Consider the following 72,089-nt stretch of genomic DNA (forward strand, 5'->3'; position numbering starts at 1 on the left):
TACGATCATCACCTATCACATTACACACCTCATTTGATTCATTATCATTATGAAACATTGATTATAGCTGCTTTAAACCTCATTTACATGCAGGTGGATTGTAGTAAACTCAACATACATATCTGCTCTGTACGTTATTTCTCCATCGAGAAGAAACCAGAAACCAAAAGGAAGAAATCTTTATTTTATAGTATTTCTTTAATAAAGCCCTAATGTGTCGTTCTATCATCAGCAGAGCAGGCGGTCACACTGAGCCTGATTGCATCCTGCTGCACAACGCAAGAGCCACAGACTCTGAACAACAACCTCACATTAGCTTTCTGGCTAAAGTCTCCTTCTTATGTAACTTATTAACATGAACATATGTCTTGTTCTACATCTTCGCTTGTTGTATGAGCCACCAAACAAACGCTGAAGAAAACTGCACCACTATACTGTCAGTTAGTAGGTTAGGTATCTAATTAGTTGCAAACCTGCAGCACATTAACCTTTGTGTCGTCCTCCCGGGTCAAATTGACCCTGTCTGTTTTAACTGTTCCTTCCTTCCTTCCTTCCTTCCTTCCTTCCTTCCTTCCTCCCTTCCTTCTCTCTTTACTCCCTTCCTTCTCTGTTTCTTCCCTTCCTTCTTTCCTTCCTTTACTTCCTACCTTCCTTCTTTCTTTCCTGCCTCCATTCCTTCTTTCCTTCCTCCCTCCTTATCTCTTTCTTTCCTTCCTCTCTCTTTCCTCCCTTCCTTCTTTCCTTCCTCCATCCCCTTTTCTTCCCTCCTTCCTTCCTTCCTTCCTTCCTTCCTTCCTTCCTTCCTTCCTCCCTTCCTTCTTTCCTCCCTCCCTCCTTCTCTCTTTCTTTCCTCCCCCCTACCTTCCCCTCTTCCTTCTTTCCTTTGTCCTTCTTTCTTTCCTTCCTTCCTACCTTCCTTCTTTCCTTTCCTCCCTCCCTCCTTTCCTTCCTTCCTTCCTTCTTTCCTCCCTTCCTTCCTTCTTCTCTCCCTCCTTTCCTTCCTTCTTCCTCCGTTCCTTCCTTGACTCTAGGACAACAGGAGGGTTAAAGCATGTAAGCATGTAACATTAAACCAACCTACAAGTGTCACTCAGGACTCGTTAGACCCTTTTTATTTTTTATCACTAGACCTAAAGCCAACATTTAGCTCCTCTTGTTACAGCCAAGCTAATCCGTACTTTAAAGAACGGAAATCTCAGAAAACAAATAATTGGATATTTGAGCTTTGAGTTGTTGTTTTTTTACTACTCTGTATGTGCCATCCATGTCTGAAGCTTGTTTGTCGTCAGTGGTTTGGTTAGTTTGTGCAGAAGGAGAACAAGCTCTGATATATACTGAGTGTACTGACAGTGTGCAGACAAAAACAAACCGAGACACCGGGCAAACAAACACAGCGACGTGTGTACTTTGCGGTATTTTCATTTCATTTTCATTAAAATAAACTTCTAAACTTGTGATTCTGTTTGGGTTTTTTTTTTTTTCTCTCCCTCTTTTTTTCCATTAGGCTTGTTTTTGCCACGGGAATTGTTTACTTCTTCAAAATGCATGATCTCAGTGACAGACACAACGTTGACAGCGAATGCTATTATAACATGTTTATTGAAAACCTTTTTGACAGCATAGTTTGTCAGGCACAGAGAAAGAGAGAGAGAGAGATTGAGAGAGAGAGGGAGAAGGAGAGAGAGAGGGAGAGAGAGAGAGGGAGAGAGAGAGTTGTGAAATTGTTCTTTTTTCCCCAGTGGGAGATGTTTGCCCAGAGGGGTTTGTTGTTGTGGTGGAATGTTACAGAGGATTCATCATGATCAAAACAGGTACATTGCAACAAAAGAAGCTATGAATTACAAATAAAAATATCACATAATGCCAAATGGTTAGTTCCACCTTTTTTCTATGTTAGAAACACGAGTACAGAGGGAGGAAAATAAATTATGTTGGGATTGAAAAATAAAATCAAAAGGAAACAAACGTGATTTTGTCTCACTATTGTAAAAAAAAAAAAAAAAAATCTGAAGTGGAATGCAAAGTGAAATGTGACGAAAGAAACTAAAATGTATATGAAAATCATTTCCTCTCTAAGATTCTTACAAAATAGCTCACACAGCTACATAAAACTCTACTTATGTACATCAGCAACGTAAAAAGCAAACTATAAATTAATCTGGTGTGTTAGGACTGCATGATAACAATGGAAAGAAAAAAAAACAAAAACAGAGGAGAGCTGTGTGAAAACTAACCATTCCAACTTGGAAAATAAAAAAACCATGAGAACTATGTAGTATTTTTGATATCTCTGGAAGCAAAGATGTATCTCTGAGATAACACTCCTCTCCTGCCAGTTTTCATCTTCAATCCTGATTTTCTTTTTTTGTTTAACAGAATAGACTAGAGAATAAATAAGTCAGTCAGAGTGGAGACGACAGGTGGTTAAAGGCCGATGTGTGACTGTACATACAGTAAGAGTCCCTCCCTGCTGAGGGGAGCAAAGAAAAACAAACATGTTCACTCTTAAAATGGATTTGTGGTTTTAAAGCTCTGTTGGGTTGATCATATTTTACTGATACAGTTAAAGGATGGGTTCATTATTTTTCAGGTCTGTCTTAAAGCATCAGCCAGGAGCCCAAATGAACATTAAAACATGTTTTTCTTGCTGTAATCCTCCTGTTCATACTCATCATAAGAAGATCCCTCTATAATGCACTTACAATGAAAATGATGGGGGCCAAAATCCAAGTCCTCCTTCTGTGCAAAAAATGTATTTAAAAGTTTATCTGAAGCTGATATGAAGCTTCAGCCGTCCAAATGAGTCAAATCAAGTAGATGTGTTTCAACGTTACAGTGTTTTTAGTGCCAAATTCCACAGAAACTGTCGAGGAAAACACTGTCCATCGAGACAAAAGAGGGAATTTGTTTGCTAAAAAGACTTTAAATGTAGAAGAGATCCACTTCATATGACTAACTTAGACAGCAGAAGCTTCATATTATCATCAGGTAAACTTTTATATACATTTTTGCACAAAATCGGAGGACTGTGGATTGTGTCCCCCAGTATGAACAGGAGGAATGATTACAACAAGAAAAACATGTTTTTATGCTCATTTGGGCACCCGACTGTCGTTTTAAGAATGACTTGAACCCATCCTTTGAATTTGAAATAGACGAATTTGTTGTTTCTTGGTTTAGCAGCATCTTATTCCAGATGAACTATCACATTTTCTAGAATAAAACAGCCCAAGAACATACAATTTTCATTGGAGGGGTTTACAAAAAAAGTTTAAAAAGCATCAAACTGGCATCAGATCAGTCGAATTGTTAAGCCCAAAAACCGGACATTCATTTTTTTTTTTTTTTAAACCTGAAGGAAAGTTGATTTTTATCTTCTGGTGAGGACATCCAGCATTTTTCGAACATACAGTTACTCTTAATATTTGTTGATACATGTCAAAAAACAACAACAACAAAAAAACAACACATCCATTTTAAAAGTGATCCAACAGAGGCCATCAGTAAAAAGCTCAACGAGGAGACAGAAAAACGCCAGGGAGGGCTTCCAAGTAAAAATAAAAATAAAATGAAATACAGGAAAAGCCTGATGGGGGGCATCAGTATTTAGTAAAATGACTACTCTACATCATAATCATCATCATCATCATTATCATCATCTTCTGGCTCTTTAATGAAAAACAACATGAATAAAAATACTCTCACCATAGGGAAAGCTTTTACCCAGCATGGAAGAATAAATTAAAAAAAACCCACCATCCGTTTCATTAGATCCATCCTTTCTTTACAGAAGTGCCTTTTTTTATTTTTGTCTCTCAAAAAAGTTAAAAATTAAAAATCAGGCTTGTATTTTGATAGCCTACTTCTAGCGTGAACTGCTAATGTTTTCCCCCCTCGCTCAATTGTACATTCAAAACATGATCAAAGTCAATTAATCTCCTTTTCTTTTTTTTTTGTTAAATTATTCCAGGCACTTCATAGATTTGGGCCAAAACTGTCATAAAAAAACAGAAATACATTCGGATAAATGCATCCTGCCTGCGTAAGACTTCACTTTACAAAGGCCTTGTTTCTATTTCAATTAAAAATAAACCACTAATACATAAATTAGTGTTTTTAAGCACTTTAAGGGGAGGTTTCATTAAGTACTGACACAGTCTTGTTGGGTAATCGCAATATAATTTCTCTACATACATTTCGGTGACACTGAAATAAAAAAAAAGGCCATTGCAAAGTAAAGTGTTACCATGGTTTCCATTTAGCAGCGAGTGAATCATGTTTCTGAACCCCTTCAATGCCACTTGAATGTCGCTTTCCCTTTTTTTGTGACTTTGCTAAAAATAAACTGACTCTGTAAACATTTCAACCCTTTTTTTTTTTTGGGGTCATCTAATTAAAAATAAATGGATGGGGGGAATATATATCCATTTGGCAATCCCATGATCCTTCCCCTGCACCGTGTAACCTCCGCCCCCGCCTACATTCGACAGTGCAGTATTTGGTTCAGAGATCTGGAAAACTCGGTTGAATTGACTTTTTTAAGACTAATTTGGCACTTTTTTCTCAACAAGCTTAAAGAAGGATCCACCACAGACTTCAGAGTCTCCTCTAAAAAAAAAAAAAACTGATACATATATATATATACTATATATTTATATATTCGCTGTGCAATCCGTTAAGTCGCACAAGCATGCCTTCATTTCATTATTAATACTAAAAGAGCAGCGGTAAAATCTCAAGCGTCTGGGCAGATGTTTTAGTAATACTCAAGCACTAAAGGACATAACAGCTTTACATTTCTATCTAGAGTGTCTTGCTCAAAGGTACGTCGACGCCGCGTGCAGCTAGTAAAGCATCGACCCTGTCACCTTTCTGTTACAATATATAAGAGTTTGAAGCCCTCAGAAGCACCGCTCAAAGAAGAAACATCCACTTATAGCTGCTGTAACACTGTCACATGACTGTATTTGGCACCCTTGGGTCCTTTTTGTCATTTAGTGTATTTGTTTTTTAAGTTGGGTTTTGGAGTCATGGCTTAGAATCAAAAAGCTGCTTTTTTATACAAGGAAGACATTCATTGTTAAAAAGGAGGAAAGAGCAATTTCTGCATTCTTAACTGGACTCAAAATCCCAGAATGCATTGCAACTAAAATGCAGATTCAATTTTAGTCATGTTTTGTTCTTTTGCTCTTAAAAAATCTATTGCTATCGCTGTGTCTTTTGCATGTTTTCACACCACAAACACAAGCACATTATGGCTTAAAAAGCATTCCCCGGAGGTGTAGTTCATCACAAGCCTAATTAGACTCAAACCCCCAGAATGCATTGCACATAAAACATAGAATAAGTTTATGTAGACTTTTGTTCTTTCGCTCTTAAACATCTTTTGCTATCATTATTTCTTGTGCGTGTTTTCACATATATCTAAATACCACAAGTTCATGCATGCACTCTGATGGCTTAACAAGCATTCTGGGAAATGTAGTTCATGGCTGTAGTTCAGGCTATATGCGATGGATCATCTTTAAATTTGAGGACCATTACAGACCCGACAGTGGGACAGTATCAGTGGGAGATCTTTTCCTTAAAAGGTTCTCTGAAGGCTTCATTTATGTTTCACAGCTCGTAGTTTTCTAGATGTTTAATATGTCTTTAAGTACTTCAGTCGCACTAAAAGGCCTCTCTGGCACATACCGTGAAAGCGCTGCTATTTCTTGCCCAGCAAGAGTTAATCGTTGCTTTGATATTGCAAACGTCAACTTTTTCAAACCAGAATATGAACTCAGCTTAAACCTCAGACTCTTTCCATATACAGTTCAGCAGAAGCCTTCAGTTCACGAGTCTCCCCTCTGGTGGTCGAATCACACTCGCTCTTTCAAATTAAAAAAAAATAAAAATAAAAAATCATCTTCCCGTCTGTCATACATTCTTATTTTAAAACTGTAAACAAACCAAAAAAGATGGATCAAAAAACCAGAGAAGTCTGCCAGTTGTGAAAATAACGTCGCAGTTCTGTTGTAAAATAAGTTACAAAAAAATTGAAATAAAAATCTTTGCGTACAGTACTAAAATCCTAAACTAGACCTTTCGAACTTAAGAACCACATGTTAAGTCTATAAATATCTTTACAAATATACACGTTAATTATTCAAATAAACCTTTTCTGTATCACTTTAAATGATTAAATGTTTTACACGTTCGTGACAGTGTCTTCTAGATTGCAATGCTTCAATTCTAAAACAATACTTTAAAAATGTAATTTTTTGTCTTTTAAGTACATGGCAATATGATACATATTTGCATTTATATATTTACAATAAATCATTTTTCTAGATACATTTAAAAAAACAAACAAAAAAAACCTCCGAACCTTACTGTACTTATTACTGAATGGCCCTGAAACGCTGAAACTTCGCCTCACATTTTAACGAGGAGTTTGTTTCATGATTATCACAAAACGGCTTTTTTTTTTCGGGATGTGACGAAATGTGACGATGGCGTACGAAGTCATGAGTGAACACATTTAGATGCACGTTTATGCTCATGTAATCCTCTCTTGTTGAACTCCAGACAGTCGGAACAAATTGTTGAGTGTTTTTTTTTTTTTTTTTTCGGAAGAAGGAATCCCATCGTTGAGTAGATTCTGGCTTTGCTGGTTTCTCGTCGACCGATTTTTCTTTCCGATAGCAAACGTTTATCTCAGGGCTCCGTGCAGACACCAGGATCAGATGTCTGCTTTTTGCCCCGATTGAATCGTCACTGACCAATGTCCTTCATTTCCTCCTCTTGTAACCTTTTTTTTTTTTTTTCTTTCTTTCGTCAGTCTCAGGAGGTTTTATCCCAGTAGGCACGGAATGGTTCCCCCCCCACAGATTGTCCGTAACAAAAGACTGGCCCGAGTACAAAAATATAATTTCATTTCTGAAAAGAAGAACACAAACATGGTTCAATGGCAAAAAAATAATCCTTCAATGTTTCAAGAGTCTCTTGGGGGGGAGGAGGAGGAGGAAGAGGAGGAGGAGGAGGAAGAAAAACTCAGTCAAAGAGGATTTTCGACCGAAGATTTTAAGACGAATCGAAGAGCTGAAGCGCTGTGGAAGTATTGCATGCTGAGTTTTTATTTCCATATCTTGAGGAGTTTGAGTCACTGAGAGGTGATTATTAGTCAAAGGGAAGGGGGGTTGAGGGTGAGGGTGAGAGGGGGTTTAATGTCCAACCTCCCTCCCCCCCCCCCCCCCCCCCCCCCTACTCAGGTTTTATGTCCTAATCACCCCGTTACTGGGAAGCTGTTTGGGAAGACAGGGCTCGTCAGGCAGCGGGTCATGGGCGAACACCGAGTCGTCTCCTGAGGAGCAGGTGCTGTTGGAGTCCTGACAGGTGGGCGAGTACTGCTCGAAGGGAACCGACAGGTCCAGGTACTCCTGTCAGAGCAGAGGTCAGAGGTCACAATCAAACTTCCTCTGTAGTCACAAAATTAAATGAAGAATTATATAGTTTGTTTGTACTTTAGAAATCAGGTTTACAAAGCACTATTCATTTGTTTCTTTTAATATAATCAGCATATTTCTTTGACATATGACACATTATTTTTCATCGTCCTTTGTTTTTAAACCTAAACAACCTCGTAAAACAAGACATTTTTCAAGTTTTAATCCTGCATCCATGTGTTAACCGCCCCACTACACTTATTATAGGATGAATTTTCGTTAGCTTGTGGGTCATTTAGCCAGCAGAAGGATATCATAGCAGAACTTTTTTTTGTTTTGTTGGCACTTTAGCAACATTTTTCCCAAAGGATGTGGTTTAACAATGAGCTGAAATTGTGCTGAAACTGTCAAATTGTCCTCCGCCTCCCGATCTACCCACTGAGGTGAGGTGAGGTAAGTGTCGGTGGAGGCAAACATTCACCCCACATACTCCATTTCACTCATAAATAGGTCACATTACAATAAGATAAATATACGGCTGTTTCACTGTGCCTTAAAAATAATGCTTTGCCTTTAAGAGATATTTTTCTTGCTTTATGAAGTGAGAAGTAACAGTAGTCCAAGGTGAAACTGTGAATAAAATTTTGTGATTTTTTCCCCCGTGTTATCGGTGAACAGCAGCTGTGCGGAGAGACTTACGTCAGTGGAGGTCATTGATAAAACCCGGTCGTGATCCTCTACGAGCTGTCTGAAGGTCGGCCTCTGAGAGGGAACAGCATGCCAGCACTCCCTCATGATCATGTACCTGAAACAGAAAAGGAAGGTTTAGCGACTTCACAGCAAAATTGCAAAATGTCAATAAAAGGAGAATTTATATGCAGCACTGTGCAAAAGTCTTATGCCACCTTTTAGATTGGTTGTTTTAGCAATGCTATAATAACCATATACAGTTATGAACCATTAGTTAGAACCAGTTAGAACCAGAAAATACAGGAAATGTTTATGCAATATTAAAAAAAAACAGATTTAATAGGCTAAAGAAGCCTGGTATAATATACTAGAAGTCTCCCCAAAGAGTTCATGATGTGCCTGGTGCCAAAGGACGTTATTCTAAATACTGACTTTTGCTAATAGAAGCCTTTTTGTTCTGAAAATTGTGTTGTTTTTTACAAATTTTGTGTACATACTTATTGTATTTTCTGTTTGTATCTTTGCAAAATGTCAATGAAAGGAGAATTTATATACAGTACTGTGCAAAAGTCTTATGCCACCTTTTAGATTGGTTGTTTTAGCAATGCTATAATAACTATATATAGTTATTTATCAGTCTCTTTATTAGAATAGAACCAGAAAATACAGGAAATGTGTATGCAGTATTAAAAAACTGAAAAAACCCCAGCTTCTATAGGCTAAAGAAGCCTGGTATAATATAACATTATACCAGATATTACTTCAGAAAAGAGTTCATGATGTGCCTGGTGCCAAGGGAAGTAACTCAAAATACTGACTTTTGCTAGTAGAAGCCATTTTGTTCTGTATTTTTAAATTTTGTGTTCATATTTCTTGTATTTTCTGTTTGTATCTTAATAAAGAGACTGCAAAATAAATCTGGATGGTCATTAAAGCTGGTGGTGACTTGACACTTTTGCACAGTACTGTCAATGTGATATGATTCATTACTTTTGGTGCAATCCATCTTCTCATCTTTTTTAATTTACATACAGTAGCAGACATCATTTTATATCGATATCAATGTAAGTTTTTTAATATATTCTTAACTGTGAGGCAACGCTGTAAAGTTGTCATTGATATGAGTGCTACAAGCTTCTTTACTGGTATTTAATAGTGGTGTTGAGAGATCGCTGCAGACGATGGTTTACAGGTGTGATGTGATGAATTAATAATTTGGACCCTATAAATAGTCCAGAACCAAGCGTACCGTACCCATGCTTTATAAAAGCAGCTGCACAGTTATATCTGGCCCTGGTGTCATCTCCTCCCTTTTCTAAGCTTTTATTACAAAGGTCGGGGCATCTGCTTCTCTGCCGCTCTCAACCGTAAACAAAGTGATAAAACCGAGCTGTAACTGATAAAAGACACCTACAGTTCATGGGTGCAGTTGGCGGGTTTGTCCATTCGGTGTCCCTCCTTCAGCAGCTTAAAGAGTTCTTCTACTGGGATTCCTGGGTACGGCGAGCCTCCCAGGGTGAAGATCTCCCACAGTAACACACCATAGGACCACCTGAACACACACACACACACACACACACACACATTCAGATTAGAGGTTAAACAACAGCGATGGCCCGAAGCCGTCACGGTTCAGAAACAGGTTTGTGTTCCCCAGATAAACCCGATCAATCTGCTCGGAGAAAGTATTGATTTTCAATAATGTTTAATGTACTCAATTCGAGAATCTGTTGGGCGTTCTTATAGTTTGGGACAGTTTGTCAATATTTGTTGTCTAGTCCCTCGAGCCACACGCGAGACAAGTAAAGACTTCATGGAAGAGGTGAGTTGAGTAAAGATCTATGATGTGACAGATGGTGTAAATAAGATGTTTTTTCTTCCTCACAGGGATAAAAGAGGATGAGGAGTTTTATAATTCTGTAATATTGAGATATATTTACAACCAGAAAACAAACTGAACACACATTTTTAAAAGCTAAATGCAGTTCAGTGGTTGTAAATCTTGTTTCCGGGGTTAAAACATCCTTTGAAAGTAGCTGCAGTTATGTTCACTCTCATGTGGAGAAATCTGGAAGTGAGTGTTTCTTTTTCTTTGTTGTCACTTTCATGTACACTAAACCTATATGCTTCTAAATAACTCGATTTATTTGCTTTGTATTTCTCTTCTCAAGTCCTGAATGTACTTTGTTTTTACTGTTAAGTGATTGTGACTGTAATACTGTTTGGTTGATTCAACTTCAACCAACTTTAGGCCATTTTATCATCTTTTTACCTCATGTAAAGTGCATTTGAAGCACCATATATATAAAATGTATCATTATTATGATGGACAGTAGCCTATATGTAATTGAGTGACTGAATGTCCTTATTAATGACCAATATCTCAGTGAGCTCTGATGAACCACCACACTCTTGCAGTCCTAACAGTCACTTGGGCGCTGTACTGTAACAGTCGCTGGAAATAAATTACGCAATGATCGGACTCATGATCTCTTTTCACAAAAGGAAACCAAGCCCAAAATGGCAGCTTATTATAATTTACAACAATCACATCCAACACAATACAACAGGATGTGAGAAATGTGAGCGAGATAAAAACTTGACTGTTTAAACCAATTACATTCCTCGTGAAATGTGTTTTTAACGTGATGTTTAAACGCCTGATATGAACGCAGCGTTTCCAAATTGAGTTTATCTTTCTCCTCAGGCTCAGGGTGCATAATATGAAATTGCAGTTTTAGTAAGTATATTGAGTGAGGCGGCGCTGTTTCCAAAATACCTACACACCCTGAACTAACGTGAAGCACAAAACATGTATGGAAAAACATATTATACAGTGTCTACGGTTACAGCCCAGCTGCCGTCCAATCCAGGAACTCCTAAAACCGAGCCATCATCTCTCTTTCTTTCTCTCTCTGTGGCAGCAGCTCGAGTGAACTGCCGCATTATTCCTAAATGGCTAAAAAATGAGGGGAAGGTAATCAGATAATGGGCGGTCTATTAACCCAGTGTACTATTGTTCAGCCGTTTCGTCCAGTGAATCAGAATCAGACCCCTCCTCCCACTGCGGAGCTCAGCGGGCTTAATCTAATTATCCATGCTCCGGGTCCAGAGGGTGGAAAACAGCCGCTACTGGCCCGGGCCGGCGAATCCACCGTCCAAACACAGACGGAGAGAGAAAGAGAAATAAAGAGAGAGAGAATTGGAGACTGAGGGAGGACTGTGGTGGAAGAGAGACATCCAAATTCAGAGGGGGGAAAAAAAGGGGGTAAAAAGGAGCAGAAGAGGGAGCTTGTAGCTGAGAATAAACGATCAGCCTACAGACCTCTAAATAACTCATTATCATTACTGTTCAGGTCTTTGTGGTCAGAAACATCACAGGGACGAGCAGCTTGTTTATATTCACTGCTAGTTGTCAGGGATTAATATTCACCAGCTATTAGGCGGCTAATAGCAGGAGGCAATCAAGATGTAAACACTTAAGTTTTATATTGGCACCTGCAGCAACAAAAAGGGGGACAGCCCGAGAATAAGAATGAAGGCAACTGTCACTGTGATATCTGACGAGCAACAACAACTGACAGCAGCTTTATTGCCCTTTTTTTCCAGGTTTTAACAATTAAGTTATAAAAGTTTTCTGGAGTTTTTTCATCTTCAGAACTGCTTCCCTTCACTGACATGCTGCCACATCATCTTTTCTGTAACTGCAACTATGGCATCTGAGGGCGTTTTCACACCTATAGTCTGTTTGCTTTGGTCTGAATCAGTGGATGAGTTGCTTCTTTGTTGAATTTTCCCTTTTTGGTTTGGTTTGGTTTGGTTTTCGTGCAGCACATGTGAGCTGTCACTCCGTTTCATTGGTCAGAAATCTCGTGGGCTTGGCGGAGGGAGAAAGGAGAGTTTATTTTTTTTTTTTAGAAACAACAATAAAAATATAATTTTCCTTTCCTCACCTTTGTAAAATGAGAAATAAAACTAATGTATGAACCTGTACTCGGGGATACTTGTTCCACACAGGAGGGAAGAACAGGCTTGTAAAATAGTCTTTTAACATGTTTTCTATTAGCTGTTAATGTTATTGTTGTATTTTAAATCATCTGCTTTCTTATTATTATTACTCATATGCTTATTAATAAGATTATTGATAAGTAAAATCCAAATCAAGTGCTTTATAAATGCTGTATCTGCTGTTTTTGACACTTAAAAAGTAGAGTCCAACAAACTGAGACTACTTCTCATTTTATCATGTTGGTGCCCTCCAGCATGCCAAATTTGCTGCAGCCCCCCAGGCACTCTCCTGATGTGATATATGGGTAATCCAGCAGTCGTTTGGACCGTATACTAAGCCAAAATATAAGAGCAGAAACGCACATTTGAACACACTTCAAGGCAACAATTGGTGAACAATGTGTAGCTTCACATTACGCGAAGAAGATGTGCTGCCTTCAGTCGGTTGAAGAGGAGAAGGGGAGAATAAAGCAGAGCACAGCTGGCTACAGGAGGTAGTTTCATCCAAAAAGAAACTGCACCAGTGTTCATTTGCAACTGGACAAAGGCAACATCTTCAACAAGGTTTCATTCCACTTTTTTTGGTCCGTGCACAAGTGTGATGCTGTGTTCACTAAACAAGGCAGGAGTGAAACATCCTGCATCTATAGTTTCAATCCTGAAGATGTTTTAAAAGTACCTGAATTGTTATACATGATAACTATGGATCTTCTGCTCATGACAGAAGATGCATTTTAACACCTTTCATACAGAGCTGATAGTTAAAGAGATAAAAGGAACCGAGGGGACAGTCACAGGACATTGTGGCTTCACTCATCACTGATTTCTCTGCAGCATTTATACAGAGAGAGCAAACAGTTTGATCTAGTTATTCTAGTCGGCGGTGGGCAACTTTACAAAAGGATTACAGGATTAGCTAAAACAGACACCGCTGTCTGGTTATTATTAAGGATTTCTCAGTTTGACTGTCCAGAAAATTAATTGACCCCAATATAAAAACATAAGTCTTATATATGCTCATCTTGCTCATGTGATTTGTCTCCTTGCTGTCTCTTCACAGCATCAACGTTGCTAGGGAGTTTTCCATATTTAGGGTCAAGCATTGGCCATAACCCTCTCTCCCTTTACTTGATATGGTGAATTCGACTGTCTGTGGTGTTTTGGGGGAGAGCGGGAGTCATTTTGATAAAGGTGGCACCCAAGGTTAGAGGATATGACTGTCTTGACTCCCTAAACCTACAGATGGGTGTTTCCTTGTTTGTAGGATAACGAACCGACAGGGATTTATGGGCATAGAGTATTCATGGTACTATCTGTGAAGGCTTAAAGCTCATTTAGTTTGGTGGCATCATGCATCAGACATATTGGGCTCCTGTGCACTTTCTCCACTGATGGTCCTATTTATATATATTCCTCCTTAAAGGTATGATCAATACAGTATACTGCACATATATAGGGGTTTTCTCCACTTTAAATCATATATGTGAATGAGTGAATTTGAGAGATATTTGCCTTATGCTTCAAATTTTTATAAACCATCTAGTTTAGGTCAACAACTTCTACTTTTCCCCCACTGCTTTAAATTCATTAGTCAGCTGCTCTGAAGGTGCAGTCATGCTTTTTTTTTTTTCACTACAGCTTTTATAGACTGACACCTCTAAAGCTCTTTAAAATAAAATCCTCACCTCCATCAAATTGGCAGTAGGAAAAACTTACTGGCTGAGGAATTTAAAAAGGTAAATATTGGCGACGAGTAACTGCGGTAGTTGAGTTTAAAAAGCTAAAAAAAAGTCTACCTAACTGGTATAAACTGTCACTTTGAATCACTGCGTCTCTGCGACTGCAAAAAATATCTGATACAACTCTGTAAAAAAAGAGTTTCCTCGCTGCCAGTTCTGCCTCAGAGCTGTAAATGTTTGTGAGTCTGCAGTACGTGAGAATCTAACTGCTTGAGTTGCGATGACAGTTGTGACTGTGTGGGCTGCTGCACGCGAGGCTTTTTTTTGTGTTTTTGTTATATTCCCTTCTTTTTCTTGCTGTCTGCTTTCTGATAGACTGCGGGTGTTTCAATGATTGTTTCTCCGTCTGTCTCGGGCGTAACATATTTTATGAAAAACCATCACAGGTCAAAAGACAAAGTCCCCCCGGGGTGTGAGAGAGTAAACTGGCTGCGGAGTGACTACTGTATGAAGGGAGAGAGGGAGGGAGGAGGGTTGGCGGGAGGATTGAGTCTGTAATCCAGACCTGCTGAAATAACAGAGCAGGCTGATTCTCCTCTCGGCCCGTTCCCAGTCTAGTGTAATCACACGGCGAGCCAGTGTTGACAGGGCCCCGTGTTTGGCTTGGATGGCTGTGTTGGGGACACAGCGTCTGGCTGTAGCCGGCGGGGGGTAGGGAGAGGAGAGGAGAGGGGTAAAGGAGGGGGGGTGAGGAGCTGTTTAAGGGGGGGCAGCTACCGCAAGACAGATTGACTTTGTGACCTCCTTGCCTAAACACGCCTTTCTTCTCCTGATCGCAACCAACACGGGAGCAATCAGGGGTCGTAAAAGGTGCGTTTGTCTCCGCCGCTATTATTCCTTTGAATTGTTCTGGGAAAACGCCCCCGAGGGGAACACCTTGTGATAAATCCACTGACCCTCTTATCGCCTTCTGTTCTGGGGCAGGTTGGATTTACGCTGATAAAACAATGGTAAGATGTTGAGGCACCGTTGTGTTTTGTGTCTCTCTCTGATGTCGTGTTGGGAGATTAGAGAACAAACGCAGCCAGGAATGTGGAGCCGCTGATACACAAGGAGCTCAGGATTATCAAGCGAGTGCAGATGACATGTTCGGGAAGGCGGAGGGAACGCTACGATTCCATATTCACACGCACAAACTCTGCTTTTGATGCTAACGCGCTCAGTCACGATATTTCAACACCCGGATTCCTCCGGTGTACTGCAGCTCCACATGATTGGACAGTTGGAATGAGATCGAAGGTTTATGAAAACTTACACATCGCTCTGGTGCGTGTAGACCCGGTCGAACAGAGCCTCTGGAGCCATCCATTTCACGGGCAGCCGACCCTGCAACAACAGAAGCATAACAGAACCGCAACGGTCAGCAGAACCATTTTGTACAGAGCATACAGCAAAAATATGAATCCAAACACACAAAACTTCAGTCTTAAACTTCAGCTAGCAGCCTTCATAGATGGTACAGTGGCTTCTATGATGGCGCCATCTTTACTCCAGACTCCTGCTTAAACATATCTGTCCTAGACCTGCAGCATGCATCTACGAAATGAAGTAGAAAAGGCTTAAACTAAACTTATGGATGCCTTACTAATACCTTAATAACAGTCTAAACATTACTTGAGCACTTGGTTAATGTTAATATCTTGAAGTAGACCAAATATTGTCTTTTTTCTGCTTTAAAAGCAATTTCTGAACTCAGTGTCTGCTCTAGCAAAGTTTAATGAGCACTGAACACCTGTTGGTTATCAAGTCAACAAAGTGATTTTTGTGTGTGAATATTTCCTAAACAGTAGGTTTTGTTATTGTTCAAAAACTGGTGCTATTATGTTATATGATACACGAGTTTTGGAACAGATATTAAAACCAAACCTTTTTCTTTTTTACATTTAAATAAAGAAGCTTTAATTAAGTTCTCAAATGTTAAATGGAGAGACAAGATTATAGATATACTAACTTTTTAGAAACATGAAAGTTATTAATACTTTGTTCTAGGGGCAAAATGATAACAAAAAAAGGTCTGTGGTTCAATAATCAGCTGCACTGACTGGTCAAAGTCACCAGAAGTCACCCCTAAAGTTGTTGTTTTTACTATAGAGGTATTCAGTGACATCATTTGACAAAAATATGAAAATGTGCTAATTTGTTGAACTATAAAGTATTTGATCTACTTTTCCTCTGTGACCCTGACTGTCACATTTAAAGATAAAACCTTTATTTTTAAACTGAATTGAAGGGCCGTAGAATATATAACACTAGGTAAAATCATCATGCTGTAATAGATACCTTCCCCTCATGCAAGTTAAGACAAATCATTTCTATTCTCACGTTTGTGGTCTTTTTGTAGTAGTCTATATTGTGCACGTCTCTGGCTAGACCGAAGTCGGCGATCTTCATAACGTTGTCCTCCGTCACGAGGACGTTTCTGGCTGCCAGGTCTCTGTGGATACACTGAGGGGAGAAGAATAAACACATCAAACATCAATACACACACACACACATCTTCAGCTAAGACATTTCCCCTCGTATCATTTTATACTTGCACCTAAATCTGACCTTTATCTCATCCTAAAAACCTCATCTTAACTTTGAATTAGCCTTTAAAGTTGAACGCAAACCTTTAACTTCACCTTACTGTGTTTCGTAAAAGATCTTAATCCCTAATCATTTATCATCAAATGTTTCTCGAGTCAAGGAAGGAAGGGAGGAAGAAGGAAGGATGGAAGGAAGGAAAAGAGGGAGGAATGACGGAAAGGAGGGAGGAAGGAAGGGAGGAAAGGAAAGAAGGAAGGGAGGGAGGAAGGAAGGAAGGAAAGAAGGACAGAGGAAAGAAGGAAGGGAGGAAGGTAGGGGGAAGGAAAGAAATAGCGAAGGACGGAGGGAGGAAGGGAGGAAGGAAAGGAAAGGGAGAAAGGAGGGAAAGAAAGAAGGAGGAAGGGAGGAAGGAAGGAAAGAGAGAGGAAGGAAAGAAAGAGAGAAGGAGGGATGGAGGATGGAAGGAAAGAAGGAAGGGAGGAAGGACAGACGGAAGGAAAGAAAGAAAGAGAGAAGGAGGGAAGGGAAGAAAGAGAGAGGAAGGAAAGAAAGAGAGAAGGAAGGGAGGAAAGACGGAACAGTCAAAACAGACAGGGTCAATTTGACCCGGGAGGACGACACAAAGGTTAAGATAACCTTAACACATTCCTATTACCTTTCCTATCCCAAAGTCTGAGTCCCATCCTTAACTTAAACACTTATTTCCTTAGAAAGATTAGAAAGTTAAGTACTGGTCAATGATGACTTTCCTTCTTCTTCTTCAATAAGTAAAATAATTCAGTTGAAGTTGAAGCTTTGAAGACAATAGGAGATCCAAACACACACACACACTTGCTCAGCTTAGTAAAAACTAGCGACTATTTGCATATTGATTCAACCAAAGTGAATCAATGACAGAGTGACTGACCTTCTGCGAGGCGAGGTACTCCATGCCTCGGGCGACCTGGTAGGCGCAGGACACCAGGTCTTTGAAGGTGAGCTGCTCGTCTGGGATTTTACAGGTGTCAAAGGAGTAGTCCATGCCCGGGGGCCGCCGCGCCCTCAGGTACTCCCTCAGGTTGCCTTTGGAGGCGTATTCCACCAGGACGTATAACGGACCTGCACGCAACACAGAGCACAGAGTCACTTCCTGGTCACACTGTAACATTATTACCATCACTGTGTTAATGATCTCCTCCTGTGTGCTGCGCTGCGCTGTGGACTCACCGTCCTGCGTGCACGCTCCCAGCAGGTTGATAATGTTTTTGTGTTTTCCGATCATTTTCATCATCTCCATCTCCGACACCAGGTCTGACAAATCTTTATCTGTGGCGTCATCTGAGACAAAAGAGAGAAAGAAGAATTTAAAGACCGTGTAAAGTGAATTCAGACATTTTCTTGTAAACACATTAAATAAGTTATATCTGTATTTCTAAAAAATGTGTAAAAAGCATTTCAACCATTGAGATTTGAATTGTGGAGCTAGGCTTCACAAACTGTGTTTCAAGATTTCTGTGTGCAGGATTTAGTGGGAGGGTCTGAAAATCACCAACCGCCAATCATCAGGGGCAGGTTTATGCCAATCATAAATTGGTGATTGGCATAAACCCGCCCCTGCTGCTGTAGAGGTATAAATACATTCAGGGCACACTACTACTACTACAGTCTACAGTTAGCCAGTTAGCTGAGTTAGCCGCCGAGCTAGCAGCTGAGTTAGCAGCAGAAAGCTCTCAGAAGTAGCGTCCATGTTTCTGGTAGATGTGGTGACTTTGATTGACAGGTGACACTTGGTAGGGGGCGGGGTTTCAGCGATCTCGGCGGCCACTCCCACAGCGTTTGGGAGCCGAGACAGAGGCTGATTTTTACACAACTTTGAAGCCTAATTTCATATATTTGGCGATTTTTTTTAAATCATTCAAACACACTTTTCTGTGGTATGTCAAACTCAGAACACATATTTATTGTTACTTTACACAGACTTTGAGCACTTGTAAGGAAAGATTTTCCTGAGCAACACACGAAGCAGGAGAGAGAGTCAGTTTGAGCTGACGGGAGTTATGAGACCAGACAAGCCAGATAAATTATTCTCTTTATATAGAGAGAGGAAACGATGCTGATTCTCTTCAGGGAATCACACAGCACTGTACAATGTGTATCACTTTCAGGGTCAAGTATTTATTTCACAGCCGGGATCAAACTAACCTTTCAACATTTTCACAGCAACAGTGAGCGGCTTGTTGGGCTTCTCCTTGTCGATGCCGATAGCCTCGGCCATCACCACCTGACCGAAGCAGCCTTCGCCCAGAGGTTTACCCAAAGTCAACCTGAAACAAAAGAGCATTTTTTTTAAAAAGCAGCAAATCGATTTCTCTCTTTACAGTTTTGAATGAGATTGATTCGTTGGCCACGCACAATAAGTGTGGAGGAAGGTGTCTTGATGCCCTTGATGTATTGATGGCTTTCATGTTTTCACAGCACATTGAGGTACAAGGACAACGGCACAGTGTCTGTCAATTCTGAAATATGTTGCAGCCATGCCGGTTTTCTTTCTGACAGGCATTTAAACATTAGTGATGAATTGCTGTTTTTTTCTCCTTTCTTACCTTGTTCGAGGAAACTCCCATTTGGGGTCTGACGGCAGCTCCAGCTCCGAGACGTTGGCCAGCATCGGTCCATCGCTGGACGACAGGCGGGCGATCCTCACCAATGGTGTGTTGGAGTTCATGGAGGAGTTAGAATCCAAGGACACCTGCTTGAGTACAAAAAGCAAACTGTTATAGTCTCTGAAAGGGGAGAAGTGATGTGTGTTTGAACAAAGAGACAGTGGAGAGAGAGAGAGAGAGAGAGAGGAGGAACCTTGACCTTTGACCCAACAGATAATATATGACTTAAAATAAACATCTAACATCTCTGTGCTCTAACACTGATCTTCTGAAATGGATCTTTCGCTTTAATGCTAAATGCAAAAAAGAGTGAGATTTAATTACTTTAAGCCATCGTAATTCAAGACATTTCTTTTTGTGTAATTATCATTTTTAAGTCTGTGTTGTTTCATGAAAACTCCCAAAGTGGAATTCATGTCACTATTTAAAATATTTAATTGATTTTAGATGATGTCAAAGATGAGGACAGGAAGCTGCAAATTAAAAGAAAATGTTAACGCTCTGGTTTGCAGACAAACTGCATTGAGGAAAAAATTCACAATTTAGAAAAATATTCCACTTCTCAAATTTGAAACAGCCTTCAGTTAACCTCAGTTTGAAAAAAAGCATTTATCGACTGAATAAATTGCTGAAAAAGTTGAGATGTTAAGTCGAGATGGAATCCTTTTTGGCAGAAACATACTGCAAATATCATGCATCCAAGGACCAATGTCAGAGCGACACAGAGTTTCTCTGAAAAACAGCCTGACTTCTGACACTGACGGGGACTTTTACAAACAGCCAGCCTGTGGCGGCAGTAACAAAGACGAATGAAGGAAGATGCAGAGGTGGGAGAGCGAGTGGAGAGGTGGGATGGATGTCTCTATCCATCAGCAAGTTCCATTTCCAGATCGGCGGTCCTGCCGCCTAGCCGGCGGGCTCGACATCCTCCCACCATTTATCTGACTGGTTTTTGATGAATCTGTTTGTGTCAGAGTCTTCCAGCTCAGCCCCTTCAGGTGGGGTCCTGAAACAAACATACCCACCTACCAGACTTCTCAACTTCTCAACTGAAGGAAAATGAAAAAAGAAAAAAAACAAACTGCTGTGATGCTAAAAAAAACAGCCCCGACCAAAATTTGAGAGGCATGAAAAGTAATATCTGATAGAACATGCCAGGAGGTTTATGGGAGATTTACTCAGAGTTATGAAAAAGAAAGGAGAGAACCAGGAGATTAGCTTTATAAAAACGAAGCAAAGATTACAGAAAAATGCAATAAGATCTTTCCCCGGACTACCTTATAAGAGCATGTGTATGAAGGTACCAGAAATAGGAAAGATTTAGAGGTGACAATTAGAGAAACCTAATAAGACTGTTGTAATAAAGTCTAATTAGGAAAAATACACTTAAAACTAAATCCTGACTTTGATTTTACAAATAACATGTTTGGTTTTTCCAAGAACAGAATTATGACTTTCAAGAAAAAAAAAAGCTTCTCTTCTTGAAAAATGCATCTTTTGCATTTTGAGGAGCACAACCCTTCAATTATGAAGCTGGAAAGCTGGAGCTGGCTCAAAGCAACCACACAGCGGCTGAGTGCCGCACACAGCGGGAGTCCAGCAGGGTGGGGCGGCTACGGATAATAAACTCCTCCGCTGTTTAGACATTCAGCTGATCTTTGCATTCACAGTGCACAAGATACAAGTCAATAATAAAAGAAAATAGAAGCTCGAGAGTTGAGATAGAAGTGCTGACGAGAATAAAGTGGAGTGAACAGAAGAGGAGACGAGTTTGAGGGCAAACTAATTAGTGAGGAGAGACGAAAGGCTGGAGAAGGTAAAGTATTCTAAACTGGTCTTCAGACAGTCTTTTTTTCTTTATTGGACATGTCTGATTCCAGTTCCTGTTTTGACCCAGACTTGGTGGATGGTGGACGGTCTAAATCTGCCACTGGTTGTTGACTCTGCTTTGTTTGTGTCTGTCTAGAGAGAGCGAACCTCCACCACTGCTGAATAATAGTGCAACACCAACATAATTCTTACTGTACCACCTCATCTCTTTTTACACATTATACATAAATACACCTCGGATATTAAATCAAGTCTATAAAAGTATCGTCTTATAGCCTCAACCGCAAATCTGGATGTTTATCAAAAATGTATCTACTCTAGAAATGTTAGTCTACCAAATTTCCAGATCTGCTCAAAGAGTTTAGTTATTTTGGTTTATAGACAGAAAGATCTTTTTCATAATGAGATTTCAACTTGTATGCAAAATAAACGTGAAAATTTGATGCTTTGATTAATTGCATCCTTCCAAAACCCTTGGAAATATGTTAATTTGCTTTCTTGCAGAGAGTGTTCTGTTAAAAAACGATACTACTCTCATATATTTCAATTAAATATGAAGTTGGAGCCAGTATACGTTAGCGTAGCTTAGCTAGCAGGGGGCACAGGTTTGTCTAAAACAATCTGCTTTGATTTTTGTATGATATAAATTGAATTAGGTAATCTGCAGGCTTTAGAGGTGCTGATAGACATGTTTGGTTATTTGGTGAACAGAGCCAGGCTTGTTGATTTCCATTGCTTCCAGTCTTTATGCTAAGCTAATCTGACTGGCTGCTGGCTCCGGCTTCATAGTTAAAACCATGATTGAGAACACATGAGAGTGGTATCAATCTTCTTGTCTAACACTTGGCAAGAAAACAAATAAGAGTATATACAAAACAAACAATTCTTTTGATTCCTTAAGACTTGTTTTCAGTGTATGGTCTATTTTGGTATGGAATAGGACTTGATTAGTTCTTGGCTTTATTACATTTAAACTTGGTCTCGTCTTGACTGAGGTTTGTCTTGAATGCGGCCCTGTGAGAAAATGACGTGAATGTTTCTTCAGACAGCAGGCGGCGGAGACGCAGCTGCTCCATTTTATGTTTCTCTCCAAACAGTTGAGGGGCGAGTGTGCGTTACACAGAGTGAAATCTAAAACTAACACTGACAGTCACAGGAGGGCATAAATATCACGGAGCTGAATCCGCTCCAAGATAAATGTGAACACATGTCACCAGTGTGATGCCTTCCAGCGTCCGCACCACGTCATCAAAACAGCGGGACAGAGGGAGATCCATGTCAGACAGACGCACAATAACCTTCTCTATTTATTTATTTATACTCCAGCTTGCGTGACTCCTATCCTGCATGTAATTGCTCTTTGAAAGTGATAGAAAACTCTTCTGCAGGTTTCCCCTTCATGGCATTGATGCAAAAAACAAAAAAATGAAGATTTTTCTGACTCCCTAAAACTTATTCTGAGTGTTTCCCCGAATTAAATCCTTCCTGAACTCTTTAGGTTGTGTTTTTAAAAAAATTAATCTAAATTCTGCTGCAGTTGGATTTTTCCTTTGAAGACAAAACTGCTGAAAACAGCATTGAATGCAATGAATCTGTAAACAAGTTCCTGATACGTCTTGATCTTTCAATTGGATTTGTGCTTTCCCCCCCAATTTTCCATGTCTGGACTACACCTTTTGGAAGTTTAGTGAGTGTATTCCAGCAGTTCAAAGACTCCTGGAAACTCCAGTAATGTCTGTCAGCCTCCAAAGGGGCCAACTGTGTTTACTCAAACGCTAATGAATTGAAAAGCTGCGTAAAAAAGTTAAAGCGTCTGCTCGTCAGGAATTACAGTTGTGGTTTTGTTTGCTGCAGAATTTCAACACAAAACATCTTCACCTACATTTGATTACTTGGATTATTGGATCAAACTCATTTCACTCGTTAAGTCGAAGAATTAAACTCAACTCGACAGACAGGAGAGAGAGGAGAAAGAGGGAAAAGTGTTTATACGAATCTTGTATCTACTTTCTGTTACCTGTCTCTTGAGGGGGAACTTGGAGAGTTTTTGCACGGGCGGGGTCGGCAGCGTCTTCTGCGTGGTCATCCTCATGCGGCAGAGGACGACGATGACCACGGCGAGTATGAAGAGCACGCAGCCAGTCACGTAGATGAGGATGTCGGCGTAGTAGTCTTCCTTTTCCGGGCTCACTGCTTTGAGGAGGAGGAGGAGGAGGAGGAGGATGTCAAAGCACACAGGATGTCACTCACAATGCAAATCAAACATAAAAATTATCAGTTTGATGCATTTTTTTTACTTTTTATTGTCATATATTGTACTTATTAAGAAGAATATTGCTTTGCTCAGTAGCACATTTCACCTTAACATGCTTTGCACCCTGTAAAATATGCATTCAGTGTCTGGGTTGAGACAGCAAAAGTAATCAGGTTGTAGTTATATCCTGCAGCAGGTAATTGCACCTGTGATATGCTTTTCTCTCCGGGGAGGTAATTATTGTGTTGAACACCCAACACAGAAATGTCTTTAAATTGCCTCGCAGCCTTGAGACATTTAAACAGACGATCTGCTCTGATTAAAAAGTGTCTTTCAATGCCGGGTGAATTGCAGGTTTGGTTCGTCCAATTAAAGGGGCGATGACACAATTTTAAAGCACTTAAAACGTGTTAACAAGTAACCGTCTATGATAATACACAATAATTATACAGACGCTTGAGCATGAATGGTAAAGATTGTGCTACTGGGTAAAACACAGAGTGCAAAAAAAAAGTATAGTATCAATCATCTTTTCATGGAGTTTATAACATTTGAAGTGATATATATATGTAGAAGTGGAGGAAATGGACCACATGAGGCCAGACACCCACAGAGAGAAGAAGAATATACCTGGAAGCACCGTCAGCCAAGCAGAGTGGTAAGCATAGCCGATAGAGTTCCCTGCCAGACAAGTGTACTCGCCCGCATCCTCAAAAGACACATTGGTCAAAAAGAGAACCTCTAGCTCCTTATCTGTAGTGTTAATACCGGCCGTCTGTGGAGGATGAGAGAGGGGTAAGATGTAGGAGGGAGGACAGGAAGAGACACAGAGAGTGGGAGAGAGAGAGAGAAAAGAGATATCATGAGCCCAAAGCCTCTTAAGAGGAAACACCATATATATCCTAGAGGAGAAAGAGAGACCCAGTCCAGCAGATGGAAGAGGAGGCAGGACTGAAGATTTGGAGAAGTCAGCAGGGTTATTTTCTTCTGCTGACCGCACCACCACCAACAATACCTGAAAACACCCAAGCAGCACCTTCACCACGCTGAGAGAGAAGCTCGCTGGTTCAACCTGGTTCTTATACAGTCATTTTTTAGTTTTTTGCTTTACTTGACTCAGACATTGCAGTAAGAATATGTTAAAATCTTCTCAATAGGAATTAACTTAACTCCAGATTTTGGGACATTTTATAGAGATGTTGGTGAAATTATTATAACACCTGCAAATCACCTATGTCTATGTCTTCTTTCAAGATACTAAAATTTGATTTGTAATATTACGGCAATGTCAGATTTTTCACATGTCTAAGAAAATCTAAACTTTAATTTTTGACCAGACTAAGAGGGTTTTTCTCTCAGTTGCTATGAGAACATTTATGAGTTTAAATTGAACCAGCGATTTTACCTGCCGGCAGAGCAAAGCTGATCCCTTCACCAGCAGAAATCATGATGGCAACATGAAGCTTTCCTTTGATCCAGATAATTATAATATTTGTATCTCTAAATTCCAAGGATGTTTTATCAAATGACGTGTTAGCTTTTCATTTGACAGTGACCGACCTGCATTGGTCACATGATTAGATTATAAGAAGATTGGGAGTTAAAAGCCTATATATGTTTTTTTTTTAATGGGCTACATAAAACATAAACATTCAATATGATAAAGAATAACTTCAAAAGTAAGCACTGCGGCAATTGCGGCTTTTCCTTTGACTAATGGTAGGTTTGATGACCGGTGGGGGACTCCGTTTCAATCTCAGTGTCTGATGTGGCTCGGTAGGGGGGCGGGGTGAGAGACTCTCGTTCCCCAGGCTTCAGTAATGAACAGTGACATCTAGTCCCCAGTCATGAATCAGAGTCCTGCTGCACGCTTTCATATAAAAGCACATTAATACAGCCGGAGAATGCACTCCCGGGGAAATCAATACCAGCGTGTGTGTGTGTGTGTGCGGGTGGTTTGGGTCAGTGGTGGGAGTGGGAGGGGGGGGGGGGGGGGGTTGGGTGTTTATGTGGGCTTTTTATAAACTGCGTGCACAATTATTAGGCAAGCGAGTATTCTGAATTTCTATGCACATTTTCCAGCCTCAGACAACATAAACTTTAATGCGTATTTGTTTTAGTCAATTTCATGCATGTGTGTAATGAGGGAATGTGTGGCTTTAAAGAGATTAACATGTGCATAATTATTAGGCTTCATTACCTCCGATAAAAATGGGTAAAAAAAAGAGATTTAACTGAGACTGAAAACTCCAAAAAATGGTGAAAATGCCTTTCAGATGGTTGCAACACTCTTTAAATACTTAAATTATTCTGGTATTACCATTGGTTTTGTTGCAAATAGTCAACAGTGCCATAAAAAATGCATGGAGAAAAGGCGCAAATTAACTGCAAACGACTTGAGAAGAATTAAATGTGAAGCTAACAGGCAATGCATTATCCTCCAGTGTCTCCATATTCAATGACTGCAACCTACATGGAGTAGGAAGTACAAAGTGGCAAGTGCTCAGACACATCGCCTGAAGTAAAGAGGGCTTCACCAGTTCACAAGCATCAAGATTTGGCCAAGGTTTTATGGACAGATTAAATAAAAGTGGCTCTTGATGGACCAGATGGATGGGCCCTGAGCTGGATCACTAATGGATACAGGGCACCACTTGGAGTCAAGCACCAGAGAGGTAGAGGAGGATTAAGGATAAAGGATGAGCTAGTTGGATCTTTTTCAGGTTGAAGATGGACTGAAAATCAACTTTGAAACCTACTGCCAGTTCTTGGGAGATACTTTCATTCAAGCAGTGGTACAGAAAGAAGTCCTAAGCATTTAAGAAGGCCATGATCTTTATGCAGGACATCGCTCCTCCATCACATGCATCTAAGTACTCCACTGCTTGGCTAGCCAGCAAAAGGGCTCAAAGATGACCGAATAATGACCTGGCCCCCTTCCTCACCTGACTTAAATCCTATTGAGAATGTTTGAATCCTTCTCAAATGTGAGATTTACTGTGAGAGAAGTCAGTACACCTCTTTGAACAGCATTTTGGAGGCCATAAATGGATGGTAGACTCATGGCAGGTACTGAAATAAAAGGTGGATATAATGATTTCTGAATATCTTTGAAAGGCCAAAAAATATTATTTCATTGTCATTTTATGTTACTAAGTTGTTACATTTACTCTAAGCAAGTGAGTTGAGTTATATCTCCAATTTTGTTGCCTAATAATTGTGCACATATACTCTCCTACTTTCCTTTGGTAAACACTCAGGTATGACACTGACTGAGAGCTTCGTATTTGTTCAACAATACAAATGAATCCTGAGGAACACAATTTACCTGACAATTGTGAACGCAGTAGATTTATGTGTGTGTGTGTGTGTGTGTAAAGGTGGTTTGTGTGTAGGCGAGGGTGAGGCTTCTGAAGTCATCGCATTAATTAAAGATGTGATATTGTGTTTGTTATTGATCGGGAAGGAAGACAAAGTGGCACTGGGCGTTAAAATGGATGATAGCTACTGTAGCTAAAAGACTGCAAGCTTTTAAACTCAGAATGTGTGTGTGTGTGTTTGTGTGTGTGTGTGTGTGTGTGTGTGGTTATCCTATTAGCCAGCTAGCGAGCCAATTAAACCCACAACCAAAACCAAGAGGAGCCCAGCAGAGAGGAGGAGACACAGCGGAGGATTAAATGTGGCTGCTCCGTGCTCAAGGTTTTACCTGGTTTGCGTAACTTAAGCCAGAAAGCGTTTTCCGACTTGCCTACAAAGTTCGAGGCGCGACACCAGTACTTCCCGGCGTCTTTCTCTGTCACGTTGGACAGTTTCAACCTATCGTGGGCCTCAGTGAGCTTACTGACAACGCTCTGCAAAAGGGAACATTGAGAGGCACGGTGAGGCCTTTAATGTGAGATCCTGCAAGAGCACATAAACAGAAACACATATGCAGACCTGTTGAACACACACACACACACACACACACACACACACACACACACACACACACACACACACGGACACACTCAGTTTTGCAAGGACTAAACAAACTTCTTCCTGTTTTCAGTCTTTATGCTAAGCTAATCACCTCTTGGCTATAGCTCCATACTAAACCTAAATATTTGTTCTATACATAAAGTCGTTTACATCTTTGAATCCACTCTCAGAAAGAAACTGAATAAGCTTATTTATACATACATATTGCCTTTTCAGAGACATATAAATGTAGAACTTTGACTTGTAATTGAGTATTTTTAACATACCAGTATTGGTAGTGGCTATTTTTGTAAGTGAAGAAACAGGGCTGCAACTAACGATCATTTTTTTTCAATTAATCATTCAGATCTTTGGATGTCTTGTTTTGTCTGACCAACAGTCCAAAATATTCAGTTCACAATCATTTATGACAAAGAGAAGCATGAAATCATTACATTTGAGAAGTTGGAAACAGCATTTTTGCTTAAAAACTAATTGCTGATTAATTTTCAGACAGACAGACAGACAGACAGACAGACAGACAGACAGACAGACAGACAGACAGACAGACAGACAGACAGACAGACAGACAGACACTGCAAATACATAGTAAACCAGTCTGTCTATTTGTGAGATTTAAGGCATAACAACGTAAAACCTGTAAGATTACAAACACACACACACACACACACACACACACACACACACACACACACACACACACACACACACACACACACATATATACACACACACACCGTACACTGCATAATCATAGTAACACATGCCGTCTTTTGGTAGATTAAAGGCATTACAGTATGTCAATCTCCCCAAAGTGTGTATGCAATGTGCACACACACACACACACACACACACACACACACACACACACACACACACACACACACACACACACACACACACACACACACACACACACACACACACACACAAACACTGCTTATGACAAGCTCTCCAGCAGAGAAACAGCCGATGAATAATTAAACGGGCAAAGCACATAAAGGAGAAAACATATCATGTTTTATGGTTGCTTAATGAACATCCAGGGCTCGGCTCCAGATGCCTCCCCTCTCCTTCCCCCTCGCCAAAGAGTCGCTCATCGTTAACTCTGCTCACTTTTCCAGGCATCAAACGGGCGAATCAGGCATTTGAGAGAAAAAAAAGAAATCTTGCACGACCCCCCCCCCCCCTCCACCTCTCACCCCTCCCACCCATCTTTAGCTGTGTTTAACTCCTACAGTGTATGCCACACATGAGATGTCGCTGAACGTCTGAATGAACTGTGGTGGGGCCAGAGAGAGAGAGAGGGAGAGAGAGAGAGAGAGAGAGAGAGACAGAGAGAGAGAGAGAGAGAGAGAGAGACACACAGAGAGAGAGAGAGAGAGAGAGAGAGAGAGAGAGAGAGAGAGAGAAAGAGGCGCACACAAATCTCAGTAAATACTGTTTCAATTATGTGGTAGTCGAAAATAGAGCGTGGAGCCGCGGTCTGGGCTGACAGGCTTGCTTTCCCCTTCTCTGTCTCTCTCTCTCTCCTCCTCTTTCTCTCTTTTCCTGTCTGTGTCTCCCTCTGTCATCTCTCTATCTTACTCCTGTTTCTCTTACTCTCTTTTCCTCACTACGTATTCCCCTTTCAGACACGTGCTTAAAAATTTTACATGCCCAGTTTTAGGTTTGAATGATTGCCAGAGTCACTTTTCTGTAACAAAAAAAAATCACAACAAGTAAAAGGACTGAGTAACATTGATGTGAAGGCTACAGCGTGCAGAAGGTTAAACAACCCTGTGATGATAATATATGTGTGTCTTGTTCTTCCCCATTAGAGCGGTGTAATAAATTTGTCATTGAATTATCACTTCTACTGTGCAAAAAGCTGCTTGTTTCATTCACGTTAATGAATCATAAAACACTCTGAATGAGCCAATTTCCATTTGAAGAAGAGGCTCTTTTATAGTCTGATCAGTTTATATTTACATATGTGTGTGTGTGTGTGTGTGTGTGTGTGTGTGTGTGTGTGTGTGTAAAACTGAACTATTTCAAGTGTTTCATTACAGCTAATGATAGCACCATTTCCTGCCATTTTTACAATTTCTCAAATTTCAAACCACTATAATCACCACGCCTAAATTTTTGCCTTAAACGCCAACTGCTCATAGTATATAAACCTTCTATTTAATCTAATAACTGAATATCTAATGAATGATGATGATAAACTGATTAGAAAATATATTAAGGGATCCACCAGTGAGAGGCAGAGACAAGGAGCGTCCCTTGAGCTCGTGATAATTAATCAAGGCTTCAACTGCAAAATAATCCATCATTGATGCAGAAGTGAGAGTCTGAGAATACTCTTCTTCTTCTCTTCATATTATTACTTTTCAACTCATCGCTGCCAAATTTCATGGGAGTATTTTGGCTCCTTCGGTAATGGTTTGAATAACGAATTGTTCATCTTTTTTTTTATTGTCATGTATATGTATATATAAACTGAGTCTTGAGGACATGACTGGAGGGGGAAGATATTATATACAATTGCCACTGTGGCAGCTAAACTGAGTCTCTGTGCAGTGACTCAACTTTTCTCTGTGACCAGCGTGACCGCGGATGTTGAACCGGACAGCTCGGTCTGACTGTGTTTTTAATGGTTATGACTGGTTCTTTAAACGTGTAACAGTGTGACAGTCTTTATGATCAGAGCTGATGGGCACATTTAACATTATAGTAAGTTTGGTGGCAGCTGCTGGGTTGATAGTCAACATGACACAGAGCAGATGTGGCCTTGGATTAAAAATAAAACATTTGATTGTATTATCTATGATCTGAAGCATCACAGGTGTTTACATATTGTGGAGTCTAATTTTGCTGTTTCCCCACAAGTGATAATAGAGTATGAATGAAACTGTTTCTATGCTACACTGCAGCCAAATATCTGCAATATGTTCTGCTGCAAAAACGACAGGAAGTTAATTAAGCTGCAGGTATCTGTGATGTAGATATTTAGATATTTAGCTTAATAATCACATCAGCAGTGGTTTTACTATGTGAATATGGTCGTAAGAAATTTGTTTATTGAGATATTTATATAGAAAAAAAGTCGAGGATCATGACAGGTGCAGCTGCCGTTCATATTAAATGAACCGATTCATAAATTTCTGCTTGAATGTTGTTCAAATAAGACGAACTCATCGTTTTTCCAATTAGTTTCCTCAGGCTCTGCGTCTGGATCGAGCCCCAAAGACATTACTTTACCAGATATTTAACAGATGATGAAGCTAGTGATGTTACAGATATCATGTCTGAAAAGTCTATTTTTCTGCTTTTTTCCCCTCCTCTCTTATTTCCACTCCTCTATTTTTATCTCTTTCTCTATCAGTGTCGAACCCTCCCGTCTCCCTCTTTCCTCTCACTCCTCACTTTCTTTTCTTTTCGTGTCAATTTCACCTCATATTTCTTTCTTTGTCTCTCCCCCCGCCATCTTTTACCCACCACTCTGTCACACATTCTCTCTCTCTCTCTCTCTCTCCCTGCTGACTCTGCCCTTCCTTGTGTTCCTCCACTCATTTTTTCCATGGTTTTTTTGGGTGCCTCTTCCCTCTTTCCTCTCTCCTCCTCCTCCTCCTCCTCCACCTCCTCCTCCTCCTCCTCAAACCACGCGACGCAGCACATCTGACGGCAGCGGCGGTTAACAGAGCCCGTCTCTCTCCCTGCGTTGCCGCCACCACAGCAGTTAACTTAGTCTAAACCAGATGTTTGTTTTATTCCCTCGCTCTCTCTAGAGGCAGAAAAAAAAGAAAAGAAAAGGGGGAGGCCAAATGAGAAAGCAAAGGGCCTTCTTGGGTTTTTTCGATGGGAGTCTTCCTCTCTTCACCCCAAATAAAAAAAAACAACAAAAAAACACGCCTCGCAGTGAGTTCAGGGTGTTGTCCTCCATGGTGAGGAATGCTTTTTACTCTATTCTTGAACACCAACACTGCTTGAGGAGGGGATGAGACCTCCAGGAGCAAACCCTCCTAAGACGATCTGACGCCATCCCCACTGTGTTTATTTAACCTTTATTTCACGAGGGAGCGCTTGTGATGGAGATTTGTTGTTTTTTTTTAAAAAGAGCTGCAAGATACATTAAGGCAACCATAACAGCTGCAGACACACAACACGGGACAACACACACTTGTACATCTGAGCAGTTTGAACCACAATCACATCATAATACCAGCGATTTATCCAAACTTTGAGGAATAAAGTCGATGCAAGTCAGTTACACACACACACACACACACACACACACACACACACACACACACACACACACACACACACACACACACACACACACACACACACACACACACACACACACACACACACACACACACACATTATTACGTGTGAAACAGTTTTAACCTTCTTTTGAAATGATGACCTTTAAAAGGTGGATTTACTCTTTTCCCAGAGTGTTATTGTTTTATTTATTTCTGACTTTGTATTTGTTTTCATTCCTTTATCAGCCTTTTCTCCCTGAAAGTCAAACTGAAGCTCCAGATGTCTATTGTTGTCTATTATTTGTGTGGAAAATTTAATAAAAGGAAGAAAAAAAAAGAAGGACACATCAGGTTCGCAGAGATCCTTAATGGAGACCACAAGAGCTGCGGCTGCTCTACTGGGACTGCTTGTGTCTGACTGACTTAGACTCATTCTGATGCTAATTGATGCTCTTACAATCAGTGGTTTATATTATACACTCACTGGATTATATATTAGTTCCCTTTTTGGAAGCTTCTAATGAGGGACAATCACAACACCTCCTTAGAAAAATCATAAATCCACCTTTAATCATACTTAACACAAACTGCCAAACACTGTTCAGGTCAACACTAGAATAAAGTGTAAGCATCATTTCTTTAACTGTCAAAACTGAAGCATTTCATGTGTCACCTATATGAACCCACACTGTAATTCACAGTGACATCGTTAAGTTAATGAGAGATCATTTCTATATGCTGCTGTAGGTAGGAAAGTGCAGGTTAGGCGTTTTTCTTTCTCATAATGAAGGTGTAGCGTTCGAAGAATGAGCTCGTCAATTATATGCCGTAGTGAAAACAGCCTGTGGGCCCCGCCGACCCACCTACTGTAAAAACTCATTAAATAAGACATTTAGGAGAGATTAATTATGAGTGAAATGATCATAGACTGGAATCTACTCCAGGCCGGTGAGACCCCGGACTCATTAGAGATGTTGGGGCTGCAGACCCACCTTCAGGACGTTAACGTAGGGCACGCCGTCGGGGCCGTAGCGGCTGCCGTTGACCTCGATGTGTTTCAGCCACTGGATGTGCGGCTGAGCATCGCTGTAAACCTTGCAGTGGAACTCCACGTTGCTGCCCACCACCACCGTCTGATTGGCCGGCAGCCCCGCCTGGAGGATGGGCCTGTGAGGGGAGCGCTCTGAGAGAGAGAGAGAGAGAGAGAAAGAGAGAAAAAACAGCATTAGCATTAAGTCATTAGCAGAAATCATGATTTACTGCAGAAAATGCTAGAGTAAGGAAGTCTTAAAAAAACCAACGTCTCTCGTGGGTTTTTTTAAACACACTTGTACATGTTAATTTATTCGTTGTTTACACAGAAGCAGAAGTGAAAGTAAATGTTTCCATGATGTTTACCTAGCACATCCAGCTGGTAGGTATGGGTGATGGTGCCGTATTTGTTATGCACCACGCAGGTGTAGTTTCCCCGGTCTGACGGCACGGCGCTCTCCATCACCAGACTCCACTGCTGGTGTCTCAGCTGGTGGGGAAGGAGAGAGAGGAGGGAGGGAAGGAACAGTCACGATATGTCATTATGACTCATCTAAATCGTCAACTGTAGAAACCTCAGGGGGAATTTGGCATCATTTTTGCAGATTTGACAGACAAGCAGCAAAACACTTATTTAGTTTATTCCCATTTGTGATAAAAAGCTTGTATAAATATAGCACAAAATAAGAAATACATTGGTGTAAGAGGTTTACATGTTGTCCATCCTACAATAAAAGTACAAGAACATTTTGGGGGATGCATGAAATAGTGTAGTTACGGTGTGAAGATCAGCATAAATCACAGACTAGGGCAAAAAAAGAGGCATGTGCCCTGCGTACAAACAGATATTCCTCCTATTTTGGTCAAATGTGATGAGTGAGCACTCTGTCCTCTCCAGCATCACATCTATCCCTTCTTTTGATATGTTAGAGTATAAAACATCACAGAGCAGTCAGGCTGGTAAACCAGAGCGTGCTGTGTGCAGCGCATGTTTACTGAGGTGCAAACTATTCAGAACAAACATTTAAAATAGTACCATAACATTTAAAACTCCTTTTATTAATTACATACTGCTTGATGTAGAACAGAAAGGATTAGACTTAAACAATGCTCTGACATGGTGTAAACTTCCTGATGGGAAACAGCACAGGGTGCCCATAGCATCAAAGTAGAACTAGGAGCTGAGTGATGTTGGCTGCAGCCATGGATCATATTTTATAAGAATTTTTTTTTTTACACTTAGCAAAGATGATGTGAAGAAATGCGATGGGACGGCCTTTACTTACTGCAAGATTACTTCACAAATTGCAAAACAATGATGGCAACAGTAAAAACCGGTACGCCACAAAGCCCCAGATGTTTGAGCAATCAGTGAAGCTAATTAAAATAATGATATAAAGAAAATTTCATAAGGGATTATTTTCATCAGGAGAGAGCTCAGTGAAGTCTCTTAAAAGCATTTTTCTTCTCTCTGTCTGCTGCAGTGAAAGCATACAGGCTTTTTTTTTTTTTTTTTTTTTTTGCACCTCTGAAATTGGTTCCACTGTGCCAGTCAAGAGCAATCCATCCCAGGAGAGTCGAAGAGTAAATTTCGCACAGTAATTCAAACCAGGTGTGTCTGGATGGCAGCCGCAGCAGACAGATACTAACTTGACAGATTCAGAAGCGGCTCAGAGGAGGGGTGACAGCGAGTGGCACGGCGAGGCGGGGGAACAGAGAACCTGCTACGCACTGATAGGCAAGAGCCTCCGCGGGCCAACAGGGACGACCTCAGAAGCTTAAGTGGAAACATGCGCCGCAGACGCTGCGCTTACTGCTGCGAGACGAGCACGGAGCGAACTCCTCCGAGAGGGGGTCAGAATTACTAAGGACGGGAGTGAGTGATGTCAACAAGGAGGCTTTTTTTCAGGGTGGAACACTTAACATCACCTGCGTAGGAAAATGTGCCAACCCACAGAGAGCGTTGTGTTTTCACAAACGTTTAACCCCACGCGTCTACGTAGCCGGCCAGCCATTCACAGAACGTATATACTCGTAGGTTGAGGATCACACTCTCACGCACAACCCTCCCCTCCTTCTTCTCTCTCTGTCATACAGTATACACTCCTCGACTCCCTCTCTTTTTGGAGGCGCATGCGGAAAATAATGTAACAGTGTAAATATTATGCCTGTGTGTGCTTTTTTGCAGTTGCGTGGTAACATAGACCAGGCGGCCCGCTTCGACGCTGGCAAATGGTTTTTCAGAGCGGCTGGCTCCACCCCGTCTACCCCTCTCAGAGCCGAGCAGAGTCAAACTGAAGTCAATGGCTGCTCTCATGAACAGATGAGTGACGCCTTGTGCTGCGGTCGCTGGGCCCGAGCTGAGCGAAGAGAAGAGAGACGGGGGAAGAAAAAAAAAAAGAAGAAGTAGAAAAAAAAGACGAAACTATGAGGAGGGAAGCTAAAAGGTGGTAAAATACGAGCTGCAGTTGATGCTCAGTAGAGGCCAAGACCACCAACAGAAACAGAAAGACTGTGATCAGAGCTACAGTATGGTTCTATTTAAGCCTTAATTACCAGAAAATACCTAATCATTCATGACATTTCCACAATAATTTATCACGTGTCATGATGACTAATAGCCAGAGAAAATACATTTATTAAAACTCAGAGTTTGAGTACAGTTTTGAGGAAGTGGTACTTAACTGAAGTACTTTTATTTAAAGTAGGGGCTTTATACTTCTCTTCTACAACATTTTAGAGGCAAGTATTGCATTTTATTCTCCACTGTGTTCATTCAGCCCTGAAATGATTCTTTAAATCACCAAATCATCAGCTTTTAGTCTGTATTTTCAAAAAACAGCTGTATCTCCATGACACAGTAAATTATTGACAATGAATTATTATCTATAGAGAGTCAAGTAATTATCAAACTCCTCTGAAAACAAGTTTTATTTTAATCTCTTTGGTTTTCATTTTGTGTTGTTAAGATTTTCATTATTTCAATAATCTATTGTTTTTATTGTGTTGTAAGTACTTTCACTGTACACATTCAAACCTATTGTACATCTAATACGTGTTTACTTTTACTTTAAAATGTTATAGTCATTTAAAGTGTGGACAGCTACTGCAGTTTTCATGCATAACTTGCATTTCAAACTGAGCAGATTGTTTACGGTAATGGTTACTCCAGAGTTGACTCTACTTTAATTCCCCTCCGCCTTTGCCTTAGCACTTTTAATTATGTCTCCATACATGCCACTTGCTTTTATTACCATGTTACATTGACTAACCCCTGTTGAACCTGCAGCATTAGTCCCCAAATGTGATAATCCCATCCATCCCAATCATGCCAGATTCCAAACAGAATTAAATTATTAAGGAGCTTACGTTAGAGTCATACAAGGCTTTAAAGGTTTTAGGGCTTTGGCCGTGGTGGACCTACAGAAGGGCACAAGCCATGGGAATGGACTTGGGAGTTTCACACTGTAAAAAGTGTGCATATGTAAAGAGCATTGAAGCATCGTACAGAGTCTCTGCATGGTGGAAAGAGGAGCAGGTTTAAATTTGTACTCAATTGAGAATATTCTGCAGGGCATTTCTGTGGGTTTTCACAGACTCTGCCATGGAAAACAGTGACGTTTCTTCACCCTTCTGGCAAATTCTTTTACTTATTTTAATCAAAACAAGAATTCACAACTCAACTGCCAAGCTAAAATGACTCATATAGATACATAGACATTTTTTGCAGTGTGGCAGTTGTCTGAGAAAACACAGGAAGCTCTGCTCCCTTTATAGTCCAAACTCTCCCGTCTTCACCTCGCAAAATAGCCCTGTCAGAACCAGTGGGGCCAGTTAGCAGAATTTATGACTGTGTCAGAGCAGACCAGTGGCCCAGATCGGTGCTACCGTCTAATTTGACCCACAGAGAAGGCGGAAACAGATAGAAGCGGCCCAGAGGGCTCGCTATTAAAGCTGGCAAAGTTTGTAGGTCTATTGCCTGTTTAGGTCTGCACGCCATTGCAACAACAGAGAGAAGAACTCTGTCAAATTGAAAGTATGAGAGTTCAAAGGAGAAACAAAAAATGTGGAAGAAAAACAAATAAATAGGATAATCTGTCTTTTGATATCCATGGTGTATTTGGGTAAAACGACAGGGGAGAGAAATAAATGACCGTGGCAGCTTCTAAAATTAAAAAGAGTCCAAAAATAATCTTGCAAAGTGTAGAAATTCCAACGCGGCCTTTAGAGACTCACAATCCCGCCTGTGTTAAAATCTGGACTGGAAAAACAAGGATTTAAAGTGCTTAAAGTCTTAAAAAGTAACAGTGTGGAGCCAGTTTAAGAGCCTTGCCTTGCCTTGGAAACCTGTCAAAACAGGGATTGAAAAATCAGTTAAGCGCTGAGCGACCTGGACGGAACCAAACAATAATTACATTGTCAACTTTTGTCTTGCTTGTGCCGCCACAGTTTAGCATGAACACAATAAAATCCCTCTCGCCATATGTGGCAGCATACAACAGCATTGGCTTTGGCTGTCAAAGACTCCGGCCTGCTCAATAGGCTGGCGACACGCCCATCTCTCCCCACCTCCAACTGATGGCTCAATAGAGGGATGAACTATGACCTTTAGGCCCTGCCTCTCTATAATGGAGGAGGCTCCGAGCGCCACAGTTGTCTGGGAAGGTGCACAATGCTCCGGCACGTCGCCCCGCCGGAATTTTATTTTCCATTTTACAAATGAGCCACACATCCTATTTACCGTTTCATTTACTTTCAACAAACGTACCGTTTAGTCCTCTGTGTTGCATTTCAATAGACTTACAAAGTGCTCGTACGATGGACGTGAATGTCAGAGCAATCCTGCAGTGTGATCATGGGAACGAATATACTGAGCAAATGTTGTGCAGGACTGGATAATAAGTCTAATTTGTGCTCTCATAAATAATAGCAACAATGCCGATACTGACATTTTCATACCGCAGCCGCCGTTATATGATTAATTTCGCTGACACTTCATTGTAAATCTTCAAAGTTAAATGTTTCTTTGTTTAGAAAAACTACCAGCAGTTAGCATTTCCTCTCAGAAATACACAACTGGCAGTAATAAAAAGCATCTGAAAGAGAATTTAGCTCTTAATGAGACATAAAACTGTCCACTGAAGCCAAGAGAGTTTGATGAAATTCTTGTAGACAGCTCTTTAATGCAGCGTGACCCACAACAACAACGAGGAAGTTTGTTTATGCAATATGTTCTTGACAAGTGAAGACAAATAAATAAATAAATTATGATGATGGTCTGACAGAAACAGTGGCTTTCCATTATCTGATATATAATAAAATGGAGATATTATCTGAATATAACCCGTCTTATATAATACTACAATATCTCTCAGTCTACTTTCCTCTTCTATATGAGTACCTTTCCTTCCAGAGTGGCATTATCTTTATCATCATTTCATAAAAATATCGTAATAAAGCAACTTTATCGCTGATTATAGCGTCAAAAGGAGACATGAGGGCAATTGTTTTTTTGTCCATTGAGATTACAGAATGATAAATAACTCACAACACTGCAAAAAGTTAATTTTACTAAGTATCATCTTATCTCATAATCAGTTTTAAAATGGTTGAAATAATTTCTTTCGACACAGAAACTCAACTTCAAGAAGCAAACCGATATTTTTGAGCTTTTTCCCCATTCTGCTAACATTCTTGAATCAGCTCAGCGTCATGATATATGATATATGATATATTTCTTTCTATTTTAATGATATAAAAAAATATGTCAGGTCTGTATTTTTTAAAGGAACAAAGAAAAATGTGGCGCCTCCTCAGAAAAGGCCACTTTCAACCACTCCGGCATGAAGACAGGAGGTATTTTTGTACGTGGGTAATGGACTCTAATGGTCCACTCAGACAGTAGCTTTCTGACACTTCTGCAGATCTGAAGGCACTTAGAGTAAATGACAAAGTGGCAGGTCGGCAGCTGCTGAGAGGAGAAGACGCCACTGTACTTGATCGGCGTGGAGCGGTAAGCGAGTCAGTTACCGTGGCATGCAGACCCCCGGCCGAGAGAGACGTGTGACAAAATCATCCCATCACACGTCAAAACTCTGAGAATCAGACACGGTCGCGATTCATTCATCCTGAAATTAAGCACGGCTGTCAAATAAAAAATGATCTTGTCATTTCAGTATGGATGCGGCAGGAAGGCTACTTCACCTTGGAGACCCTGTTGCAGCAATAGAGTCTTTAGGAGACCATTGTTGTGCTGTCAGAGCTCAGGGTGACCCCCTCCGCCCACCACCAGTCTACCCCGAGACCCCCGCTAGATGAACTCATCACAAGCAGATGTGAGGTGAGGTGATGAGGGTTGTGACACGAGGGGAGACTCGATGCACTGCAAAAAATGTCTGCGCTCACAACAAGTTATTGTTTTGATCCTGTCGACACAAAGATGACGATTCAATCTTCACTCGCTTAATCTTTTTGTGTCATTAATTTGGTCGATGAGGGACTATCGGACACAGATTCCTATTCATTTGAATGGGAAAGTGTGTCCAGTGCACTTTCATTTACTACTGGAGCTCATTTGGTGTCCACTGATTGGTTTACTCTTGATATTTACACATCTGCATATAATCCAGGTGTGGATGAAGGTCTATTAAGTAAAATAAAGTGAGTAAAAGTGACTAAGAGGTGGCTTCTTCTCAGTTTTTGCCATTTAATCACACTAAATAATAAAACTTTCCTGCAGCTTCCACAGTGATTTTCACATGTAGAACAACATGGTGGTAAGCAGGCGCAGCATTAGCCACCATGACTGAAAGGACAAAGGAAAAAAAAAAAGTTGCATCTCCAGAAAACTACTAAGTGAATTAAAGGAATAAGACACCACAGTGCTGCTCAGTAATTAACAGATGATCTCTGGGAAAAACCACAGATGAGCATTTGGCAGGGACAGACAGAGGGGGGGCCCCCTGAAGGATAACCGTGTTAAAAATTAAGTGACAATATAATGTCATTAAGCACATCACTCAACTTAACTGCACATAATGTGACTTGATTTTCAGTTTAAATAGCTTTCAGAGTTTAATGGACTTTTTGCATGAATTTCTTTTCATTCACCTCCATTGTTTTGGGGGGTGGTGAAATAAACCTCATTGGCCGATAATTCAAAAAATGTAAAGTAAGTAAGAAAAAAGCTTGTTGGTAATTTGGATGAACTGGCCATTTAACGTTCTTTGATAAATCCCAATGAAGATGGACATTTTTTGCAGTGTGCAGGATGGAAGGGGTCAGCAGAGGTTTTGACATGAAGACCGGGTGAATCTGTTGCCCCTGACCCTCCGAAGCCCGGCTGGGTCACAGGCTTGTCTGTCACCCAAGCACCCTGATTCTACAGAGGCTGACCTCTCCGTTCACCTCCCTCAAGGCCAAAAGCAGCCACATGGTGATTGGCTAACTGGATTTTAAAAACAGGGGGGAGGGGGGATAGAGGGAGGTAGGGGGGGTGAGATAACAACTCGATGAAGACGCAGAAAGGAACATCTTAATAATTGTCACTTGACATTTTATATCTCCATTAGACTTAAATTACGGATTCATGAGCTTAAAGACACTTTTACATGAACTTTCTGTGGTTAATGGTCATTATGATCTAGTAAGATAAGAGGTGCAATCATTTAACTGAAGCACTAAAATCTTAATTAAGACAGAAATTATGACACAATTTGGCTGATGGGGGATTCACAGAGGCCTCGAGGGACAGAGACTGAGCCAAGGATAGGAACGTCTCAATAAGGCTTCAGTCACCTCTTCACATCTCAATTAGAACAAGAATAAATTTGAGAGCATTTGAGAATGATATGAGCAGAAAAAGGATGTTTTTTTTTCAAGTTTATGGCGTTTATCTTTTTCTTTTTCAATTGCAAACACAATGCTGAGGAAATATGATGGAGTGACATCTCTTCTGATGTATATGACTTCAACATTTAATGCTGATGTGTGTAACAGACACCATACAATGCTGTAGAGTATGATTAAGTAGCTTTGAAGTCAGTTTTTACAAAGCCAAATGTTAAATGTGAGAGAATTTAAAAGGGCCAGTGTTGCATTGCCAGATAACACTAGACGTAGGTGGGAAATAATTGTTATATTTGTGATTTAGGACCTAATTAAAAACTAAAATAAAGAAAAAACTCCCCATCTGGAAAAAGGGGCAGCACAAAAAAAGGAATTAAAAGACAATAAAGTAGACAGGATGACGCAACGTGTGTTTTTTTATAGTGAACGACCATCCTGTTCCCATATTAAAGCTTTTTTCGGGTCTTTAAATGCTGCCAAACATCTCTGACAGAGTCAAAATCACTTGAACCACCGAGTTAACACACATCAATAACACAACATGCCTCGTTGTGGTTGGACAACGTTACCCCAAAAAAACACTTAACAGCATCGTGAGCATCTATACTTTCAGCTTGGGTGGCCAAATTGGAGAAACCCATAGTGGTGACGAAGCTCGACCTGCTGAGCTACGCAGAGCGGAAAATGTACCGGCATTTGTCTTGGTGGCTTGTTTACAACTTATAGTGTCGCAGCTTACACTGATACAACACAATACGAGGCTAAAAGGACCTCACATACTCTGTAAAGGCATAGTATGGATAACCAGATATACACATCACCCTCTTGTTATACATTAAACAACCTATAGGAGCATGTGTTTAAGAAGGCTAAATGGGTTACTGCTACAGAGAGAAATAAACCAAGTGATAAGCATTGCACAGGTTTAGTCTACCGTGGGGAAAATAGCTGATTAGCCTGACGTTAATGCCTTAAAACGGCCTCAGTCACCACAAAAACATCTTTAAAGCACTACTCAACTTGCCGCTGGTGAGTCATTCTCAACAGAACAAAGACACATTTCAGAGAGGACTTGTAGAGTTGGTGAACAGATGGAATAAATATTTAAGTGCTGTGACTGGTCAGTTCGGGACTAATTTGCTTCTAACGACGCACGACACAAACTTTATAAATCAGCGAATCTTAACGTGTACTAAACTCGCTAAAAGTTGCTGTCAGGGAGCCACTACAGTCCGAGTCGGAGCGTCCTGAGGACTGGTGACAGGTGTGTGTGTGAATCTGTGTGTGTGAGGCAGGGGAGAGTGGGGACAGAGGGAGGGAGACAACTGCTGTTGGTCTGCTGGGAGCAGATGTTGGAGATCTCTGTAAACTGTTAATAGCTGCAGGATCCCATTACCATTAACTCTTTAAAGGCCAAACCTCCACTGGGGAGAAGAGTGTCTCTCAATGCTCCACTAGCAGCCGGATTCATGTTCGCTGTGCTGAAGTTAGAAGATGCAAATTCACTGTTTAAATGCATTCTGCTTATTGTCTTCATTACAGAGGCTGAAGTTTATCCTATATTTATGCTAGATGACATTTAAATTTAAGTTTGTGAGAAGAAATCTTTTATTCTTCCTCTTATAAATGAAAAGTTTGAATATTTCTTTTACCAAAAAGTGCATTTTCTCTCTCAGTGGTACATAAAGACTAGAAGCTCTTAAACTTTAAAAAGGAAGTCAAAATTTCCACTTAAAACTTCCACCGGTGCAAACTTGAAAGTGTTGAAAGCTCGAATTAGGTTTTGTTATTATTCAAAATGTAATGTTCTGGCTTTAATATATAAATAGTTTAAAGTAAAGCTTGTTTTTTAAAATTAAAGAGCTTTCTAACTGCTCTGAAGGTAAGTAAGACTAATTTTGAAAATAAGAATGGTTTCAGTGTTATGCAACGTAAGTTATTAAAGACCCTACATCACCTGATTGAGACTGAGGACTGAGAGGAAGACAGAATGAGACAATGGACAGAAGGATCCTTGAAGACTCTACAATCTCTGGGCACAATTTTTTTATTTATGTGTCATTAAGTTTAAGTTTATTTTGAACCAAAACACACTTTTTGATTGTTTGAATTCCAATGTTCTTACTGCACTCGGTTTGTCTTTTAATCCTACAGCTCAGGGCCATTAAAGGAACACAAAAGTAAACCAAGCCCTGTTACTTTAAGCAGTGCCATTCCACATGAGAGCCCAGTGTTTAGAGTGAGAACGATGACAAAACTGAGTACAACAGCTGTTTGCTGCACTGCGTTACTGTCAACACCGAGCTATCACGCGAGCACGCATGTATCTGTGCACCAGTCTGATTTCAGCACAGTAGTTTGACCCTCTAAATTTACTTTGGTCAGCTTAGCCGGGGCTATGAGTGGGTTGAATCCTGCCAAGGGCGTCCAGCTCTGCGGTCTGTTTCCTGACCTTTATTTACCGTGAGAAGATTCACAGAGCATGTATGTTCTTTCAGCACTCCGCTTCACACTCTTCCAGTTATAGAAATTCACATCGGGGAGCATCGCAACACTCAAACTGATCTACTGACGGACACACAGCAGCTCCGTTGCTCCAGGAAGAGATTAAAATGCCTTGCTAAAAGGCACTTTGATGGTAGCTGAGGGAGGGCAGAGCATCAGGCCTGCTACAGGACACATTTGTGAGGATTTAAACGTTTAAATCACAGCTCTGATCCTCTAACCTTTCAGGTGTTAACATGTTTGAAGTTATTTCCTCTCACCTTGATGCCTCCCATCCTCTGCTCTCCCTTGAACTCTTTGCCGTTCTTCAGCCAGTGGATGCTCGGCGTCGGGTTTCCGGCCGCGGCGCAGCGGAACTTGACGGTGTTGGCGGCAGGAACGGCCAGAAGCTTCTTATCCATCCGGTCGGGCCTCGTCCAATACGGCGCTTCTGTTGGTGGAACACAAAGCAGAGTGATGTGTCAGTCATGGAAAACTACAAACATATCACATGTAAGAGTATATATTAAGAATTGATAGTTTTATTCAGCGTTGACAGTCCAAGCAAAGTCGTAATTCATTTGAGAGATTTATGTCCAAGTCGGGGTCTCAATTCTGTCAGATAGAGTCACAAATCAAGTTTAAAGTCGTAATTGTATGAGACAAGCCTGAAGTTGAGTTCCAGGTCAAATCTCAAGCCACTTGAGACAAGTCCAAGACAAGTTGTGAGCATTTGAGACAAGTCGGAAGTCAAGTTCCAGGTCCTCTGAGTCTTGTCTCAAGTTTTGAAACACTGACAGATCTCAAGTCTTAAGTCATTTGAGACAAGTCCAAGTTAAAGGACCAGTCTGTAGAATTCAGTCGCATCTTAGGTTTGACAGCTCTCGGCTACTACAGAATCATTCAAAGGTACTGAAAACAATTCTTATTTTCTGGGATTTTACCCTATTTAAAACATACTTATGAATACTATATTTAATTTCTGCCTATAGTCTCTTCTGCTAGATACCAGTAAGTTCTACACAATGGACCTTAAAAGAGCAAATCACAAATCAAGCCTCAAGTCATCCAAGACAAGTAACAAGACAAGTTGTAAACAGTTGTAGACAAGTCTGAAAGTTCAAAGTCCAATCGGTTAAGTCGAGTCTTAAATCATTCAGAAGTCTTGAGTCCTTCAGGACAAATTAAATCAAGTCAAAGGCCTCTGTAAACAAATTGTGAGTCAAGATGCAAGTTTTTCATTTCTTTTTTTTTTTCTTTTTTAAATGAAGCTCAGACCGAGTGGTTTCATTACATATGGTTCCTGGACTTCAAGGCTTAAAGGTTTAATGTATTTAAGTCTTTAGGGAGGCAGATCACAAGTAAGTCAAGTCTTAAGTTCTCATTTTTGTGATTGAAGTCTGACACATTCTGCCAAGAGGTACCACTTTCTTCTAACAATTATGCTCCTAGTTTTTTTCTTTTTTCTTTCAAAGATGATAGAAATATTGTGAAGGACCCTCCAGGAATTCATAGTTACATGTTTTTGTAATTGCTAAAATGCGGCACAGACGGGACAACTTGCTCTTCTGCCCTGTCTTCAAATTGGTCCATCTTGGATGAGTTATGTACTTTGCTAGAACAGATGTGAGGTTGTTTTTCACTGGAGGTCTCTCCCTCACCGCTCCGACACACCAAACAACATACAGTACCTAAGCTGTTTACAGAGACTTTGACCTTAATGATCATATTTAAAGTGCTTTTTAAGATACTGAGCAACAAACTATTCACCTAAGAAATTACACTAACATTTAAAACGTTCACCATTATGACATCAGCATGGTGGTGAGCTACTGCACATAACAAGTTTAAAAAAGAGAGATTTTAATAAAAGATGAGTTTTGAGGGATTCAGAAACAGACAGAAGCTTCTGGTGGATGTTTACTGGGCTACAGTGGGAATCAAACCTTTTACATTTCGGTTATGAACCTGTCTCTCCAATGTCAAGCCCACCCTGCAGCTCCGAGAGATAAGAGTTAAGTTCAAGATGTCCCAACAGTGTAAAACACAGTTTGACGGATGTTGAAAGAATGCAAAACCGGTGCGTGAAGCGTCGCGAGGACCAAAAAAATAATGCTTATTATCTTCTTCCTCTGGATAACAATGCGAGAGTTCATTTGAATCGAGCGATCCTGAGAGTTTAGAAACCCGTCAGAGCGATTTATTGAGTTGTATTGAGAAGACGACGGACAAAAGGGAGTATAGCGAGTCAGACAAGCCTATTGTTCCTGCTGTGTGGGTGTGGAGGGCCGGAGCACTGATGCATGGCTCACTCACTCTCTTTATAGGTATGTGTGTGTGTGTGTGTGTGTGTGTGTGTGTGTGTGTGTCTGTCTGTGTGTGTTTCTCAGGACAAAAGCTGGGGAGGTGGCTGACCGGTCATCAGATGTCTCTTTTACTTTCTAAATGCAGATCGAGAGAGAGAGAAAGAGAGAGAGAGGAGAGAGGAGCTAATTACCATCTCAATGTCTGAGTTTGTGTGTGTGTGTGTGTGTGTGTGTGTGTGTGTGTGTGTGTGTGTGTGTAAGCGCTATCAGACTTGGTTCAAAACAACAGTTGAGGAGTAATCCTCTCCCTCGAGCATCAAACTGGCAGGTTTGCATCTCACCACCAGCACAACACAGGTGAGATGTCGATCATAGACAGGTTAAAAGGATAAGCCTGGCAATTCTCTCTATTTTTCTTATTGTCAACAAATCTCATGTTTGGAGCCAAACCAACAATGAACTCATCCTCCTCGCAAGTATTATGTGTGTATCCAAAGCCTGATACATCTTATTCGTCTGCGTAGACCTCTGTTATTGTCCAAAAACTATTAAAAAAGCATGAGTCACACCGCCACACTGGGTAACATCTTCCCCCGAAGGCAACAGCTACTGAAGGAACCTCTTTCCTGACAGAGACAATCACATAGCTTGTATTATTATTCTTTGGAGCTATTTCTAAGAAAACTATGCTAGGCACTGCTTTTGCTGTTAAGGAAAATGTCACCAGGTGCAACGGTGTGGTTCATTGGTGGAACAACGGAAGTCTACGGCACAGAGGAAAAAAGAAATATCAGACTTTGGATACGCACGAAATACTCCAAAGTATGGTGGATTCATAGTTGGTTCGGCTGTGCACATGGGATTTGTTGACAGCTAGAAACACGTATAAAATTGCTCCGCCTTATCCTTTATAATATGATACCTGTCTGCGAGCGTCTCTGATCTACCGCCTGCGTCTGTGTGTGTGTCTGTTTATCATAATACCAGCGGCGTTCTGATATATTTCTGACACACATTTCTTTGGCTCCTGCCATCAAACTTTGGCTTTAGCTTCACAGAGTAATTACAACCAGACCGAGAGAGATTCAGTGATGAAAGACACAGTCGAGTCTTCTTAGAGAGCAAACAAAAGGAATGTTACTCCACTCTATTGAACTGACTATAAACTGTGCGTGTGTGTGTGTGTGTGTGTGTGTGTGTTAAACTCTAATGGAGCAGCTGAGCACTGCTCCCTGCTTGAGTTAGAGACTCCCCAGCTCGCTAAGACAAACACTCTCCACGTGCAACCACACACAAACTGCTTCCACCTTAAAAGGGAAATATCTGTTAGATTTCATTACTTCTCTCCCTCTGTCTCTGCGTATTTGGAGCGACACACCACGCAGCGTGGGACAACCCTTCGAGGAGTCTGAACACATTGTTTTCTTGGCATGGTAATCAGCCACACAGACACACACACACACACACACTCGGTCAAACAGAAACACACACACACAGTTTTTAAACAGTCTCTGTCCTGATGTGTGGTCCTCCTCCTCCTCCTCCTCCTCCTCCTCCTCCTCCTCCTCCTCCTCCTCCCTCCTCCTCCTCCTCCTGCTCCTGCTGCTGCTGCTGCTTCTGAACTCATCTGGACCTGAAAACGTCTTCTTGCTGCTGCTGATCCACCGGCCACGATGACGTTTATGACCCAAAATAGACGCCTGTGTGGATTCAGCACAATCTGGCTGCGCTCTTCTCTCTTACATCTCCACGGTTTTCTCTACTCTGGTTTATTTGCTGACCTTTAGCTGCTCGCTGCTGCGTTTCTGCACGAGATGAGCTGCCAATCAAAGCGGGCAGCGCTCTGACGTCTTCTTCCTTAAAAGCTCTTCAAGCCATTATGTTTCTATAGGTGTTTTATTTCTGTTTCAGTGGGTGGTGGTTAATACCGTCTTCTTCTTCTACTTGTATCACACCAGATTGTCAACGCATCACTTCCTGTGTGGCAGAAGACTTTATTTTTCAAGGAAAAGCCTTCATCATTTTGTGATGGAATATAGCTAAAGCTTTTTATTCAGGATTTTATCTCTTTTCAGCAAAAGAAAAACCTCAATTTTAAAAGCAGCACATCAGTGTGAATTGATTTTCACCAGGTTTTGTTTTTTGCTTTTTTTTTTTTTTGGGTCCCAAGGCATCTTTTTTCATCATCATTTCTTTGTGTAGTTGAGAGTAAATAAGGGTTTCTTTTGGAAATCAAAGCTCAGAAAATGCTTCACTTAACTGATACTGGAGAGAAAAATAGGACAAAAACGCAAAAGATAAAAACTAGAATAAAAGTTAAAACTCATGATGTTTTTTTTGGATTATTGATTTGTAAAATTATGATTTGAAGCATATATAGAAATCCTAAATAAATGATACACTTTGGGGCTAAAAGAGCCCTAAAAGGTGAAGTTATTTACTCACTATAAGGACAGCCAAGAGTGACAATATGATTCAGAGTCTCAAAGGAGCTTATATCAAAAAGCTTGAAAGAGTTTTAAAACAGCAGTCAATATTTTGATTTTAGTTTTCAATGTACTCCTCTGTATGCTGAGCAACACACAGGAATCCCATCCCATGCCTAATTGGCCGGATGGTATTTCCTCAGCAGAGGGGAGTGGGATTTTCTGAGAGGAGGGGGGGTGAACATGGCAGATACCCCACAACCCCCACAGGGACGGGGTCTGCTGATAACCCTGGCCTTGCGTGGACATACAGTCGCCGTAGTGGAAAACTGGTTCACCATAACATCTTCTACGGTGTCATGTCCACCTGTCAGCTGCAGGAGTTAACCGAGGAGCGAATCTCCAAGGGAGTCTAAAAATACACGACTATATTCCTGTTGTGCTGTTTGTTTGGTTTACGTTCGATAACAGACTCCGGAGCGGCTGCGGTTATCACTGAACACCGACAGGGAGAGGTCAGTCAGCGAGGAGGAGATATGTCTCATTCACACGCACGGAAACTCTCACACCTCCAAGCACGTACACTCAAATCTACACATTGACTGGATGTGTTTACTGGGGGAAAATATCCCCTTACAGCCACCAGTTAACTAATCAAAACATAGAAGAAGAAACTCACAGAGAGAACCATCTTTGTATCTGTGTTTTTGATTGAACACTAAATTGCTTTTATCCACAGTAGCGTCAGTTCTGTTCCCCACATGCACACACTGGGAGCAATTTAGGGTTCAGTATCCTGCCGAGAGATTTGCCGATCAAACCACCAACCCGACAATTAATGGCCGACCACAGCCTCCCAAGGTGGCGATGCTTTTAATCTCTTTTGCTTGTGTGCCAGTTAGTTAGCAGGATATCTCCAAAACCGGAACAGATATCGTTGATATTTGGTGGAAAGTTAGGCCACGGGCCAAAAAAACAACGATTAGCTTTTGGTAAGGATCCAGGAATTTGTTTAATGCTTTCTTTTCTTTGCAACATCGGGCATTTTCTTTTGAAGATTTCTAATATTTTCTCACGAACTCCTGCACTTACTCAAATGAAGGAAAATCTGGCACATATATCCCATGATTGTCGGTCACTGTGTGTGTGTATTTTGATGCAGATCCAGAGCCAGATTCAAAATGTTCTAAATACTTTCTATTATTGAAATAACAAGTTTAGAGGGTTGTACAGCCTTGGCAGGGGCATGCATCGTCTGAGTGCTTTTTTTGGTCGCATAACAGAGCGTGATTACATTTTCTTTGTATTTGGACCGAGCATTGCCGTTACAAGTGTTCCACACACATGGAAAACACACCCACACGCAGCCCCTAAAGCCCTGTTCACTTTTGCTCTAACTCCTGGCTCTGTGTTGCGGATCGGAGGAGCGTGACTGTGGCTCTCTATCAGCCCGACTCCACTGCAACAGCAATTAGCTGGAGCAGGACACGCTGCGGTGCCGATCGCCACGGCACAAGGTCCTTCAGCGCACAGACACCGATCTGGGGAAAAGAAGGAGGGGGGTTCTAATTGTGTAATTGTATAATTTGCCCTCACTGACGCCTGCGAGCACACAGACAGATTTCATTACAGATTACACTGGGACTCTTTGAAGGCACGCTGCCCCGGAGGGCCTGCAGGGACTCAAGGCAAACAGAGTCGGAGAAATGGCGGCCGCGGAGCAGCGTAGCGTGGCCCGGCGTCCGGCTCTCTGCTCTCCTGCCAGGGTAAACAAGGAGGCTGCATAGTTCAGGAGCACAGCACAGATTAGGCTCTGTTAACATTCCTCCCCCCTGACACACACACACACACACACACACACACACACACACACACACACACACACACACACACACACACACACACACACACACACACACACACACACACACACACACACACACACACACACACACACACACACACACACACACTGCTTTTACTTTACACAGGCTTCGAGTGTGTACACTGCTCTCCACGCTGCAAAAAATGCTAATTTTAATAACTCAATTTCATCGTGTGAGGGCGGATGAGGGTTTGCGCTCTCTAATTTGGCCATTACAGCTGGATTTGGTTTTGAGACTTTGGGAACTGTTGCATCTCATTACTGAGTTTTGCCATTTTCCAATAAATTCTGAGAGATAAATCAGTCAAATGCAGGTCAAAAAGGGTGAAATATGTTCTACTGATACATGCATCACTCAGATGGGATGACATGTTTTCTGCTGCCTGTTACTTTATTTAGTCTTTATATCTTAAAAATGTTTCTGAATGAGAAATATCTGTCCACATAGGGACACCGTTTATTTTTTTCCCACTGCAGTTTCCAAAAATTTGAAGATGATGATGTAGCCGAACATTCATTCATTCAATAATCCAGTTTAACAGTTCATTTGCATTGGAAACAAGGTTTATATTACATCCCTTAATATGATTATATGACAATAAATAACTAGTCGAGACATTTATAGTCTGTTGGTAATTGTGCATGGTGACTCAAATCTGGTGTCAGTCTCAAGAATTGGTCGATAATATCATTTGTGCAACACAGCGCCATGTCCGCAGGAATGGCTGTGGCTGCTGGGCTTCTCCTCTCTTTTCCCAGAAGGCCGTGGGAGACAGCTGAGCGAGCTCTGGAGGTTGACGGAGAATGAGCTCATGACTGCAGCAGCATGTCTGTCTTTCTGTCCGTCTGTTTGTCTCTCCTCTGAGAACTCTGGGCCAGCAGCATCATTTCAACTGGCAGCTCCAGCGACAGCTCGGAGTGACTCAACTCCTCAAATCTCCCATTTCTCATCTTCTTCTCCTCTTTTCTCTTGCCTCCCTCTGCAAATTCTCTCTGTCTCGCTGTCAATCAGCAAATGTTTTCTGTTCCCACTCCCTCATTAATAGCATGACTCTTTCACCATCCCCACGTCTCTATTATCGTCCTCTCTGCATGTGGATGCGGATGTTCTTCCGCTCAGCGACAGGGACTCTCCGTCTGGCTGTGTGGCTCGTCACATGGCTCCTTCCTGCTACAGCCGGCTAATTAGCGGTGGCTTAACGGACATTAAGCACCGATAGGGGTTTAACGTTTCTGGGCTAATCCCTCTCCTTTTGGCCAGGAAATCGGAGCCTCGTATGTCATGAGGTAGACTTACATCCAAAGATTAAGTCCGGCAGTCTGAGGCTATTTACTGGCATTCAGGATGTCTGCAGTAATCTGCTGCTGCTGCTGCCTCCACCTCGGCCTGTTTAGAAAACACTCCAGGCTTTCACCATGAAGTGAAGCTGCACATTCAAACACATTCAGGTTTTACATTGCAGCTTATCCAGAGTGACTTACAGTACAAAGGCAGCAACAGGAAGCTTTCTGCGGTGTTCTGCCTCTTTTTTCCCTTCTATTGCTGCTCTGTAATCTCTCAGGATAAGAGCATCAGCTGAATGCCTTAAAGGAAAAAAAAGGCAAACACGTATAGGAAGCAATGATTTTAATTCTCCGGCATCCGAGGTGAGCGGGATGATGGGATTAAATGTTGAAAGTGATATTCAACAGATATTCTCGGGTTCATTAAAGCTGCAAATGATGCTTGAGTGCTATGATAAGTTACATTTCAGAGTTGATTTCTTTACTTGCAACTGTAACTTCACTCTTATTTTTCAGTTTTTGACTGTCTGCCTCTCTCAAAGCTCACTTTGCATGCTGCCATCGGCCACAATTGCCTCATTAAAATACAGATTTCTTATGGTATGAAACCTTTAACATAAGGGAATCTCGGAGAAACAAAAAAGCAGCTACTGTGAAAAACCTTCAACATTTTAAATATCCATTGAAACCTCAACAATATAAAGCCAAATTACTACCATGACGGCCACGGGGCATTCGGGTTGTTTCAGCAGCAGCAGCAGCATCAGCATCAGCCACACTGTCACTGTCTCACTATTTTTTTCACAGTCGAGTCTGACACCTTTTGATTTGGTCGGAGCTTTGTAATGACATTTACAAAGGGGGCGCTTTGATTTCTGTTAGGCGTCCGACTGTCTCTCCGTCACCAAGACAGTTCCACATTTCGCTTCTGGCACCAATTTTGTTGTGCAGTTAAGGTGAACTGGGACTCGGTTCAAGACATGATGGGCCGTTTGACGCTCTTGGCATGTTTTTGGCTGTTTCTCAGTTCACTGTCAAGATGTATACTTGTCTGATCTGATCCTTCGTCTTATAACTATTGTGAAACTTAAAACTACTACTACAATGTATAAAATCCAGTAGGGAGTTCAGTCTTTTGCAATGCTAACTTAAATCCTCTCTTTCTCCTTGTAGGTATCTCAGTAACTCCGTTAGACTTCCTATTGTCTGCCTCGCTTCACTTCTATCTCGTCGTGTCTTCTTCTCTCACTGTATTTCCACCATTTCATTTCTCTCTTATTTTGTTTTTCATCTGTTTCTGACTGTCTGCGTCTCACCTTCCGCTGTCTCCCTCTGCACGGCACAACAAAGGCTGCACAGTGTGGCGTCTGGCTGGTCGAGAGCCCGCTGAGGGGCGGAGATGCTTTCTGTCTCTACGGAGTCACACTAGCTGACAGAACAGAGCGTGTAAAGAGCGCGCGGCAAAGCAGAAGCCATCCCTCATCGTTTTCTTTGTTCACCTGCACCTGAACTCCGAACGTCTCCAAGAGTGCCAAAACAGCTCACATCACAACGGCGCCCTGAGAGGGGTGTTACCCGCCGTGGAGAGAGCCGCCGGCTTTTGATCTGTGCGTTAGAGGCGTTTAGTTTAGCGCTCTTGGGAGAAGCTTTAATGTATGCGCAGGAAGACAGTGAGATGTTATGAGAGTCATATAATTCCAATTACAGATATAAAACTCAGATTGCAGTCATATAAATCTAATCAGGGGCACAAATCAAATAAAAGTCACATAACTGCCCCATTAGAGCACCTTTACGAGGAATTCTGGTTGCTCTGCGGATGTTCGTGTTTATCACAATGACAAGTGAAATAAATTCTAACTCTGAAAACGCAGATTAATTGTTGAGGATGCACACACACGCTAAACAAGAGGACTGTGTAACAGCAGAATCACCAAAGCAACTGGAACATAAATAAAATAATCACTATAATTTATAATGACAGTCTGGAAGCATACATTTTGAATGTAAGCTTAGTGAATAAGGGGAAAAAGAAAGTTCCCATCAAAGTACTATTAATACTTTTAGTCATTTTGTTACTATAGTGGCACAAGACAAAAGTCCTACTTGAAAAATATATGACCTTTGACCCAATTTTTTTTGTTGCACCTCATTCCTGCATTGATTTGTCACTAAAACATTGTTTTTACTGCATACCACGTAATCAATGTCTTCCTCTTGAGTCAATAAAAAATCTGAATCTGAAGCCTTATTTAAATGAAACTACTACTAAACCAGCTTAGAGATGAAATAAATATATCCTGACCAACAACATTATGTCCAAATAATGAAAATTTGTCAAAAAAAGTGTATTAATGATAAGGTGAGCGGTGATTTTAAATTTAAAGCAAAGCTGTAGCTTTTTAACCCTAACCCATTAACAGCAGTTAACAGTTACAGCGTTCCTCTTTCAGCAGTCTGTGTGGCAGGTGCTGTTCGTTAAGCTTAACGACGTCGCTCATGCTGCCTTCAGATGGAAGTCGGGCTACATTTCTGACACGGGAAGTTAACAACACATTACACATGCGTTGGTGTTTAAGTTATAAAGAATATTGTTGCTAGGTGACAAAACAGCTGGACGTTGCTTTGTTCTCTTTGCAGAAACGGGTAATGATTGTTTGAAAAGGTCAACAAAGCCCCGAGACTAAAGGATATAAAGGATCATGATTGATGGACTACGATATTAAAAGATTCATGAAGTCATATCCCAGTTTTAAGGCAGTTCCAAGTTAGGGATGGTCAATTAGTGCTGCCATTAAGGAGCTTTGGTGCCATGTTGTAGCTCATGTTTAAAAAGGGAAATTATTATTGTCATTGCAAAAACACCCTGTTCATTTCCCAAAATTTCAAACCAGACTTTTTTATTGTGAGCTCATAATATTCAGCTCTGATTTATTTTAAATCCCTCGGTCTGACCACTTCTTGAACCTTTGATTTTAAGCTATTTCTCAAAGGAAGAAAAGCCTCTGAAATGTTGCATCGCTATAACCAAATGAAGCCGTTTAACTAAGAAAAAGACAAAGTTATTGGAAAAACTGAAAAAAAAGTAATTAAGGATTCACCATTTCCATTACCTGCATCTTCTGGATCTTCATCATAATCTTCATCATCACCAGATGACAGAGAGTCTTAAAAGAAAAGGAAAACAGAGCAGAGTTACTATTTATATGAATCAAAGGGAGGACATTATGTTGGATCTGTAGCTTTAGTCATTCATCTAAGAAACCTTTTCATTCTAATAAGAAGTCTTTATTCTCTGGACTTCTTGAACCATGATATCCATCAGATAACAAGGAGGAGAAAAAAAACACATCTGGCGAGTTTCTAACAAGAAAAAACACGAGTAAAAATAAAAGCAGGAATTTTGTCTGACAAACTCATGAATGAGTCTACAGTTCTCTGTAGCGTGGCGGCTCTTTCAGATATTACAACCCAAACATTTTCACAGACGTTACAAACGAGGGGTCATTAGCACTGCTGCCGCTGCTGCTGCTTGTGTGAATGTGTGTGTGTGTGTGTGTGTGTAGACGTGTGCGGATACAAACAGACAAAAACAGCTCTATTCAGCTATATTTGCAACACACGCTGATACTAACTTTACAATTATAAGTGTTTAGGTTTGCTGTATCACACATTCTCATTGTGGCATAATAATTATTTTCTATCTAACCTTGAGGTTTTCTGGTTCAGCTCCACAGGTTTGGTTAACGAGAGCCAGATGTTACCTCGGCTCCCCAAACTCCTGACTAGCAGGTTTTTATTTCTATCATCTGACACCTCAATGGACATTTCTTCTTTCTTCTATTGTGGAGTTTGTCTCATATTACATCGTTGTAAACATGAAACCAACTGTTGTGGTTGTCATGATGAATGTGACAATAGGATAATTAGGCTGAGTAATTATTGAAATAGTGAAATTAGAGATAAGCAGTTAGCAGCTTTGTTAGGCTAACATACTCATGATAGGCCTTTTTCACATTTAAAGGAACAGGTGTGACTAATAACATTAACAATGGAGCCAATATTTTAAGGTATCTCCGTTAGCAAATGACAGTGTTGACATAAATGCTACTATGCATATGTTTAACATGTTTAGCATCTTTGTTTAGCGTGCATGCTAACATTTGCTAATTAGCACTTAACACTAACTAGTTGAGGCTGATGGGAATATTATTAGTTTTGCAGGTATTTGGTTATAATTCAAACTACTGTTGAGATATTTTGGATTAAAACTGCACTCAAATCCTCAAATACACCCATTAACTACACTAAAAACTACAAGAGCACAAAGTTAAAGAACTGAAAGAGTAAACTTAATCTGGGAATTTTATGTAATAGTTGGCAATAGAGAGTGTGGGTTGTTTTCATCACATGATAACAGGTGGTTGAAATGTGGATGCCTTGCTCTTAGGTCAGTGACAGCTCAATACATCTTATTTTTTATCTTTGTTTTAGATAATACAGTGCTGCTCTGGAACTCCTTTACAGGGTTTCTCACCCTGATCACTCAGCAAGTTAACTTATATAACATCATAACTGACATGAAACAAGGTGGAAAGCTGAAACATATGATAAGATAAGAGAAGAGACTAATCTCAATGCGTCCCAGTAAATTTGTTAACGTTTACCTTTTCACACCATTAGCCGTTGCTTATCCTGGGTATATACGGTATATTTCACTATTCTGTTTGTCTACAGCTAATTCTGTGATAAACCTCCAGTAATGAATGTTGTATCTGCAAAGCCTCTACACATAAACGCTGCAAACGTTCATACAGCTCAGCTTGCAGATAACTGCTTTCACCTCTTCACATTACACTTTCTTTTTCAGTATTCAGCATGTGTATCGTGTGTGTGTGTGTGTGTGTGTGTGTGTGTGTACAATATGAGCTGGCTGCTTTCTGCCGTCTGGACGCCGTCCAGGTGCTAAATCTGATACCACTCCTAAATATCTGACACCTTACTCAAATATTTGAGGAAAAACACAATAGTCCATGTGTGTTTTAGATGGAGCTGAGGCTCTGTGTTTAGAGTAGAGGGAGGAGAACGGGCGGTGCACGGGTAGAACAGCATATTGTCGCCACATACTGTTAAAAAGTCTATATTTAAACATGTAGTGAGTGTTACAGTGATATGAAATGTCTGACAATGGGCTGCGATGAATTAGCTTCCTGTGTGGTTTAACTCTTGAAACATGCTGAGCTGAGCTGGAAGCAAAGTCAGTCATCTCACCTCAGTGGGGGAATGTGTTTTTTGTACTTGTTTAAAAGGGGGGTAAAAAAAAAAAATCAAAAATGATGGCTGAACATGAATTGGAAGCATGGAGTTTTGTAGGGATTGTGTTTGCATGCGTCCTCCTGCAGTCTGGAGCTGATATGTGGGTCCAGGAGGAGAAGCTGTCCACCTCTGATCAGGCCCATTTTCTTGCCGGTTTGCAGCCAAACACATGCATCTGTGTGTGTGTGTGGGTGTGTGTGTGAAAGGAGATGGAGGGGGTGAGCTGAGAGTGAGTGAACTCTCTCATTTCTTGCCACCCCATCTGTTTTCAATGATGAAATGTTTCAAGCTAATTGCTTTCTAATTAGTTGTCAATAACAGGCTCAGCTGGTGTCCATGAGCTTTTACGGCAAAAAGCTGCCCGACTTTGAGCTACTGCTGAACCCCCCCCCCCCCCCCCCCTACACACTCACACACATCCACGACCCCCCAGCACCCACCTCCTCCTCCCCCACATTCCTATTAATGCTCTGTTTGCATCACACACTCGTTTAAGACATTGCTCATCCCCTCATATGATAATGAATTTCACCTTTGTGTATCAGGAGGGGGAATGTGTGAGAAACCTGGCTGCATGTTGTGAAGCCGGTGAAAATCTATACTGGTGTGATGGTGTATACATACATATATAAATGTGTGTGTGTGTGTGTGTGTGTGTGTGTGCAGCTTTGCAGGGAGCTGGCTGAGACTTGAAACTGAGCAGGAGGAGGAGAACATAATAAGATTTTTTCCTCCACAGCACAGTTTTCACCGTCTTTTTACAAACCGTGGCAATGTATATTGATAGGAAATACACTGTTTCTCAGTTGTCAGATGGGTTTTTCAGAGAGTACTGTAGGGTTCAGCTTAGGTGTCTGTTTTTGTTGGAACTCATTTTCCTTAAAAAAATCTCTCTTGATAGAAACCATTGGACTAATATCAGTAAAAGTGGTCATTTGCACATTCTGACCTCCTGTACAGGGTTTTACTATTATGTCAAGTTATCTCATGAAGCTTTAAGAAGTTATGTAAACCTGTAATTTAACTTAAGCTCTGCAAAATGTAATTTCTGGGCTCTCTCACCTGTCACCCGGATGGTGTAGTTGCTGAGAAGTGTGTTGCTGTGAGCGAGCCGACACGAGTAGACGCCCGAGTCCTCGTACGACACGTTGATGATGCGCAACATCCTCTGACCCAGCCGCGTCCGGTTGTTCGGCACCAGTCCGGCACCGTCTTTGAACCAGGCGATGGGCTGAGAGCCGTCTTCCAGGTCACATGACATTTCCAGGGTGTCCCCCATGCCCAGAACATAGTCCTCCAAGAAGGCTGTCTCGCTGGACACAGAGTCTGCACGCACAAAGAGAGAAAGAGACACGGCAGATGATGAGAAAGGTGTTTGGTTTTAAAGACATGTCCAACTTTACACTTTAACTAGTATGATGCCTCTCTACCTTCCTAAATGTGAGGATTTGCTTCTTTTTTCTGTTTTATATCATTGTAAATTTAATATTTCCGCAGTTTAGAAAACAAGAAATCTGACAACATCAAGATGAAACATAAATAAGCAACATACTTATTGAAATTAAATATTAAAAGCAGCTCTAACTTTAACGTAAAATTTGAGCAACATTGAGGGAAATCATGGCAGGACAGGTGATTCCTGTCTGTTTGCTGCTTGTAAAATCAGAAGCAGCTTTCTCCACACAAGTCTATGTTGTATTATCCTAATAAGACTTTGCATAAACACCCTCTTCCTGTAATTAGGAGGCAAAAATTAGACATAGAGTTTTCTCAGTGCAAGAGAAGACCCCTCCTCCTTTAGAAACAAAGACACAGTGATGCAGAGTCAACTGCCGACCCGCTAGCGAGCTATCAGCTAATCTGCTTCTATAGGAGTTAGAAAAGTATAACGTTTTATTCCAGCATGAAGAAAAAGAAAGGTCTGGGCTGTGTGGAAATCAACCCTAACCACCTCCACTCAAAAACTTCACTGTCAAATACCAGCTCATTTACTCCGGGAGCTCCGTGTTCCAGCTCGGTTCAACCCAGGGAAAAATCAACATGTTTACTAGCCTCGCTAAGGATGCCGACCTCCGCAGAGGACAGAGGAATGATGGAGGGATGGAGGGACACGTCTGAATAAATAAACAGTGGATCCCCTTGAGTCTCCTGTCCGCCTTAAATCAAAGGTGTCTTCTCACATCTAGACCTCAATTACACATCATGGTTGTCAGGGAGAGACAGCAGAGAGAAACTCATGCAAACTCATGGTTGCTCTGGTAACCATTCAACGGGATGTACACACACACACACACACAGGGATGCTCATAAGCACACGAGCATGTGTGCGCATGCATACTTTCACATCTACAAGAGCGCAGCACAAACACCTGCTGTGTTTCAAATGAGCTGCTTCGGCAACAGAGTAACAACACATACTTGTTTGCACACACAAATGCACACTCACCCACCCATGGGAAAGAGTGAATGAGGTGCGTTTAGAGCGTGATTTATGATGGCAAACACACCCACTGTTGACCCGCCGAAAGGGCAGCGGCGTTGTAGAGGCTCGCTGACAAGCCAACGTGAAGTCGGCCCCGCTCTCTGGCAGATTGGCACAGACTGCCTCAAACTGAGATTAGGAAATTGGAGTCGAGAGGCAAGGTTGAAATCAGGAGTGGCCCAGACGAGACAATCTTCACGGGGAATACATAATAGGTGCTGTGAATTATAGATGGCTTCTTTTCAGCGCGAGGCAGGCGAACACACCCTCACAGACAGACAGAGTTAGTGTTTGTGTGGGAGAGTCCACAGGTAACGCTGCCAGAATCTCTCAGAAATTTGTCTGCACGTCGTCTCAGCATCAATCATCTAAAACCAAACTATCATAAAGTGAAAGTAGTAAAATCACATAGGAAAAATACTCTTCACGCTTCACTACTCCACACTTGAAAAAGTACTCCTTGTGATTAATGACCCAATTAATAAACCCATCCATTAATCCATCCATCCATGGAGATGTTTCTGCTCTTAGCACAGCTGTAGCACTTCTACAAGTACAGTATCACTATTATAATGTTATTATAAATAAAATTATTTGATTCTTTGATGTGGACATTGGCAAAAAGTCACACTAAGCTGAAAGAGAGTCCTGTTGCTGATACTTTGGAGACTTATCAGAATTTTGTACTCCAAAATCTAAATTTAAGTTTTTTAGACATCTAGTGCACATATGACTATATAGTATTTTAATATGTGCAGAAACATTTGTTAAATGTAACTTATATGTCTAAAAACGGTACATTTTGTACCTGATTTTTACCTAATTTTCATCAAGATTTCTTTTAGACCTCAAAATCAAGATCCAGATGGGAAACTTGACTTGCAGTGAGGGGCACAAGATAAAATCAAAAAAGAACAAACATCTTTCCCATACATACAAAACATACAGAACACAAAAAATGCTAAACTTCATGTGCAGAGTTGCTGCAAAGTTGCTCCTATTGCACTTGAACCAGAATGCTCTAAATCTATGGCTGGAGGGAAGAGTTTTGAACTCAAAGTGAAGGGGTGGGGAGGTTTGTGCACTGTAATATAGACCTGGCCTTGCAGAGGACCTGCTGGTGAAAGACAGACATCAGAGGGGTCTGTGGGACACTGATCACCTTCCCAGCTATGTAGCATCCAATATTCTACACAGAAATGTCTCCACCAGTGACTCAAATACATACTCAAGTACAGTACTTGAGTAAATGGGGGCAGGATGCTACATGTACGCCGTGAAAAACATGCAAGTATGCAAGAGCATCCCATTCAAAATGACACGTTGCTCTGCTTGTTTCATCTCAGCCCCGAATACTTTAGCAATGCTCAAAGATGTTCTTCTTCAGTACGTGCTGAAGGTCTGAAGTGAGCTGAATGGATGAGTTGTGAACTGTTTTCTCTGTCTTATTGTACTCATTAAAAATAGGTGGAGATGTTAAGTCAATAAAGTGCTTAACGCGGCCGTGCAGCTCTCTAACGTGGCCTCTGGCTTTGACAAGAATATTTACAACACTTTTTTTTCTTCTTTTTTTTTAACAAAAAGACCCATTCAGTAGAAGAAAAACACAGAGGCGACGGCGCAGAGAGCATAAATTCAAACCCAGCATGAATGGCTGAGTACTTTCATGTATTACTTGTGACCTCTGTGAAAGAAAATGAGAAAATAGGGCTTAGAATATCTTCAGGTCTTAAACATGGAGAATTTGGCTTTATAGGGTAGATATAATAATCTCCAGAGACTCGTAGCTCACTTCAGCTTCATGGACGCCGTGCATTCGAGCACAGCCTTCCCTGGCAGCGCTGAATGAGCTTCAGCACCGAGACTCGACTGGAAACATTTCTTTTGTATTAAGCGTATATATTACATCCTTTAAAGGGTCAGTTCACACAAATTACAAAAACATATCTCTCACTTACTTCTATTAGTGTCTAACCATGCAGATAGATCAAGTTTTATCATCTCTCTCATGTGTTTTATTTCTTCTTTTTGCAATTTGGGTGAACTTACCCTTTAAATATTAACTAGAATACTGCATAATAATAAGTAATTACACTGTTGATTGAAGTGTGAATTGCTTTATTTGCCGTCTTTGCATTTTAAAAAGGTATGAGCTTGACTATAAGGAGGTTATGAAGGTTATTATTCTCTATATTTACATGTGCACTTATAGTATACTGTGGCCTCTGTGGAGGGAAATATGGATTAGCCACTACAGCTTATTTAATTAGGATTCGTAAATAGGAAAGCAAGGCAATATATCCGTGTGATCCTGTAGTAAAAGGAATACGTTAGCTTTGATCCTGGGGAAATAGATAGAAAGACCATTTATGAACTGCTTGGATGTTTACTCTGCCAGGGGCCAAACAAATGCAATTTACTCAAAGAACAAAACAAAGATATATCCCTCATACATTAAAAAAAAACCCACTAAATTTCTCAGGTGTCAGACAAAAGAGCAAAGCCCCCTCTTTTCGGTCACCGTCAATGACAAAATATCTATTTCTGCTTCAGATCCTTCACTTTGAAATGCAGATTTTGAACATGAAAAAAAAAAAAAAAGCTGCTTTGAATAAAAGTGGATTTGGTTTGAAAGGCTTCACTTTGTGCCAATACACCACCTTCCAGGACTAGATATATTACCAGCTGCTGAGCTTTACTAGAAGGGCTGTACGCTGCCTTGTTGAAGCTTTCGAGTGAACGTCCTGTGATGTGATGTGATGTGATGTGAGGTCACAGGTTTGATCACCTTGACAGCAGACAGCTCTTTAAGCGGTGATGTAGTAGATTAACGTGGGCACGTACTGTAAGTGTGTCACATAGAAAAAGTGCAAAGAGAGGAATTCCTAATTAGTGAGTGAGCACTTTAAATTCCTAAAGAGAAAAATCCAGCTGCTGCGTGTCCAGCTGTGGAGGACTACGACTGCACAGAACAGCTCTGTGAATGGATGTGAAACGGGGCGTTGCTCTGTCACCTTCTCCTGCATGCAGGTTTTTTAAAAAGCTGTTTAAAAAGAGTGTAGGTCAAAATCTAACTGGGCCAGTTTGTCTCATGTGGTTCCCTGCATCTGACCACGAAGCTTAATGAACCGGCTCCTGGAAAGACTTATTTTCAAAATCGAGGATCTTTTCCAGGAACTTTTTAAAAAAGGAATTCAGCAACTTTACCTTCAATTTCGCTACTGGTTCCTGTGTTAAAAAAAACCTCCCTGCTACTGAGGCTGTATTTAGCTGATTTAGTGAAACTTCTCATTGTTCCCTGATTAAATACAAGCCTCAAAACTGCAACAACATGTGTGCAACACCATTCAGACTGGAAACAAGCACTTATAGTTGTTAGTATTACAGTAATACAAAGAAGTGAGGATCTAAATCTCTGATGTTTAGACAACGGTCATCTAACCAACTCCCCAGCTAATTGCAAACCAGCTTTACACACTGTATTTTCTTTCCAACACAATCATTCTGTCTTGTCACATCATACATCAGGTCCTCATATTTGGTAGAAATGCAAATGTGCTAAATGGGACTGTTTGCTACAAAAAGGCCTTATTATTGAACTGGAAGTAAGATTTTACACAGTATGGGTTGTTTAAAGATGGTAAAAGCTGCTGGCCAGATTATTTGCAGGCTAAGGTCAATGAAGATGCATGGATACCATCATCTGACTCCATAAGTAAATGTGTGTCCTCACTAAAAATCTATATTAAGCAGCTTCTCACCCTTTTCCAAGAGAGATTTGATTGCAAAAACAGAGACTGAGTAGATAGAAAAGATAAGAAAATTTGATTGAATTACAGGTTTATTGATGTAGCTGCAGCCAGAGAAGAATCTATGTCTTATCATCAGCAGTGCACAACCTAACAAGAACCTGCTTATACTGGTCTAACTATACAGGAATATGGTAGAAAATGACTTTGACTGCACTGATGTCACCCGGAGAAATTCCTGCACATATTTTGTTCTGTGATTAAAAGCACTAAATCAAAGCCTTTGTCTAAGATCATTTGTCTTTTAGAAAATCTTTTGTGTTCCTTTGTTCTCTATTTGAAACACTGTTTGATAGAAAAATCCCTTTATGAATGAATAAAAATGTGATCTGAAGCGATTCTGAGAAAGCAGATAAATGCTTCTGTTGCAGCATTCTGGTGGCGTCCAGCCTGACATCAACAACATCGAGACATTCCCGCTGTTTTCTCGTCCGGTGCGGCACATGTGAGCTATCGGCTGCCTGGTGTGTGTGTGTCTGTGTGTGTGTGTGTGTGTGTGTGTTTGAGCGGGGGTGGGTAACACTCTCTCCGGAACCTGAGGCCAGCTGGAAGCAATGTGTAATATGTACTTGATGAGTGTGCGTAGATGTGGATGTGGGTTGGGATATGTACTCGTGTGTGTATGTATGCATCTGCGATTGTAAATGGGAAACTGTGTGTGTGTAGTACAGGCTGGACGGTCACTCCATAAATCAAGAGGCCCCTGCCCTCCTGGCCCTTCTTACCCTCTCAGCTCAATATCATAACAAATAGCCCTTCAGAATAATATAAAGTCTCTCTTTGAGATACTGCGGCCCGCTGTCCGTTAACAGCGCCGCTCACAGACTCGATCTTTTCTGTGCGTCTGAAGAGGTTTATTTATCCTCTACAAACTTCTCCAGGGGCCGACAGGCAGGCTGCAGCCCCAGGGATGAAAAGGCCTCTTTATGTGGGAAGCCTTTCCACGCCTGCCTCTCTCTCTTTAACACACACACACACACATACATACACACGCTGAAGGACTGAGTGAGGGATCCTGGAGGAACAGGAAGGAGTGTAGACCAGACCGAGGAGCTGTCGCCATCGCTGCTGTCGTATCAGGTCACAGGAGGGCTGACGTTCATCTCCATAAACCCTCATTAATCCAGTTTATCTCACTTTTTGCTCCTCTATGTATCTTAGAGGGGGAAGTAAGGGTTTGGCTGATTTACAATGCAGACTTTGAGGGTGCTGATAGAAGATTTTCAGCCTCAAAACTTGTTTTACTCTCAGAAATGTGTGTTTTATAAGTGGTGATTTTTAAAGTAGGAAAGAGATTTTTAAAAAGAAGTCTCTAAAAGTTGTTTTTAATCAAATTCACTGGGATGTAAAACCATGTGCCAAGAAGCAAGTCACAAGTTTTTGGTGCAGATTCATGATTTAAAAAAAGATGTTTTACTATTTCTAATGAACTCTTGCACTTAACCTGAGTTACAAAAAAAATCCCATGACTGTGTATTTTGATGCACTACAGTATTCAGCTGCAGATTTAGAGAATAGTGCCACCTTAGAGCTGAGTTTTCTGTCTTTCTTTTCATTTTATTTGGAAATCTGTACATGTTTCGAGTGTGCAGACGCTCAAAATGAGATAATCGACTCTAAATTGGAGTTACCACGAGGGAAAATCTGAATCTAGACTCCTTCAATCTGCTGGCGGAGAGATTGCTTTGTGTCTGTGCGTGATGCTTCCTTCTGGCATCCCTTTTTAAAATGCAGAGTGAGGAGGGTATTTTTTTTTTACTTTCTCCATCTGTCAGTAAACAACCAAGTCGTGACATCACTGTGCTGTCAGTCTGATGAATTCATTTTCCTCTGTGTCTGGAGGACTGAAATATGGAGAGTTTCACCTCTGCTGTGCTGAAACACTAAACCTGCAGTTCTTCAATAGTAGCTGATATTTTAATTAAGTATCCTTTAAACTTCCTGCTGGTGACTCCTCTCCGGGCTGGTTTACTGTGCTGTTTCAGAATGACGTCGCCTTGTTCACAGAGCCGGCTTTGCATAAAAACAGCATCCACAGCAGGTTCAAACAGGCCAGCAAGAGGGATCATAAACAGTAAAAGATTACAAGACTGTCTTTCTGTAGGGGAGATTAACAGGTACTTTTATTGAGTCTGGTAGAAAAGCTGCAACACATACCTTTTTTTTTTAAAAACCATATCTGCGTTTAAACCGCTTTTGAAAGTGATGGATTCCAGATGGGCCGTGGAGACATTCATCTTCATCAAGCTCCTTTTTTTTTCTCCTCCTCCTCAACTACACTGAGTTAATAATACAACAAGGCCATGTTTCCAACATCTGCCTCGCGCACTGCTCCCAAACCAGTGGCAAACAATTCAGCGACAAATGGCCTTTTTTATTGCAGGTAATTAGTTGTTTGCTTCTACGACTGAGAAAAGACTGGACTCCTTCTCTTTTGAACAGTGAGAGCAAATACTTTCCACATTTCTGTGATCACTCACGGCCAATTGGTGTGCATGTGTGTGTGAAACTGGGAGCAGGGGAAGTTATGTGTATATGTATGTGTACAGTATTAGCACACACATGTAGGTCATTGTAAATGTTAACAGCTTAACCAAAAGTATGTGTGCTCTGTTCCCAAACTCTGGTGACATGTTGAACTTAAAGGACAATTTGGCTTTATTACAACTTCTTAGTTTTGGGCCTTTCTTTAGTTTTTATGCAATCTGGAAACACAAAAACATCCCTACAACAAAGTCCACAAGAGGCAGCAAACATTAGATTTTGAAGTTATAGCTTACGTACATTTCTTCCTGTATAAATCCTACTGAACCGCGATCACTATGACTACAGCTTACAATTACAAAATGATGGTTAATTTTAAAATGTATTAGAGAAGTTCGGTTTCTCCTGAGCTTTCAATTGAAAATCATCAAAAATCTTTCCAACTCTTTAACTCTGTGAAAAACACATGAAAAAGCTTTAATGAGTGGAACTTGAGTTGAGATGTAATGTGGTCAAATGACCATTTCAAGAATGAACTATGATGCTATAAATAATGTCAGTTATGGAGCAATATCTATCTGAAGTTTGCTAACATTAGCCACCTTAGGTTAATGGTCATACCAGAGCAACTGTGTATTAAATTGAGCAATGGTGCATTTAACAGCTTATGGATCCATTTCTTCATTTGTAAGAGGAGAAACGTGTTATTACAAATGTTTCAAATGTAACGTAATCTCACTAAACAAGCTGACACTTCCTAAATCTTCTACTTGGAGGTAAAACTGAAATTAAGCGCACCCTTAAATGTGACTAATATTCTTTATTGCACAGCGTGTGTGCGAGTACTGTAGGCCAAATTTTTTTTAAACAGTGAGTTCTGTCTGTTATGAATCTTTATACCAGACTGTATCATTTTCACCTTTGTTTTCTCTTCCACATAAGTTTGACTAACCTTTTACAACCTGTGTGATCGTATGACTGCTCGTATTTCTTGCCCCGTCGGACTTTGCAAGGGATCTCAGATGATGATGATGATGATGAATACAAGCCAAGTTCAAATGAAATCACCCTTTACAAAAATACACCGAAGTGCTCGCCACATACATAAAGACAGACAGGCAGCCTGGTTCAGACCGGGGTGTCCTCCACAGCAGCAGCAGCGTCTGCTCTCCGTGTCCCGCCAACAGATTCTTTTACTTCTGCTTCCTATGCTGAAAAACTGGACCGGCTGCCAACCGTTTGGCACACTCAACGCCAGCATCACATGACCTTCAAACAGGATCTGTGGAGTCCCCCGAACCTCCACCTCCGCCACCACCCATCACCTCCTCCCTCCATAAAGAGCACATTTCTCTTCCTCCATTTCACAGTTATACACCAATTGTAAATCCTGCTCGTCCTGGAAAAGCTTCTTTTTTTTTACACCCTCGTTTCTTTCTCTTTTTTTTGTGAAAATGTGCAGTGAAAACCCCTAATCTCTGTTTAATATGGTTTGGCCGGATGTAAATACCTTCGGACAATGCCCTTAATCTGGGCCAGCCTGACAACCTCACACCATTGCAGAGGAGCCTGCCAGGAGGAGATGGAGAGAGAAAAAAAAGAGAGGGATGGCTCGGCAGAGATCAAGGAGGAGAGAAGAGGGGGGGTAGGGAGGGTTTCCCCCAGCTTATTGCCTCTATTCTTTGCCAAGCTGAGCTGCACTTTATCAAAAGAGCCTCTAAAATCAAGTTAAAGATAGACGTTGCCTCTAAACATCCCGCCCAGGCCTGTGCCAGCCTCACTTCCCTCCCTCCGTCCTCCTCCTCTCCTCCCCCGCTGCGCCTGGCCCTGTGCTCGGCCGCGCTAACGAGCATCGGAAGCTACTGTATGTCCAGAGCATCTTGGCAGCGCCCAATCGTCTTTGCTCCTTTCATACCCTCATCATCAACCCCCCCCACTCCCCCCACCCACCCAGCCCCTACTCTCCGTCCCTCCAGCCTCAGAATAGGGCCTGGGTTGGGTCCATGGTAATTGTCATTCCAAAGACGAACTGGCCTAGTTTCAATTCAACAGACAAGTGTAAGAAGCTCGGCCCACAAAAGCCAGGATGTCTGCGAAGTGTGTGCGGGGCTACTATACAACATAATCACACTTCCCTAAACAACACAGAGGAACCAATCCGATTACAAGGCGGCTTTTTGGATCGGAATATGAATGTCAAAGCTTCCTATTTAGGCAGCGAGTCTTTTATGTACTTAAGTTTTCCTTAACAAGGAGAGAAACAGGTGATATTTTAAGGAGTCAGCTGTGTTAGCATATTGATTTCTGGATACTCTGGGAAAGCCAAATGATTTCACACAGACATGTGAGGCTAACCTGATGCACAGTCAGCACTCTTAGCTCTGAGAGGCTTGCTGAATCAGGGAAGTGATCGGGGGGGGGGGGGGAGACAAAAAACAGAGAATGGGACAAGAGTAGGAAAACAAAACAAAAAAATGTGCTGGATATGAAGAATTAGCTCGAAAATCTTGGAACTGAGAGGCTCCAAGTCCTCCAGAAATGTGTCCAAAATGCTGTCTACTGGTATTTTCTATTCAACTGATGATGCTGATGATGATGATGCAACAGCACAGGTTGCAAAAGGGGGGAAAAAGTTTGATAACTTGATCTGCATTAAATTCTTCATCATGTTCAGATGAAGATCAGGTGAAAATGTGTTCATTTATGCTTCATGATTACTTAGGAGCCCTTCATTATGATTTCTATCAGGAGTAAGAGGAGACAGGAAGTAGTATTTATTCATAATTGCCATGTAAACAGAGAATGCACCTTTACATTTGTGTGATTTTCACGTTTTAATTGCATAGTCCTCCATGCATCTGTGGTTATTTCCAAAGTTTTCTGAAACCCAAGAGTTTTATATTAGTTCCTAATAGATCATTTCCTGGAAATTCAATTAAGATCATACAATCAGATGGGAATGTCTGTTTGTTCTCTAATCTAGTAATTAAAATACTTGAAGAATCAACGTCCTTCATTACAGTCACGGGAAATTTGCAGCATTGCCTGATATGACCTAATGCAACCAGAGATAGTGAAGGGATAGTTGAGAAATCTCTATCATCTACTGGAATATATCCTCATATCATCATAGTAGGACACATTTCTAGTTAAAAACCTGGAGTATTTCAACTGATGATCTAAATGAATTTCTAAAAAAGAACAAAGGGTTTCTTAAATGTCTGAAGGTGTCTTATCCCAAACTCCAAAGACAAGAAACAGCTGATGGAAACCATCTCCGATCACACTGACACAGCGCCAGGAGACGCCTGATTGAAATGTTAAACTTTAACCTCCGATGACCCCGACCAAAAACCCTGCCCTGACCTCTCAGTGTGGCGTGATCTAAACAGACAGACAAACACACACACACACACACACACACACACACACACACACACACACACACACACACACACACACACACACACACACACACACACACACACACACACACACACACAAACTTCTGATACTCTCCAGCCGGGATGAACTGCCCCCCCTCCCTCCCCCCACATCATGTCCTGCTCTGATAGTGATATGAGTGTGTGTGTGTGTGTGTGTGTGTGTGTGTGTGTGTGTGTGTGTGTGTATGTGTGTGTGTTCGAGGTGACAGAGACATCAAGGCAAAAAACACACACGTCCACAGGCACACACACACACACATATATACAAAACAACACTAAAGCATGGATTGTTCTGCGTCGAGGCGTCACCGTGGCAACGCTGCAAACCCTAAACGGCAGTGTTGTGCATTCACTCCATAAGAAAACACACGCGGTAATCGTATTTCCCCTTTGTGTTTCAGAGACGTTAACAATGGTGATGAAGAGAAGAGAAGCTTTGAGCTGGAAGTTAAAAACCACATCGAGACTTTAGTTAATTAATCTGTCAAGCATTACTAAGAAGGAGCTTTTCTGCAAACTGCTATATGTTGTCTTCACTTTGAATAAACGCCACCAGCACTGAAAACCCACAGCAGAGGCGCCTGGTGTCTATGCATCCCATAAATAAATATAATATACATATGCAGGGCCAATGAGGTCATGACCTCAACTGATATAAACCCGATTAAAGTCACATTAGTTGGTTTAGAAATGGCTCCAAAGACTAATAACAGCAATCACTTACATATATTACAACAGTTTTGGGATAATAATGGATGTCACAGAGGAATAAGCTGTATTAGACTTTGGATACTTGTAAGTAGAATCAGTTTGTTGTTGGTTTGACTCAGTCAGCACATGAGATTTGTGGGCAATAAGAGAAAAAGATTGCAGAAAATTGCAGCCTTATCTTTAAAAGCAAACAAAGTTCTGATTCAGTTCAGAGACTCTGTGTATTTCCCCACAAGACTTTAACTTCTCACAGTGTGAAAAAAGGACCTTCATGTGGGGAAATATTAAAAAAAAACATATTAACTGGTGAGAACTTTCTGAGAGAAGTGGGGTTACATTAGGAGGACTTTTACTCATGACGTCAGTACTTGGATTTCTAAAATGCCTCCTCATAATTACACAAGAGCAGTTACCTTTCGGTTAGAAGTGTAACTGTCCAAAACAAGCAATGGACAATCATGAAATTATGATCTAATACAGAGAAAGAAAGCAAAGAAATGTTCCTAATGTTAAAAGCCAGTACACCAATCATCCCGTTCAAATCCTGAGTTTAAGAAGCTTTTCTTATGTCAAACTTCCAAATTTGATGAATAAATCTATGTGAGGAGGGTCTGAAGGTGGAGGCGGGCTGGGTGTGGCCTCGGGGTTGGGATCAGCAGGACATAAAAGCGTTTACTGCTCCTGTTTACGACGCTGTTTATTAGTGCGGTGGGACTGCGTGGGTCCGTCTCTCTCTCTCTCCGCCTTGGTTGTTACCTCTCTACGTGAAACCTGCTGTTGGATCTCAGCTGCCATGTGCTTCTGATCACCGGGAGCACCCGCAAACACTTCCTGAGCTGCTTCCTGTCCTGCACTGGCCTGCTACTGAAAACTCCCTTTTCTCTTCTCTCAATACTCATTTTCTTCACGATCTTTTTCTAACAAGCCGACGAGCAAACATGAGTAATATGCAGAAGAGAACGTATTTCAGCTCTTCCGATTATCCGTCGGAACATAGTAAAACTCCTGAACGCAGGACTGGCGTGTTAAGTGTTTTGCTTATGAGAGCAGGACAGGAGCAGGAAAGCCTCTAATCCCATCATCCCTCCCTTCTGCTCCCCCCCCCCCCCCCCCCCCCAGGACCTGCCTTCACTTACAGCACAAACAGACCACAGAGAGGAGCCTCTGTTTGGAAGAAAGAACAACTGGAGCACAGTTGTCCTGAGACATCTTTACTAGACATCTATACTAAAACACAGCCTGGACACTGTACTGTTATCCCCTGGAACCAGGATTATTATAACAAAACTAACCACCACCAGAACCTGCTGTTCTTTATTGGTTTATATTTCACTGTAAAATGACCTGAAACTGCCCAACTTTAGGAAGCAGGCTTTCCTATTCAATGAGGGCCAATGTGCCACTGAGCAAAGTGCTTGTACTTGTATTGTACTCCAAACTGCGTCAGTGAAGCGCACCATTAGCGCATGGTGTGAGACTGCGGTTGAATTTCGTGATGCCAAAAAACACCACAATCTTGTAAACAAATGTCAAAAATAGTCTCAGTGAAATGTCAAAGAACCCGATGTGGCGTCTTCACATTGCTTCTTTTGTTTAAGCAAAATTCCAAAATCCGAAAAAAAAAAATCATTTTAATACACAAAAATCAGAATCAGGAAATATTTAACATTTTTGTCTCCGGCAGACGTAAGCATGGAGGGGATCATGTGTTTGGTTGCGTGTGTGTGTGTGTGTCTGCGTGTGCGTGTGCGTGTGTGTGTGCGTGTGTGTGTGTGTGCGTCTGTGTATCTCTTGCATAATACTGAACCTATCAACCTAATAATTTTCGTGCACATTTATTACTGTTAGCTCAATGACTGTATGGCTGGAAAACCGATTTTATAACGCAATTCCTTATAAGGTCTTTACCATTTTACGATATGCGTTACGACTCCAGCTAAAAACAAGAATGCTGTGCCGAGTCTTTTAAAGCCACATTTTGACCTTTTTCGCAGCTCAATAACAGACATCCATACAAAAGTTTGGTCTCCTCTTGAACAATATCTACACTACATTATCCTACGCATCTTAAACTAAACTGAGACTATCCTATACAAAAGCACTTTATTAAAACACATAAATCTATATACCGAATGCTTACACACCTTGCTCTTCTAGTAGCTCATTAAACTGTTGAAAGAATTAATTGATTATCAAATTTGTTGATTCATTTTCTTTCGTTTCAGCCCAACTCATCAAAAAGTCTCCTGTAGATTAATTGTCACGTAACACAAATTTGATGCTTTGTGGGGCTGCAACTAATGATTATTTTCATTATCATCTTATCTTGATTATTTTTCTCGATTCATTGCTCGATTGTTCAGTCAATAAAACATCAGAAAACTGTGAAACGTGTTGATCACAGTATCACAGACATTATAAAACTATCAAATATTTGGTGTTTTTGCTTCAAAAAGCGACTTCAATGAATAATTAATTATAAAAAGTAAATACAGATTAATTTTTATTTCCATTGGCTAATCACTGAATAAAGTAACCTACATTTTAGATGCATTATTGTTAAAAGTCTCAACAGTTGCACACAGTCTGCTGCTTCGGACGCCTCTTGGGTGTCTGTGCTTTAAAACAATAACCCTGACATGCATTCAAATTTCAAGACAATTACAAAAAACCTTCAGACTCCAACATAGAGTTTGTTACAGTTACAGCAGCAGAGAGGCCAAACAACTGAAGGAGGACTTCAAGTCTGTTAGTGTTGTGGAAATTGCGCCTTGTCAGCAGAGTAGGTCGATAAAAGCCAAAGATGACATCATGAGCATTTAAGAAGTCTGAATCAGGGTGATGCTTAAAAGCAGAGTTCTTCCCTGAATAAACAACAAGAAAAAAAGAAAACCGAGGCTATTACACAGTTCAAAATAATCTAATGTTTTCCGATTCGGACTTTTTGCGGCGATGCACAGCAGATAAACCACTGGGGCTGCGCCAGCGACGAGGAGAAAGTTGTCACATGAGGAAAAAATGCAGCCAATTACGAGTTACACCACACTCAAAAATAACATTTCATGGGAATTTTTGAAAAATTTCTGACATGGGTTATTTAAAAAAAAAAAAAAAAAAAACTAAACCTCTACTCAGCTTGACTGTCACTTTTCTGCTGTTAGCCAGCACAGCACCAAAGTCTCTCTTTCTCTTCTTTCCAGGGAGAAAAAAGGCTTCCATTACG

At 41.0% G+C, this 72,089-nt stretch overlaps 1 protein-coding gene across 3 annotated transcripts; it reads right to left on the reverse strand.

Moving 5' to 3' along the window:
- Positions 1-7,256: 7,256 nt before the first annotated feature.
- On the reverse strand, positions 7,257-57,144 carry fgfr3 (fibroblast growth factor receptor 3). 3 transcript variants are annotated; one of them, XM_062439759.1, is made up of 17 exons: positions 56,997-57,123; positions 53,732-53,785; positions 42,999-43,168; positions 32,752-32,875; positions 32,346-32,536; positions 23,750-23,894; positions 23,326-23,352; positions 22,883-23,055; positions 18,976-19,121; positions 18,575-18,696; positions 17,600-17,710; positions 17,301-17,491; positions 16,187-16,309; positions 15,120-15,190; positions 9,532-9,669; positions 8,127-8,232; positions 7,257-7,421 (listed from the first exon to the last, which is right to left on the reverse strand). In XM_062439759.1, exons 1-17 carry the CDS (start codon positions 57,097-57,099, stop codon positions 7,257-7,259), a joined length of 2,160 nt encoding a protein of 719 aa, XP_062295743.1. In that variant the 5' UTR covers positions 57,100-57,123. The 3 variants fall into 3 exon arrangements, with proteins under 3 accessions (XP_062295743.1, XP_062295745.1, XP_062295744.1); XM_062439761.1 differs by lacking the exon at positions 23,326-23,352 and having other exon boundaries at positions 22,883-23,058; positions 53,720-53,785; positions 56,997-57,144; XM_062439760.1 differs by lacking the exon at positions 23,326-23,352 and having other exon boundaries at positions 18,976-19,124; positions 22,883-23,058; positions 53,720-53,785; positions 56,997-57,144.
- Between the last annotated feature and the right edge of the window lie 14,945 nt (positions 57,145-72,089).

The sequence above is a fragment of the Scomber scombrus genome, chromosome 19 (assembly GCF_963691925.1).
Source record: "Scomber scombrus chromosome 19, fScoSco1.1, whole genome shotgun sequence".
NCBI classification, from domain to species: Eukaryota; Metazoa; Chordata; class Actinopteri; order Scombriformes; family Scombridae; genus Scomber; species Scomber scombrus.

Bases quoted from the DNA above. Each gene is read 5' to 3' on its own strand.
- fgfr3 (XM_062439759.1), bottom strand. From the start codon at position 57,099: ATGTTGCGCATCATCAACGTGTCGTACGAGGACTCGGGCGTCTACTCG. The intron at 23,353-23,749 runs GTATATTCTTCT...CACAATAATTAC, and splicing joins TTGGCTGACGGTGCTTCCAG to CTCCCCGGAGAGAAAAGCAT. The intron at 8,233-9,531 runs GTAGGTGTCTTT...TTTCTGTTTCAG, and splicing joins GCCAACTGCACCCATGAACT to GTACATGATCATGAGGGAGT.